Source organism: Daktulosphaira vitifoliae, unplaced genomic scaffold, assembly GCF_025091365.1.
Source record: "Daktulosphaira vitifoliae isolate Bord-2020 unplaced genomic scaffold, ASM2509136v1 Scaffold_3, whole genome shotgun sequence".
NCBI classification, from domain to species: domain Eukaryota; kingdom Metazoa; phylum Arthropoda; class Insecta; order Hemiptera; family Phylloxeridae; genus Daktulosphaira; species Daktulosphaira vitifoliae.
In genome coordinates, this window is record NW_026099574.1 from 18878731 (window position 1) to 18950819 (window position 72089).

A 72089-nucleotide genomic window follows, 5' to 3' on the forward strand; every position below is an offset into this window, starting at 1 on the left:
ATTAAGGTGCTGCAACTCTTAAGTCGGGTAAAAGAGATAATACTTGAGACTCAAAATCTTTTATTTCAGAAATAAATTCGGTAGCATTTAGATCGACTTAAGGGATAGGCCAATTAAACATTTTTGTATATAGTCAAATGAGTTATCCATTAAGCTATTACCATATAAAAATTCAAAATCTTCAGCAATTTCAAACATTTTTTCGAATCTATTTTTTAGTTCAGTAAGAATTCGGCCATAAACTTCACATATATAATTTTTGAATTCACTTTGTTGAGATAAAACTTGCATATCATCTTCAATTAATTCAAAGTCTAATTTTATTGCTTTCCCTTTTCGTTTATTAGAAAATTTTGCTTTAATACCGAGATCATTAGCTAACACTTTTCCGTATTCAATTGAGTTATAATACTCAGAAAAAAAATCTTACATTATATTTATAGATTTATAAATGAGCATTGAGATGGTAGGGCGATAACGATAATATTTTCTATTAATTATATGCATAGGTACTATATTTTACAGCCCAGTATTTCACCAAATTGTTCCTTCGACATCCGGGTCGATCGATAATAATATCCAGTTCTACAAATTTTTGTAAGTATAAAAATATTATTAGAAAAAGTCAACTAAATACAATTTTCGACCAATTAACCAAAGTACTAATAAACCTAAATGACATTGAAGATGTACGCAAAACATAACAGATATCACAATTTTTAACAAAAATTAATCATTTTACGATTTTGCGCCCGGGGCGTAGGCACCGCTGCCTCCCCTTGCTACGGCCCTGTTAATATCATAAAGTATAGTAAAACACAACTTTTTACAAAATTAATAATGCTTATACTCATAGTGAAGACATAAATAGGAATACTGAGATCTATTTTAGATAAAAAAAAAACTTAATCAGAAAAAAATTTCTTCATTTTTCAACTGGGGTTAGTTTCCGGATAATCACAACATTTATTGTAAGACCCAAAAGATTTCAGAGATGTCGTAATATGCACAATGCTCTGCATTACGCATCTTACATTTATCAATATTTAATATTTAATTAATAATATAATTATATTTAATATATCAATATTTAATACCAATTGTATACAAACAAGTAATTAATTTATCTGTCATAACATATATAAATTTGTACACTAGCTATTATATATGTATATACATGTTAAATTGATTATTGTATACTGCATAGTATACAATAATAGTGATAAGATATGCATCTTGTCTTAAAATAATTATCATGTTATGTTCAAATTTTATACAATAAACTGAAAATCACTAAAAGCGCTGACGGCAACAACCCATGATGGGGGTAATTAAAAATAATATAAAAAAGCACTGATTTTCTAAGAGCCTCTCAGATATATATTTTTGAAGATCTGAATTCAATAAGGAATTCAGAATTCTTCTAACTCATTTATTGATCAAACTAGCCGTGACCCCATGTTGTCGTCGGTATATTTTATAGCGATATTAAGTACAATTATTTTTGCGTCAATACGTTATTTATTTATTAAAAAGGAAAAGTATAAATCTGAACGTGAGTTATATAAAAGAAGTAAATTTATATTAACCCAATTATTTAGAATTAATAATCTGAGTAAAGAATGGTAAAGCAATAGATTTTTTAAACATCATTTAATTTAATTATTAATAACTAGTTAGTGCTTGGTCATATACTTCAACTAGGTGTCTGAGTGGAGACCTCCGCCACTCCATGAACGCCTCAGTATTTCTACTAAAGCACATACCAGTTAACATCACGCTTCGACTGGGTGTCAGATAGGAGGCCAAGACCCCGGCCACTACAAGAATACCTCAGCGTTTTAATATCTCTATGAGAGGAACTTAATACATATCTTTTTATATCTACTTGTCTTTACTGTTCTAAACCCTCGGACTCTACAACCCCGATAGAACCTCGTTGCTCCTGAATTGACCAAATCCCCAAATATCCAACTTTGGTCATAAAATACCCCAACAACACATTTTTGCTTATTTTTGTATTGCTACAGAGATGTCAGGAAATATGATAGCAAATAATAAAATATCGGTTATAGTTATTAAGTCAGATTACAATTTAATTATTATAATAATTAAATGCTATTATAATTATTTATTTTCTTTTGTCTATATTATGAAATGAATATAACAAATATAAAAAAATAAATAATGTTGGGTGTCCCCCACTTATACTAATATTATAACAGCTAACTAACAATTAAATAAAAGTATATACTACAATCTGACCTTGTGTTCCTTGATATTTACCGCGGTCCAAGCACTGAGTCATTTTAACACAAAGATCCCGCAAACTATTTAGTTCCGATCGTTGACATCTATATTGCATAAATTAACTCCTCGGGTGTAGATAATGACAACAACTTACAACTTAAATCAAGACTTTACTTAATCTTAAACTACACGTCTAGCAACAACAAAAGACATGACCACCTACGACTGGTCAGCCAAAATTTTCAAAAAATCACTTAACTCTCGATCACCAGATATCCGAAACGTATACTTCAGTCTTAAAACAGAACAAATCCACAACAACGAACACGCTAGTGACACTGCCAATGATTCCAATATTGATACTAATTTGGAACACGCATTCTGGTGCAACAGGTCGTCAGACCAACTGTATGAGGGTGAGAAAATATAAAATATTTTTATTAATATATTTTTTTTAAATATTTGGCGAAAAATAGTTTTTTCACTTGAGGGATGCTCTATTTTCAAAGATAATAAATATAATGATCCCTAACTTACAAGTTTATTCAAATATGTTATAAATTTAATACAATGGATATGGAGAAGATATAATTTTAAAAGAATCGACTAAGCTTTGTAAATGGTAATAATTGTAAATGGTGACGGTGTGCCCGAGTCAGTAACGCGGCAGTGCTTGACGCGCACTGTCTCAGGTTCGAAACTCGGTCACGGGCTGCTTCATTTGCCAAATGAGAGATAAGTTCGGTAAATGGCGACTCCATCCCACTCTCCGGCGATGGACTAACCACTGGTCCCGGAGTATAAATGGTTAAGAAACCTCCTCTTTTAGGGGAGGCCGCTATGACCCTAAATGGGTTAATAAAAGCGCATATAAAAAAAAATAAATAACCAATATCCAATGGCTTTCAGAAATTACAAACTACTATGTTTTCATATCCTGAAATTAATTGTACCTCAAAATTTCATCTATATGTCCTTCAAGTGATTAAAAGATTCGATAAAAGATTAATTATAGTCAATGAAATGTATGGCTTTCAAACCAGTTCTTTTAATGTACTTGTATGCAACTATAATTTTTAAGACATTTGTAGCCTTTAACCTTGAAGATTCCGTTAAGGTTAACTAGCTGTAATTTTTTGTTATTATAATATAATATAATGTATCTACTTACCTTAATTTACAGGGACATTATTGGTAGCAATTAATGTTTAACCGGATCTATTAAGTAGTGTTATAATAATTTTACTAATCAAATCGATAGTTTGACCGAAAAATGTAATGCTTAAATACAAAACTAGAATCTGACTTTATATCTATAGAAATTTATTACGACAAACGAGTATATTTACTATATATTATATACATTTATTACGAATCGAGCTAGTAACCCCCTTGATGTCACATAAACAATAATTTACAATTACTCATTAGCCTAAGTTACATTATGATACGTGGTATAATTAGGATAGCCACTTAGATGGTTTACTACCTAACTCAATCGGTAAAACGTCGTGCCTCAGTGCGTTTAGAGAGAACGTTAAACTAAGTTCAAAAAAAATATAATTAAATATTTTTTATCTCTTTTCTTACGAAAAACTTTGATAGGTCAATAACAATTAAAGAGCAAATACCTAATGATTTACAAGCGTTTTACTACATAGATAAAGTGGATATGGAACGTGTGCGGAATATACGTACATCAGTACGAGCTGCACCCTCACCCTTTCTAAATAATTTCTCTATATATTAAAATTCTTGTAACTTTTGATACAATTATCATTTTGTTGAAATTTTTTTTTTTTAAATAATTATTGCATTCCTAATCTACATTAAAAGCATATTTTTTTATTATTTATTACTAACAAAAACAAATAAAAAAAAAACAACATATATTTTATTATTTATTTTTATTGATAATAAAGAAAAAATTTTCAAAAAATGATAATTGTATCAAAAGTTATTATTTAGCAAGAATTTTTGCAATTAATATTGTAAAAAATACAGAAAAATGTATTGTGTTATAAAAAATAAATTATTCATCTTGAAACAATTGTATAACGCAAAAATAAATAACTCGTACTAACATTTTGTGTTGCGAGTTTACATATAATTTTTTGTTATGGTTCATTTCAAATTTTAATGGGTTTTCCATGATGAATAACGTAAAAATCCTATTAAATTAGTTTTACTTATTGGTTTTTTTTAATTAAAAGTGGTATTTTCAGCAATTATAATGATTTGTATAATATGTAGTCATGAGTTACAATGTAGTTTGATAACTCAATGTGTATGATGTATTCTTATCAATTAGGCAATAGATAAGATTATAACAACAACGTGGTTGATTATCGAACTTCTTTAAATTTAATTTTCTGATAAATATAACTTTTTCCTATTTAATTAATAGTATTTTTACATCATATATCACTTTAATCATAAAATTATTTTTTGAAAATGAATACTGAAAACGGATCTAATATTTTAGATGTGAAACCTGTAGAGGTAAAATCCGTTCAGCAAGTTGAACTTGATCCCTTTGCATATTTAGAAAGAAATGATTTTACATCAGAAAAATTTAAATTAGAAGTACGAAATCTTCCTAAATATTATGGAATTGTTGTAAGACAAATTAATTTCAATGGTTAGGTTATATCTTAACCTGTTTTATTTTGATATTTAAGGAATTTAAAAAATTAATCAACCAACAATTAAAATTAAATAGTGTTAAGGTAAAAACTCCAACTCGTAATGGGAAGTGGTTATATGTTTGTTTTCATTCAGACGAAGAAAAAATATCTGCGTTGAATGTTTTAAATGGATATAGTTGGAAAAATACTGTTCTTGAAGTTAGCGTATGTGAATAAAGTTTTTACATTTTATTTATTTTATAAGATTATGCTTTCAGTTGTATGTTAACAGGAAGCTAAGGCTGTTCCAGATCCTTTAGTTAAAAAACGCAATGAGCAATTTGAAAATAATGCTCCTGATACTAAAAAACCTAAACTATGTAATGTAGAAGCAGAAAAACAGATGATAGAAAATGTTACACCTTTACATCATCTTCCTTATGAAGAACAAGTAACAATAAATTAATCATTCAATTTTTTTTTTTAATAATATGACTAAAATAAATTAATGTCTATTATATTTAAATTTATTAATTGTAGCATTAATTGTCTTGAATTGTTACACAACATTAATTCCAAAGTACCTTATTTTAATACTTGAAGTCATTTATTGTTTTATTTAGAGCCTCTATGTGAACATTTTTTTATAAATAGTCCAATGAATCATACTTTAAATTTATGTAATGGTGTGTGTAATTTTTTTGATTTCTGATTTGATAACAGTTTCAAGTTAAAAAATTATGTTTTTAATTGTTAGAAATAATTATTGTACCATGTATAAAATATTTTGTGATTTTGTACTCTTGCTTGTGTGAAGGTAAACATCATATAAATAATTATATATATAAAGTTGTTAAATAAATTTTAAAAATATTTTTACACGGATATTAATATTAATTCTAATTTTTTAGCTAACACAAAAAGAAAAATGCATGAGAAACATTTTATTAGATTATAACAAAAGATTACCTCGAGCAAATAGAGGACTATTAGGTTGGCTAAGAAAGCAACAATCAAATACTAACGGTCTACCATGTGAATTACTTAAAATACAAAGTCTTAAAGAAGACGTAAAAAAATGTGTTGGTTATAGAAACAAATGTGAATTCACTATAGGTATTTTTCAAATTGGTCAATACATTATTATTTCAATTATGTTATAAATTTAAAAATTTAATGAATATTTTTATTACCAATTTTTGAAGTTTTCAAATTGTAATTATTAAAATTAATTAAACAACATTTCATGTTTAAACTAGATTCATATAATTTTTACATTTTTATTATTTGGTGTATAATTTATCCCTATATGAGTTAATATAAAATGGACTAATAAAAATTTATTAATACATATTATAGGTATGGACATTGAAAATAAAGAACCTGTTGTAGGTTTTCGTATTGGTACTTATGTTCAAGGAAAAACTTGTGTAGCACCCATTGATAATGTGTCCAATGTTCCTGAACAAATGAAAGTAGCTGTTAAAGTAATATTAGAATTAAAGTTTGACCATTATTTATTTTATATTACGAGTGAAAAGAATAAATAAGTTTACATCTAGCTATTTTTTTTCAGGTTTTTCAAAATTTTATAAGAAAATCTAATATTACTGTATTTAATCCAGAAACATATACTGGTCATTGTCGTCAATTAACTGTGCGACTAAGCTTAAAAACTGAACAGTTAATGTTAATATGTGTAGTTCATACAGAAAATATGGAGGAAAATATTGTTGAAACATTAAAAAAGCAAATTATAGATTATTACACTGAAGGAGAAGGAAAATTTTGTAAGGTAGATTCCTTATTTTTTCAAAAAGCAAAAAAAAGAGTGTAAGTAATATATAATTTTAAAAAATAATTATAAAATAATTCAGTCTATCAAGCTAAATTTGAAAATTTTCAGAGCTGGTGAAGGAAATTTATTTCCTTTAGAATTATTGAAAGGTCAAGAATATATTGTTGAAGAAATGAACGGTCTTAAATTCAGAATATCACCTGAATCATTTTTTCAAGTTAATACTGCTGCTTCTGAAATTTTGATTCAATCAGTAAAAGAATTAGCATTAATAAATTCAAAAACTACAGTTTTAGATATATGTTGTGGGACTGGTACTATAGGTTTATCTTTAGCAAAGGTAGTATTTTAAGTATTTATCTTCTTCTTTTTCCTCTCCTTAATCCCAACAACTTGGGGTCGCCCACTCTTATCCTAAACTTCCATTTAACACGATCACCCACATCATTTACGCTTACATTGGCTGTCCTCATATCACATTCAATAACTCCCTCCATCAATTATTTGGTCTTCCTCTACCTCTTCTTCCTTCAACATACATTTCTATAAATATTCTTACAGCTTCCGATTCCTCTCACGTCATAACATGACTAAACCATTTATTTTCTCTCATCTTATTTACTATTGATACTCTACTTATATGTTTGTTCCTTATTATATCTTCCTCGTCAATATCACAGCTCTTTTGCACAACTGATCCTAAATACTTAAAACTTTCCACCTCTCCTTTCATGTTCCCACTTATTGTCACTGATCTCCTCATTTCACTTACCTCTTGTTTTCCTTTGTCATACTGAAACTAGTTTGAGTATTAAAATTTTTAATTTAGATTTGAATTTTATTTTGTAATTCAAACTAAGAAATCATATTGTAGGATTGTGCTCGTGTTATTGGTGTTGAAATATTAGAAGAAGCCGTGAATATGGCAAAGTTAAATGCCATTGAAAATAACATAAAAAATGTTCAATTTTTCTGTGGAAAAGCTGAAGAAGTAATGAACAGACGTGAATTTCAGTATCCCGAAAATGTGGATGATTTGGTTGCAATTGTTGATCCACCTAGAGCTGGTTTACGTATGTATCATTTATAAGAATATTTGATTATGATACTTATTAATATTTCTTACATTTATTATAGATAATAAAGCTATAGAATTATTAAGGAGAATGAAAAATTTAAAAAGACTTGTATATATTTCTTGTAATCCAAAAGCTGCTCTACAAAATTTTATAACTTTAGCTATGCCAGAATCAAAAACAAAATATGGCGCTCCATTCATACCTATTAAAGCTATTCCAGTTGATATGTTTCCTCAAACACCCCATTGTGAACTTATAGTATATTTTGAAAGGTACACTGAGAATAATGAAAACAATGGCTAATCAGTTGTAATTATTAATATATATTTTTAAATCTAATAAAACATTTAAATTTATAATTGGTCTCTTTTTTTGTAAAACAATTTATTTTGTCTTAATTTCTAAAAAATTATATCATTATATTATGTAATTAAGAATATAAAATTTAAATAAATATATTTATTACTACTTAAGGGATAATAATATTCATTGATTGTCAAAATTGTAATCATACAATACTGAAAAGTACAATCATCAGTTTAAATAGAACATAAACCATAAACAACGTAAAAAATTTATGTAACCAGTATAATCTGAAAAATAAATCTCATTATAATAAAAATTAAATGCACTACTATGTTATATGTATTTACAAAAATTAAAATGCTGTTAAATACATTTAATAATCATAGAATATGATAACCTTTTAAATAATTTCAACACGAAAATATTGTCTAATGTAATAATTATAGTACAAATACTACAGTTTAAATTAATATACCTTTTGTGCTTTTTTATTGCATCTGGGATATTGTCTTTATTTTCATGTAATATATTACTTCTTATTCCTAAATAAAATGTTGATATATAGGAATCCCAATTGAAATTTTGCATATTGAAGGAGAATAACTCTTGATCCTTTTTACTTAAAGAAGACCAAAGTTTTTGTATATTATTATTTTTGAAATTCCATTCTGCTGTACTAAATGGTCGTAATACATTCATCATTTTTCGTGCTTTTTTATATTGTTTGCAGAATCTTAAAAAAATAAAATGTTATTTCAAAAGCTAATTTAATGAAAAATAAAATGTATTGCATGATTAAAAAATAAGCATAGAAAATACAGATTTGATAAAAACAATTTGAATATTTACAAAAATGTATTCTTTCATAAAATTAAAACGAGTTTATCGATAACACGAACAAAAAAGTTAGTTAATAGAAATGATGTTTGCTATTTAAAAATATGTTTAATTGAACCTACAATTTTTAAATTGAAAATCCAAAAAAAATTTTGATTGAAAAAAGATGTTATGATGTTAAATTCATTACACAATTAATAATATGGTAATTAATTAAAAAGTACACCTAGCATGTGCTACTAGACAAGTACTGATCGTATACGTTTATACCTCGCATTTTTTCCAGTCAATAAAATCATAAAATCAAATATAATTCCAGGTATCCAATGTAAGATTAACCATAAAAACTCGCCTAACCAAACGTTGGTGTAAGTAAAAGTTGATCCGTACCATACAGCACACAATGGGGGGGTTAACTTGTAGATTGGTCTTATTGAACACATAAAACTAGCCCATGTTAATGGGCTTTCACAAGAAGAAACATAATTATATATTTTTGGTTCTTCATTGGCAGTGTTTTGATACCTATGTATAAATATAAAATTAATTAATACTTAAACTCGCTGTATGAGTCAAGCACCTATAGCCTAATTTTCAAATGATATTTAGAATGTACAATTAGTATATAATATTTATCGACTCTCATTAAAATATGTATTCGCCCAGCAGTAAAATATTAAGTACACATATACGAGTTAATTGATTTATCTTTGATCTCTGAATATCTAAAATTATTAACAATTAAACATTTTTTTTTTGTTCATTAGTTTATATTTCTTTTTTTTTTAATGGTTAAATATTGTTATGTATATTCTTTATCCATTATAAGGGTACCAATTTTATTTTTTTTAATTGCAACATACATATTAAACTAGTTCATATAATAGAAAATATAATTATTTTTGAATTAATATTTCGTATGTTATAAAAAAAATGGTCTTCAAAAAAATAAAGTTGATAAATTAGGTGTTCGAAGTCCAATTTGACCACGCGGATAAATGTCTTCGGGAAGAGTTAAAATAATAATCAGTAGTTGATGCTTTTTTATTAGGAATAATGTCGTTAAAAATTATAAATATAATTAACATAGAATTTACAGTATTAATGATTACTTTCTAAATATTAGTATACATTTTCTAATAGTTACATAATAAAAATAATAAATTTAAAATGGGTTTACGAGACCCCAATAAGGGATTGACTTAAAAATTATTTAATTACTCAAAAATCAAGAAATAAATACTACCTAAATAAGTAAAAAAATTCTCTAAATTATTGCACCGACAATATTTTTTTTTTAAATAATGTTATGAAAATGTTTTTATAATATTATTTTTTTAAATTGCTTCCTGGATATTATTTTAGAAAAAAATTAGTGGTTTATAATAAGTAAATCACTCTAAATAGCATAACATTTTAGTATTTCACAATCGATATAATAAGACTTAAGAGTTTATTTAATTTATTAATTTCTATTATAGAAGTTTAAAAAATGAAAGAATTTTTTCATCAAAATTAACATTTTAATTTTAAGTAGGTTATAAAGAATAAGACATTTTTATTAAAAAAAAATATACGACACGATGACACCAATTAGTTTGTCAATATTTAATTTATTAAGTAATGATAAATAAAAATAAAAATTGTAAATTTAATATATTTTTTAGTTTTGACTTTTATATCTAACATATTATTTGATTTTTTGTTATTCTCTTTTACTTGTGCTACTCTATTAATACTTTAATTGACTTTCAACCTGGTTGCTGTATCCCACATGGATGTTATCAATGCGTTTATTGTGTAATCTGCCGGTACTATATCGACCATATTATTTAATTTGCACGGAATAGCCCTAAGAAAACCTGTTACAATTCCTGCTACAATACCCGATGGACCATTCATATTTTCTAAGTACCCAGGAAGAGGTTCTTTGTAGGAGCTCCCAACTGTAAAATTAAAAGTATTTTTAGCTCATAAGAATTACTAGTGTATACTAAAGTTTACACTTTACTAATATACTAGTTATTAATTCTCAAATTCATTTTTTATCCAAACAAAATGAATGGATAATATTTATATAATCATTAACCCACTGGCTTTTTAAAATATCACTTATTATTTTATTAAAAATATATATTCTGTTTTTTTTTTACCAATCGATGGTCGAAAAATTCCAATAGGTATAGTTTTACTGTAATTTAACACTAAATTTTCAGTTATAGCTTTTGTAAACGTGTAAGTGTTCGGCCAACAATTAAGTGCTCTGTTTAAAATTTTTTAAATTATGTAATAATCATCATAATTATTTTTAGATTTTGCAAAATCTCGTAGCCAAGGAGGTTTTAAGTTTCTAGTAATTTCCTCGAAGGATAGTTGTGCAACTTAGGTTCATATTCGGATATTACTTGGGGGTGGGGGTTGGAACTCTTAAACCTCCTTAGATATAAAATAATAAGAGAGTGAATCTTACGTTGGATCTTGATCGTTAATTTTTACGTGAGTCATTAATTCTTGTGCTGTCATTTCTGTAGGATAAAATTTTTCACCAATATTTTGTCTCGTGCAATGAGAATATGCTGTGGATACATGAATAAATCCCTAAAAATAAATTAACAAGTTTTAGTTTTAAATAAGAAGTAAAGTAAAACAAATAGCTTATTTAAAACAAATATACGTTAAAATTGCATTTATTACTTTTAAATTTTTCATTTGAGTAGCAATTTTTAACAGCTGTTCTGTTCCTCCAACGTTAATTTCAGTTGCTTTTTTAATATTTTCATCAAATTTTAATGTAGCAGCACAATGAAAAATAAAATTAGTATTATTAACTATCCAATCGAGATCATTTGACGATAAATTCAATGATTCCAATTGTAAATCACCATAAAAAATTTTTATATTTCTCGTAAAGTCAGGATTTTTTTTTCGAAGTCGATCAAACACCTTAAAAAATGTAATAGTATTATTATTTTTAGATACAATGTGCCTACATCATGAATTTTTATATTAATTCTAAAATTTTGCATAAGAACTTATTATATTAATTTACTGTTATTAAATAATAGTATTCATTATTAATTATAAAAAAATCTTAGAAACGAAAAAAAAATTGATTCGCTAAAATTGTTTGTAACAATGAGAACAATAGAAACCCGTTTCCTGACTTACTGAACACCCTGTATGTGTAATAAACTTGAATCACTTGAATCCTTAACAAGGATTTCTTTTTGGTAAATTACAATGGTCAAAAAAAATTGCAATGTCCAATATTATGAATCTTTTTTTTTTGCTCATCAATTCATTATGGAAATAAATAATGCGGTCAATAAGGGGGTCATGATGTTTGTGGCCCCTGGCTACCCAACGGACTGGTGCTCTTATAATATTTTATTATTATTATGTATGTTTCAGCTACGACGTTATTATCTCACATTAAAATTAAATTCAATATTTTTTGAGGAAGTTAATTTCACGTTTGAGGGTCGTAGCCCAAAAGCCCCAACCTAACATTTCTCAAATGATTTTTCAAAAAAATAATTTCAAATATTATAAAAGCTCAAAAACTAGTTTTTTGTCAACAAATTTATTATTCTATACTAGTATCATTAGTTTTTAAACAAATTTTGCAAATAAATTGCCTAAAAAAATGTTAAAAGTACCATGCAATTGCTGCTTTTAAAACTTATAACTTAATAAAGATGAAAATATCTATAAAATATTGAGAGTTAATATTTGAAATAGTATTTATTATTTTATATAATATATACTTAATATATATTTAGATTCATTTCAAAATTATAAAATATTAATAGTGAATTAAAAAGATTGCTGATTTTGTCGCGCAATGCCTAAATATATAATATTTGTTTCATATTTTTGATAGATAAAATATAATTATTATAAAACTAATACTAATTGTTAGTTTATATAAAAAGAAATAGGTTCAAAGACGCCATTTGAATTATTGCAAGAATGTTTTAATTAAAATTCAGGTTTACTGATTTTTAACATATGATGACCTTCGAAAAATTATAAAATACATTGGAATTCAAATAACCACATTTCGTGCATTTGATTGAATTGAATATAAAATGTGCGTCACGTGAAGTCAATTTATACACTTAAAGAGTTACTTTTTAAAATTTAATAGACACATGTTATTTAATAACATTATAATATTGTGATTTTTACTATAAAAAGTATTATGAAATAGAAATGTACATTTTTAAATTTTTTGTAGTTACATTCTTGACTGATTTGTTTGAATAATACAACAGAAACTATAGATCCTGATATTCAATGAATTCTATACATTCCCAATAGTTGGTTAAAATTAACATGTTTAATAATATCATAATTCATTTTAAAACATCTTAGTGTATTTATATATTAATATATCATACCAATTGACGGTCGGAAAATTCCTACTGGTAGTCTTTTTTTGACAAATAAATATATCATATTTCTTATTAAATAACTCATTAAATATGTTACCGTAATTGATGTATTATAAATTATAAAAGTCAAAGAATCTCAAAGAACTATAAGTTGAGATTTTTTATAAATATTTTTGACTTATTTTTTCTGAAATGACCTATTCAGATTGTGTATAATAATATAATTTTTATTTACTTTTTAAAAAAAGTATTATAATTATATTGTAATAGCTAGAAATAAACGAGTTAAAATTTTTAGCCTAACGGAGATATTTAGATTTTACGTTAAATTAATATTAACTTAATTCTCTTTTATTTAATAAAATATCAAATATACTTTTAATTTAATTTATTTAAAAATAATAATAATCCTTAACTATTACTGGTAAATTTTTTAAATTAATTTAATTTTAACTAATTAAAATAGATAATTTACTTGCCCAGCCCTGTTTACTATACCTCTGAAAAATAAAATAGGTATGATATTATTAGATATATGCTAACATTGTAATATTACCTTTCAAAAAAAAATTATTACAAAGTTAATCTATATAACTTACTTAATACATTAAATTTTAATTATATTAGCGATTTAAATCCATTAATAAAAAATATGTTAATATATTACCATAATATTTTGATTTTGATAACTATATTAATTAAATATATGAATTCTGTACTTCTTAGCATTGTAAATTAATGAATTGATTTGTATATTTATTAATTGTTTAAGAATTATCCAGCAATAAGTTTTAAAACTTAATTTTATATGTAAATTTGTAAAATTTTAAATAAATTAATAGGATTAATTAATGAATTTCTTCCGTGGAATCAAATGGAAAATTAATAAATATTTTTAATTTAAGTTTTGAATAAGGAAATTTTACCTATGTTTTCAAGGATATTATTATTATTATACACTTATATTTAAATTAATTTTTTAAATTTGTATCAAATTAGTTAGTTTTTATACAAACATTGGAATTTTCTCTAGTTCAGTACTCTTTTGATCTTTTAATAAAAATATCTCTTAAATTTTCAGTTCAACTTTATAACGATAACTCATACTAGTATAAACTCAAAATATCAATTTCACTCATATTTTTATTAATAAAATTTTCAAATTCATTAGTTAATAATACGATGTTTACAACCACTCTCTAAGTACTTACATAGGTTTATTGACTAATTAAAAAATTATAAAATTCTATTTTCAAATTTTCTTTGTAATTTCTAATTTATTATGAAGATAATTCTAATAAAATAGAGCCGATGAAAGTTTTATTTAAAATACAAGTCTGCACTATCATGCTTACTTTTTATGTCTTCATAGGATTTTAATACTTATCCTTATTGTATTTTCATAATGAAGAACATTTAAGCATCTTTTCTCATTATCTCTTAATCTATCTTTTACTCTTTAAGAAATAACTGTTTTAATCAATTCTTTTTGATAAAAATATTATTTTTTAAATAAATTTGATCAGTATTCAGTATTTATAATAGCCCAATTGTAATATTTCTAAAATTAAAAATCTCGTAAAATTAAAAAAATGTATTGTTTTTCAAAATAAATTTAACTATTGAATACATGGGACGTTACGAAATAATGAAATATGTTATCATTTATTTTTTTTCTCCAAGTCATTTTTAGTACAAAGACGTCTACATTTTAACTATATTTATAGAAAACAATTTTTACTATTCGATTATGTTTTGTTTACACTAGAAAACAATGTATGATATATAATTTAATCATCTAATAACAATTATTTTTAATTTGTGAAAAATTTGTCGGCTGTTTGTTAATTATATATTGGTTGATTTTAGCTTAGATTTTCTAGTTCAAAATAGATTATTATTGAGTATATTATGATCTATAATAATAAATACTAAATAATATCAAAGCTTTATTAAAAATTAAAAATATAAATGTCAACATGAATTTTAAAAATTTTGAATAGTTGAGATGCGGCATTGTAGACTTAAAAATAAATTAAAATTTAAAAGTAATTTACAGTATAAAACGGTTTGATATGATTGTTTATTAAGTAAAACTAAAATATATTAGGAAATATTTTATAAATTTAAATTTTGGTCAAGGAAAGAAATCATTATGAATAATGTTATAATTAAAATGTTAAAAACAAAAAAAATTACCAAAACACAATTAAAAAATAAACAAAACTATTAATGAATAAAATTGAATACTATTTTAAAATCTAAAATGTTAAAAATAAAAATTCTAAAACATTAAAATGTTGAATAATGTTATAAATTAGTAACACAATTATAATTATACGTTATAATATATTTAATTGTTAAATAACAATTTTTTTAATCCTACCGTTTACTTTGACTGATTTTTACTTAAAAAGAAACAATTAATAATAATTCATATTAATAGAGTAATTGTATACACTATTACTGACAAAAATTTTATTGAAATGTTATAGCCGAATGAAAAAATTGACATATTTAAAAGAAATATCACAATTTTTCACTTTAACGACCAATTACTATTAATTTATTCTATTACTATTTATATTCTAAAAGACATTTCTCAAAGTACATTGTATTAACTTAACTGCCATAGATTTAAAGGACATAGATTTTTGACACATTATTAAAAAATGAAAAAAAAAGCTTCATAATATGTTTAAGTCTTCTCCCAGTACAAAAAAAAAATATGTTATTAGCAAAATTAATGTCTAAAATATTGTCAATAAAATTTTTTTTTTGTATTTAAAGAGATATTTTTAGTTTTCAATATAAATTGAAAACTTAATGTCATCTTTTATAACAATTATAATTTTTCTTTATTATGGTAATGAAGGAAGTTTTTCTAAATAATGGTAATAATAGTTTTAACTAAATACAATTTCTGATTTTTCGACATGTCTTTGTAAAAAATTGGTTAGTAGGAACGAAGTATTTTTATGATAGTAAAAGCGCAAATTGGGGAGTCTTGAAACAAAATTTTGTTAAAATTGTACCCACGATGAACTGATACAAAAAAAAACGACATTGTAATGCTGATACCTTTTCAGCTACCCATCGAAGCTAAAAAAAATTAGTGCATAAATATATATATATGTGTAGTAAGGAAACTGGTATCTATTATTTTCATGTTTTTAAAAACTGACTTGTTTCCTTACTGAACACCTTGTATATATACATATGTATTAATTTTTTTCATTTGTTATTAGAAATAATGTTATTCCGCGATAGTAAAATTAGTATTTAAAGATTTTAACGGAAAACTTTAAAAATAAAAAACTGTTTCACAATACTGACATTAAATTTCATAGTATCAATTAATTATTTTTCGTATTATTTATCAAAAAACTTACTGTTCCATTGAAGATTTTAACTGCTCTTTCTTCTGCACTTAAGTTCTTATTATTTCTTATAATCACAACAATATTTTTTATTTTAGGACATGATGTCAATAATTTTTCTGTTAACAATTTACCTAAAAATCCTGTACACCCAGTGATTAAAATTGTGCTATCATTGAATGTATCAATAATGTTTGATGTCATCGTATAATCTTACACTTGTTACACTTCAGCTTCACAGTAGATATGAACTGAACGAATTATGTATTTTTAATGGCAAGCAAATCTTTCAAGGGGAGTCAGTTTAAGGAACCATCACCCACTCCTTATTTCTATTCGTTACTTACAATTTTTAATCATTTCTGTAAAATTGTAATAAAACTATTGAAAATTTATAATTTTCATTGTATTACATGATATAAATAATAATATAATATATAATAATACATAATACATAATCGTGTGATTGTGCCAAGTGGAAGTGTAGGATAAAGGTGACCGACCCCAAGTAGTTGGGATTAAAGCGAGGAAAAAGACGAAGAAGAATACAAAATATTTACTAAACATAAATGTTTCTTAATAATAAATGGACGAAAATTTGATAGTAAATAAATATAATTGAAACGAAAAAAGAAAACATATTTTAAAGTGTATAAATTTAAAATAATAACATAAAAATTCTCTGATGGTATTGATGTATAGAAAAAAATATTTTTTCTACTTGAATTTATTTACACATACATCTTATGTTCATTCTTAAATTCAACTTATAACATAATAAGAGGAAATCCGATAATATTATAATTATTTGTCTAATCAATAATAACAAGTAGTGCATTTATATAATGTATAAATGCATATTATGTGAATTGTAATGTATCGTTTTGTTTATTGAAAAATAAACTTTGTATGGAATTTATTGTTAAATGACTCAAATTGAACAACATTGGCGTAAGTTCAATTTAAATTTATAAATAGAAAACTAATTTGCCGTCACTGTGATTCGCAAGAACCTGAAAAATTGTAACCATTAAGCCCTTTAAAAGTTATTTTTTAACTTAAAATTATATTTTTGTCAACGTAGTTACTTTTCTGTCTTACTCATCAATCTTTTTTATGAGGTCCAAAGTTATTGTGTGTTGGATACACATCGGTCAAATGTGCTGTCGAGAAATTGTGTTTTGATTATTTAAGCTATCGTTTTGCTACACCAAATTATTGACGGTCTTCTCTCTACGTCTACATTGCCGCCGCCATCTTAGCTCTTTTTAGGCTCTATGGTGCTTGTGAGTCACTATTAGTTTTGTATTCGTTTTGTTATAAAAGTAAATTATCACCTTTGCGATTGTAGCACACGATTGTGTGCTCAGTATATCGTCATTGGGTCTTAATATTTTTTGAGATACACCACAGTACCGTTCAAAGCATATTGTACATGTTGGTCAGCTACTTACATTCGACTTCAATTGACCCTTTCAATATTCAACATTATCAAAAGCCCTTTCAATTAGCCGATAAGTATAGTGCTTGTTCATCTTCTTTCTAAGACTTGCTCACATTTATAATTTATTATTTGTTTATATCAACACCACTGTGGCATTAGTATTAAGTATTCCCCCATCACCACCATTGGTGTATATAAGATTTTATGATTCATGTATAATACATTTAATTGTTATAATTATATACTGTTAATTTCATTCTACATACATTCATACAGACCACTGTCCTTATTCCTTATCCACTTAAAAAATAAAACCACGAACGTTAACGAAACCGCGTGAATACCATCGGGCGCTACGTTCTTTCATTGTGAATCCTTAAAAAAATAACAAGTTGTCTGGTTCAAATTGGTTATTTGGTTTTTCTATATAATTATTTGTGTGAAATGCAATTGGCTATGAGCTATTATTGAACGATTTAATCATTAATTTCAAAATAGTGCTTTGTTCATTAGACCTATTTAAAAACACTAATCGTATTAAAAGTCATATAATAGTAATTTAGTTTTTTTTACTTTAATTGAAAAAAACTATCACTAAAATATTAAGATTCACATTTATAAAAAGAAATTCATTAAATATTTTCGAAATTAATTGAAAGTTAGTTATATATTGACAGTTTAAATAACATCTATTTCTTTCATTTTTTGACAAGTATATTTTTTAAATGATTACTAATAAACAATTACTTGAAATGTTCTCTGCAATACATTTAATTGATATAATTTAAATTTATAATACATCACTTTTATCAATTATTTTAAGTACTTAAATATCCTACAATTTATATAATTTTATAATTATTTTTTTACTTGATACACTGTAAATTGTCACAAAAATTAAATATATATATTAACTTAAATAGTACAATCTGCTTGCTATTATGATGCGTTGTGTGTAAGAATAGTAAAAAGAGCCTAGAAAGTTGCTAACTTAAATATTTATAAAAGTTATATTTTAACTAAAAATTACCATTTTTAGGCATTGATTATATCTGTTAGGTCAACGCAACCGCAAAGTCCAAGAAAATTGCCGAGTTCATGTTGGTTAAGATTTGGTTGTTTTATATAATTGATCATGTATAATAAAATTGGATGTTAGTTATGATTAAACCATTTTATAACTAATTTCAAAGTTAGTGTTTTGTTTTATTAAGCATATTAAAAAAGAAATCGTACTGAAATTCTTACCATACGTTTAAACTTAATAAATAATATTAAACACTATTAACAATAATAATAATGAAAATTCAAGTAATTATTTTTATTGGCAAGTTCTGAATAAAATGTTAACAAAAATATCTTCCAATGAGATCAATTTATATAATTTAAATTTGTTAAAGTTATTTTTTTACATTATTACAAAAACTATCGCCAAAACATTATGATACATATTTTATATATAGGAATAAATGAAATATATATAATGTAAATTATAGTACAGTAACATTATCAATTTTTATGAAGTTAGATTTGTATAAAGGGATAGTAAAAGTTATAAGAGTCAATCTCTAATTGCATACAGTTCCTTTTAAAATGTTTTTTCTTTAAACAATAATAGCATCTGTGGATTAAAAAAAATGCAATATTAATTTAATTATTTTTACTGTTATACCATTTTATTATTACAGTTGTACATAAGGATTTCCCATTATCTCTATCTCATGCGCCCAATTTGGGTATGAATCATAAACGACAAATTTCACATTTTGAGGAGATTTATAATATCGGTNTGAATCATAAACGACAAATTTCACATTTTGAGGAGTTTTATAATATCGGTTGAAACCAATTATATCTACCTAAAATAAAGTATTTTTAAACTTAGAAATTTTTAATTTTAGCGTTTTTTTTATAATTATTTGAACTAATCGATTTCATACCAAAACCACGTATGTTGTTGTTTTTTAATTATTCTAAAGGTAGCGAAATACCCTACTTTTTATTCTAAAAATACATAAAATACGTTTATATTCCAAGTATATATTTTTTGAAAAAAAAAAATTCAAAATGTCGATTACGTGATTTTACCATGAGATAGTCATATTATAATGTGCTTACTCTTTTGAACGTATAGCATTTTCCATCATATGAAATTATCCTGCCAAAGTTTTCCTTGTTTCCAAAATATCGTACAACACCTTCTTTAACCGTACGCGTTTCAATGAAAGTTCCTTCAACAGCCGATTCTTCACCCGTTTCCGTGCGATCATTTGTGTAAATTTCCTCTGGTCTAATGTCAGGAGTGCAAATACTTCGCACGTCTTCATGTAACTCCTCACAATCCTCAGTAATTACACTGTGTTCGCTGATTTCATGTCTCTCTTCTTTATTTTCCAACACACTTTCTATAGATGCTACTCCGAACTCTGTCGAACGTTCGCTAGTGCAATTTTCCTCGGGTATAATGTCAGGAGTGCAATTACTAAGCAAGTCATCTTGCAACTCCTCACACTCCTCAGGAATTACACTAAGTACACTACCTTCATAACTCTTTTGTTTATTTTCCAACACATTTACTACAGATGTTACTCTGAACTCTGTCGAACGTTCAATAATCCAATTTTCTTCTGGTGCAATTTCAGGAATGCATAAATTATGCACATTTTCTTGCAACTCATCAGGTGTCACGTGGAACTCGCTTCTTTCATCAATAACTTCTAATTAATAATATTTTAAATTTTATTATTAATATTGTTTAAACATTAAGTTCAATATGACATTTGTTTGACTCTCTTTTACAGTACACTTAATTTAAAAATGATTGTTATTCACTCATTTATTATAATAAAATTTATTATATTAAAGTTGAAATATTATCTGTATAATATAGATAAAGTATAATTTCTAATTTAATACTTTATAGATAAAAATTTAAGAATACTGTATGTTAATTTATTCAATTATTTCAATTTATAACAATAACAAATTTTCCAATTCATTAAATATGATAATGAATATACTTATATATATTAATTTAACACTTTAACCATTAATTTTGTTGATTACATTCACTAGTACAGAATCACAACCTTCAAGTATAATGTTTGTATAGTTTTATAAGACTAGATATAAAATAAGGACAAATAATTAATTGAAACTTGATTATATTGATCTGACCAGTGTTATTAATTATAATTAGCATAAATTATTTGTATTAAAAATTATTAATTTATAAATATTCATTTTAAAATTTAAATATGAGTTTCATGAATGTTGGAATCGCTAAATCTCGTATAACTTACAACATGTGAAACATTTAAGAGTAAATTATTAACTTTAGAATGAGTTTTAGTTTATATATTATTAACTAATTTAACACACAGATTTTTCAAATTTTTACTGATGAAATAAGTTGAAACAAAAAAATTAAATCAAAAGAAATTTTAACACCCTAAATTTACATAATATTGAAAAATATAAAATTTCTACTGATGAAAATTAAAGGGATTAATTTCTTTGAAAATTGGGATATGTTACTTTGAATTATCGAATCATAATCAGGATTGGATCACCAAATAAGCATTGCTCCCAGCAAACTAACAAAGTAGTGTACTTAGAGGAATTTTTTTCATTGAGGTATAGTACATTAAATATAAATTTATCACCTCTTCAAAATGCTTAAGCTTTCTTAAAAGTATGTAATAATTTAAGCCCTAAAAAATTTTAGTTTCGATGTGAAGCTGAGAAGGTATTAATTTAACTATGATGTGTTTTTTTTTGTCTGTGAACGCTCAATCTCAGCTCTCGCTAGACCGATTTTGATGAACAATACGTCAAAAGATCACAAATCGTATCTAGTCGAAGACATTGAAAAAAAATTCACTCGTTCCCCGTAAGTGGAGAAAATCCCCCAAAAAATTATAAATTTAAAAATTATTAATTTTCGACATTTTTTTCAATTTTTTTTACTAAAAACTTCTATAACTTTTTTAATAGTAACAAAATCAATATAATTATTTTTTTATATAGTTACCTTAGGTGTTTACCTATCATTTGATATATGTTTGTGAACATGTGACCCTTTACCAGCCCACAGGCAAGGTTTCAAAATTGAACCTATTCAACTTAACTTTTGAAAATATTCCGGAAATACTGACACTTTAAAAAAATTTAACCTCTGGTATGTCTTCATGGTGAAAATGACTACCGTATTCAAAAATATGCTATTTTTGTGTTAAAATTCTGGGTTTTGTATTTTATTTTATTTTAAAATGCCTGACAATGGAACTACACTGATTTTCATAAATATTATGTAAATCAAATTAATATATCATAGAAAATTAAACTTATTTAAATTTTTATTTTTTTTAATCTAAGAAAAATAATTTTGAAATTCAAACTGGCTTAAATTGCCATGTTTTTTAGTCAATGGCGACGTGCGGTTAACAGGTCGGTAAAACTTCTGTCTTACGCGCCTTCATTATGTCTTACGTCTTAATTCTTTTTAAATTAGAATAAAATTTAAACTCCTTTGATTTTTATCTCATTTAGATTCAAGAACTTCAATAAAGATCAACGGTCCTATCACTAGAGTCGCCCTCAAGAGAAGGAATTTCTTATTCATGTTAAAATTATTTTACTATATTTTAAGTTTTAACTTCGATGCAAAGCTAAGAAGGTATTTTTTTGTGACTATCATTTATTTTCTCTGCTCTAACTTGACCTACTTTTCAACGATACCTCAAATAATTACAATTAATTAAAGTATTACCATCAAAAATTGAAAAAAAATTCTAATTTATCAATTAAACAGTTACTTATCCCATGTTCTCCATACAGACAATTTAAATCATTGATTTCTAATGTTTTCAAAGTATTTATTAACGAATCAAGTTTGACATGATAATTTGATATGATAGGTTTCAAATACCAAATTAAATCATTTTACTTTGTAATTTAATATTTTTTTTACTCTATTTGTGTGTGCTACTATTAGACTATAATATTCCAAATTTTTTGATAGCTTATTGCTACATTAATCATTTCTAAAAAAATTATAGTTAATTTTTCCTGAATTAACAATGGATTTTTTCAATTATAATCAAATTTTATAATACGCTCAATTGAGTAAATCTTTTTAACAATTTTGTTTTGATTAGTTCATTTAGTTAAAGCAAATCATTAAAATTAATTAAGTTCTGAATATTTCAATTATAGAATCTTTTTAAATACCAAAAGTTATTTAGAAATGATTACTATGATTTCTATTTAAGTCTTCTATTAAGATAAAAATGCAAAAAAATAATGAGCTTTTCTGATAAATATACTGTAAATAGAAATTAAAAAATTTCCTGACTGCATATTAATCTTAAATATACCATTCTTTTAATTCTCATAAAATTTTCTATTTAATGATGCCAATTTCCAACTTGCAATTAAGCTAAAGGTTAGGGCAACATATTCAATTTTTTTGTTACTATAAACTTTCACAAAACTTTATCAAAAATTTTTCATAAACTTTAAACGACCAAAAAAATAGGTAAAAATTAAATTTTGGACTGATTATTTTTAACATNAAAATTTTTTTTTTTTTTTTGGTTTCCCAAAAACAAAAATAGTAGAAATAATTAAAAAAAAAGTAAATTTAAAAAAAATTTTAACCTTGGGCATGAATGGGTTAATTATTATTTTATATGTAATTAGTAATAATATCAAACATTAGAAGTGATAGTAAAAATCTAATTTCAGATTTGAAAACGGTGCGAGAAGTTGATTTAGAAAAATATATTTTTGATTCTGATGAATGTTCCTTGTATAGGGGCATCATTTTTATTTTTTTTTTTGGGGGTGTGCGAGATTTTAAGTAGGCCATTTTGAAATAGATATACCTACTTAAGTAAATTATAAAGAAGAATATAATTCTTCTTCTTTTAATTTTTCCATACATTATGAATGACTATTAACATAAGTAGTAAATATAAATTATAATAATACTTACTATTTTAATAGCGTCCGGTAAGAATATCATCAATAGTTCAGTATGATTTATTCATTGTTTACTTAATTAATTATAACCAGAATATTTGTTTATTGATCCATGTAACCAGGATAATTCAATGTTTTTGAAATTTGAATTGATGTATAAAAAATTGGTGTATTATTTTTGCAGGCCAATGAGGACTGTTTATAAAGTAAGGGGTGCGGTTGCCCATCCTGACCCCCCTCCCAAATGACGCCCCTGTATTTATAATCCAGTGTATTTATTCATAAGTAAAAAAATATTTTTTTTATTAGTTAGTAATATCGTCAAAAATTAAAAATGATAGAAAAAGTCTAATTTCAGATTTGAAAACAGCGCAATAAGTTAAAAAAGAAAAGTATATTTTTGCTTCTGATGAAAATTCCTTGTATTCCAGTGCATTTATTTATAGTAACAAACAGTTTTTATTGAAAAATATTGCATCAATTATTTAAATTTTTATACTACTTTATTATTTTTATAATATCTCCATAAAAATTACAATATTACATTATTGAATATCAATTATTATTTTAAATCAAATAACTAATCTGATAAAATTAAGGGAATAAGAGTTATTGTTGCTTTTGAATAATCTACCAATTACTTAAAAGGAAACACTATCTACAGATTTGCATCGAAGCGTTTCTTATGATAGTGATTTTAATCACTGTCAGATATCATCTATACTTGTCCCAACTATACCACGTTCATACTATGCCGCGATCCCACTGTGCTATCGTTTTTCTTGTTAAATACTTATAATTTCTAAGCATCAGTCGCAGCAATGTGTCGTTTTACAAGGTCACTTTAGGTTGATGGTAACTGCCACTGATCAGTTGTCGGGTATAATACTTAAAATCAGCGGCTAGCTTCATGGTAACATTTTCATTGGCTATTCGCCAGCTTAAATGCCTTCAGTTATCAGGTTTATTAGACTACCGGCTGTCGTCAGCCAATCTTATTTACAAATAATTAACTAATGTCTGTTACCAAAAGTTGAGCACGGCCAATTTCAACCAACGCTGACAAATAAACACCGAGTTAGCGGAGTCAGCGACTAATTCAGTTCGCACTCTATTCTTAAGTGACATTTATAAGAGCATATACGTCATGGTACCATTATCACGGCATAAACAATACATGTTGCCATTTTGTTAAACGTTTTCAAGAAAAAAAATTTTGTACCACGATTTCATGAGGTACCGCCCAACTAGTTGAGACCAACTAGTTAACTATATTATTAACATGTTACATCGTATCGATAATATCTAACAAATATCAAAATTCAGTACCAGGGAGTCATAAGAGTAATGTATGCCTTTATGCGTTTAGGCGTCTCGAAATAGTGTCCAGTCTCTCACCGACGAAATTTAAACTGGCCATTAAGATAATTCCATGACAGGCCCAATTATGATGAACTTGTTACTCATCTCATGAGTTCCTGGTACTGAAATCATACTTTTATCCGAAATATATGAACACCAAATCTTGTTTATACAATCTTAATATGGTGTCCAAAATGCCGTAGATCAAACATTGTAAGAGAGACACAATTAGTTCTTTAGATGAAATTTAAAAAATACATAGCCGTCTATTTAAACCTAGCTAAAGCATTTGACACTGTTGATCACAATATTTAATTACATTAATTTAAAAAAATAAGATAAGGGGAGTACTCCAACATATTTTTTGACATACTTAAATAACAGAAAACAATATGTTAATAAAAATTAGTGCATTGTTTTTCTGTACTTGGTGAAATTCTAGATATCGAAAGAATTTTTATTGTTTTTATTGTCTTAAACTAAAATACTATACCACTTTTATTATGATTGTTTTTATTGGAGACGCAACATGTCAAAAATCTTGTCAACCGCCGAAAAAACCGCTTTATCTTCATCCTTTTTGATATTGTAAGAAAATCAAAGTATCGGAAAAATTTTTCAAGTATAATGTAATTGTCAATTATTGTAAACAAGTGTGAAAAAATAATTTATTTTCATTAAAACTTAACAACAAACTGATTTATATTTATCAATAAACACCCTGTTTATTAATACTACGTAATGCATAGCAACTTATATTTTACTATTTTTATAATTGAAGACATTTAAGTAATTAAATTAAATTAAAAGATCTACAAGAATAGAATTTTGAAAAACATTATTTGTAACGTAAAATTACATAAAATTAGATTTCTTTAATCTTGACAACTATTTAAATAATTTAAATAGTCATATTATTAACTCATTAATAGAAAATAACACACAAAAATGTAAGTGAAGTTATCCAATATTACTCGATTTAAATAAAAATTAGTATTACATAATTTTGAATTATGTCTCATATGAATTACTCAAATTCGATAATATTTAATGTTAAACTTATACTCCATCAAGCGGATATAATAAAAAACAACATTCTTAATGTAGAGTTATTTTAATAGATTGCGCTATTTTCGATTTTAATTTTCATATAACTTAAAATAATTTAACTAACAACGATATTGTGTTGAATTTCGGCTAACTTTTAACTTATTTATATTGATAGTGAATTTTTAAAAAATGTATATGTAACCTGAGTAAAAATTATATTAATTATATTAATTACATTCAACTTCATAATATGAAGTATATGTTACATTATAACATATCTATTTATTTTAATCTCTTAAATAATATAAATTGAATTTAAGACTTACTACTATAGAATATTGTTGTTAGTTTTTATATAAAACAACTTATCGGAAAATATGAGTACTAAATATAGACAAATAATTAAAGATCTTAATCTTATGCTCATTAGTTTCATTTAAATTAAAAATTCTTTAGTCATTTTAATATATTATTATATATAACATAAACGGATTGACATTTTATAAGATAATACTATATGTCACTTTAATAGTCCGCTGGAGTACACATTTTTTTTTTTATAGTAAAATTAAAATATACCATACCAACTAATAACGGGTTTTTTTTATTAAAATTCGTATATAATAGTAAATATAACCTTATTACCTTCAATGCTTTTTCAGATTCGCATCGCAAAATTAAAAACAAATTATATTAATTTTAAAAAAATGTTAACAGAATAATATTTTTTCAGTTTTTAAATAATAAACTAAAACTTTATAAAGTTATATTGAGGCTTTTATAAAAGTATTAAATACATATAATTTATATTTTCAAAAAAAAAACATTGTGTTGTACTCGCTTATAAAACTGAAGGATTTAATAGGTAAATTATATGTTTGATATTAAAAGTTTTTTTATCATGACCTTTTATTTTATAATAAAAAAATCTAGGATTTATAATTACTTTTGTCAATTATTATGATTTTTATAAGATTTAAATAAATACGAGAGTAAATCTGTATAACTTACAATTGATTTAAATAATACATAAATATCCAGTTGCTAATTTTTTTGAACATTATTGATTATAAACAATATGTTAGTGTAGAGCATTGAGAAATATATTTTAACTTAAATAAACAAACAATGTATCAATGATGCAGTATATTTTTTATTCCATCCATTTGCAAGCGTTATTATCAATGCGTAAGTTGTAAAGTATAAATAATAAAGTTATGTTTTTTGAATGATACCTACACTTAATACTTGGTAAATAATTAATATATAGCTCTGAAAATTGACAAATATTTAATTGAATAAATATAACAAATTAGAGATCAGTTTTTCTTTTTAATACGTGGTTTACTTTATATAAAATAATATTAATTGAATTTTATGTCATAACATTTCATTCGTGTTAAGATATTTGGTCTGAGAATGTTCCATTTAAAAATATTTTTTTAACAATAGTTCAATGCTTCGACTTCCACCTCATAAATAATATATTTTGTATATTGAAATTGAAATTTTATTGCTATGAAGGGTCTCAGCAAAGGAGGGAAAGTTAGGTGGACATTCAGGATAGTTCTTAGTCACGTTTTTACGACATTTTTTCATCAATCATATAATTTTATAAGTAAAAATTACTTTCTTTGAGAATTGTTCAAAATTTCAGTGAAAAAAAAATTAAACTTTGTTTTAAAATGACCAATGGTTATTATTTTAAGTATGGTTATTAACCATGCTTAAGTTTAAATTAAAAAATAAAATGTCCTATAATTTTTAGCTTTGACAATAGTTACTTTGAACGGAGTAGAAAGAAATTTATGTTTGAATTTGGTTTAGTTCTAAAAAAATAAATGACAGCACGTATTGATATTCTTTGGTCTGCACATGCATACTATTCATAGTTACATTTATTTTTTAACACAAATAAGACTATGAAATATTAAGTATCTGCGTCGTTTGTGCTGATCAAGCACTAGTACAGTTGTTAATTGTTAATATTGGTGAAGGACGAATAATCTGTCCGTAGTATATCAATACCATTATACGATACGAATACTTGAACACTGCAATTATTAGTTTGATCTGAGTAATATTATAAAATTTCACCCTTTCGAGTCGTTCTCCGCAGGGTACATTGGCATCGTGTACAATTTATCGTATGTTTTGAATAATTAGTGTGCTCGACAAGAAAGCACTTTCTCAATGTTAAGAATGTTAAATTTTCATCGCTGCAACACAAGACATATAGATACTATTTTAATTTTATTAGGTCATCGGAACCAGTTTGAAGGAATATGTGCAGAGATAAAAGAAATTACGTTTTAGGCAACTTAGTAACTGTTGTCCCGATGGTAAATCTTGTTTGTATATTTGCATAGGGTTGTTCCTCAGCCGTTTTAAATAACAATATTAGCTGATGAACTGGTATTTATATCTCTGGTAATTAAATATTATTATCGACGTTATATTCAAACAACATTGAAAGTTTAGAGATTATTTATATTTTATTACTACCACCGTCGCTTTACTATTTGTTACGTTTTTTTTTTAACAGATACAATTAGATGTTTATGTTGCATTCCGTATAAGTTACTCGAAAAGTTGTTTCATTTTATTTTATTAGATACTACGCAGCGCTGAACTACTATGGAAGTTTTACGACAGTCTAATCACATACCTAAAATTATAAAAACATTTTGGTGTAACACAAGTGATTATTATTATTATTGCAGTGAATGCATAGAAAGTATGTACTCAGAGGAACTGTATCATTAGCGCAATAAAAAATTATGATTAATGGATAATTTTAGCCAGAAGATATTTTACATCAAATGTTTATTTTCAGATTCTTGAAAATCAACAAAAATAAATCCTAAGACTTTTAAGTTTTATTGGACATTTCCGTAGTTAACGTGTTCTTTTCCAGGGGCTTGTTCGCTGTGCTACGGTCGACTTGTCGGGGAAACAATATGTCTTTGTGTTGTTGTCAGTGACTAGACTATATTCAATTTATGAGCCCACAAACAAAATTTATTGTTTTCGGTTGATACACATCCAATAACTAGTGAAGTGGCGTTTAGTGCAAATGAAGCCTTCTTATTCCACAAACAAGATTTTTTATTTCTTAATCTATCACATTTCAAAGTTGACGCCCACATAAATTTATGAGGTTAAAATTACACATTGTCTAATAATTCATAATGTTTCAAACACTAATGTTAATTATAGGTAGTGTAATTATTATTAATGTATAATTTATAGCACTAGTGTCAGACAGGCCAATAATTAATAATAACGATGTGTTTTGGACCCAGAGGTGTCCATAATCATAAAACTGAAGGCGAGCTTGTCGCGTACCTGCTTATAATTGACTGTTAATTTAACTGACTCTATTACTAAGACAGAATATCCATCACATCCACAAGCACAAACACAAAAATATTAAGTCTAACGCGAGTTTACATAAGCACGAATTATTCGTGACGAATAATAGTTTGTACTGTAATACGAAGTTCATGAATGCTTTTTAATGGTCGACACGCGTTATTTAAAAGAAACAAACTAGAAAATGAGAATGAAATTTAATTATTTGGATTTTACATAATCCGATACAAAGCCGGTAAAGTTCAGCGAAATGGAAATATTTTAAGGAAATGTCACTAGTTACACTTTTAGTAACCGAAACTACTAGACAATGATTGAAAAAAAATTAAATATATTTACCTTATTCAATATTGATACCTCTCATGTTAATTGCACATTCATATAAAGTTCAGAAATCAAAAGTACCTACATCATTAATGTTATAAATTCAGTGAAAATTTACTTTCATTTTATAGAAAATGTTATTAATATTATTTTAATATGTCAATATCAATAAAATTTGATTGAAACCGGCTTGAAAAAAGTTTTGTTTTGCGTAAAAATTTTATTTTGAATTAGCCTCGATGTCGTGTTTTTAAAAATAAATTAATTTATAAAAATAATTTATTAGTTTAAAATATCTACAACATTTTTATAAAAAAATTCAATCCAAGTCAATGTTAAAATAATCGTATTCTAACATAGTTTTCTACACATTTGGGGGGCCTGGCAAGAAATTAATCAAAAAGTGTATAATATTTTTGACANAACATTTTTATAAAAAAATTCAATCCAAGTCAATGTTAAAATAATCGTATTCTAACATAGTTTTCTACACATTTGGGGGGCCCGGCAAGAAATTAATCAAAAAGTGTATTTGAAAAGTGTAATATTTTTGATATTTGAGGATTTTATTTTATTTTGCTCGTCATTTGGCTAAAAGCGTAAAATTATTCAGCTTTGAGACGCAAATCCAATCTTAGGTGATAAAGACATTCAGAAGACTATTCTCTATTATAGTTTTTATCAAAGTTTACAGTTTTACATACACATATTTTATTCACTCTCTTCATAAATTCTTTTTTGATTCACACATATTTTTGCCTCCTCAAAGGCCTTCGGATTATATAAGAAGAACACAAATCCTTCTTCCCTCGAGTCTGTTCCTGATATACATTATTATAATAATAGTAATATTACGTATGTTATTTTGATTGTCGTAAAAATTTTAAGCTATCCCCATTATAATGATTCATTAAAGACAGTTAATATTTAATCACACGCTGTAAGATGCCGTACGTTATTTTATGGACTGTAATAGTCGAGTACGATGAGCCGATCGCCGAAATTTAAACTTAAACTATTAGGTAAACTTTCTACTGTTTTAGAACACCCAACTAAAATTAATGCATTACAATTGTAATAAATTTCACTTATTCAAATTTTGCTACTCGAAAAAAATATTTAACTAACTTTTTGTTTACATAGTTTTTTGGATCACATTACCAACCAGCTAAACTGGTAATATATACTACGGACGTATTAATGCAAAATTTAATTAAATTCTTTAAAGAGAACAACTACTTAAAGTAGCTCCAAGTATATATTCAATTCGATATTGAGTGTAGTTAATTTTACAATACTCGAGCTTATTTTAAAACAATACTTTAAATTTATCAATTGCATTTCCTTTTTTATTTTAGTTCCATTACATTATTTTTATTTGCATAAAAATAATAAAGAATATATTTAGTCATGATTTATTATAAAAATTATTAGGCGATTATTAATAATAAGTTAAAGTAATTATAATATTATTTTATTTTTATAAAACCCACATAAAATAAATTCAAACAATTTCTAAAGTGTTCATTATTACGAAAATGGTTTCATATTCTGTTTCGTGGTTAAAATAGTTGTTTAATTAATAAATACTGTGGGGGTAACTTAAGACTATTTTCCATAAAGCGTCGATTAAGTGCAGCACACAATATCGAAAATTCAATAAAAACTTAGCATAACAATACTTTTTATCAAAGAATATTTTTAATTTAAAATAATTTATTAGTTACCGTTTTTAGTTGTTTATTACCTGCTGAATTAGGTATGGCTTACATTCAATATAAAATAAAAAACAAAAAAATTGAAAGAATTATTAGTTCATATCTTTAAAAAAAATATGCAATACAGATAATTTTTTACGTGGTAGATCAAAATACCACATAATCTTGACATACTAAAAATCGTATCAAATAAAATTATTGAAAACATGATGATACGCGTGATTGATATTGAGATTTAAATTGTTTCGTTTTCATTAAAACGTAAGATTTATGATTGCAGTTGACTTTTATGTCGAAGTTTTGGAGCGTATCCGTAAAATCTGTAAAAAATGAAAATTCGTACGTGGCTGTCACTTACAATAATTATATTTTTTTCTACGAGTATGTATATCAAATCATTTTTCAAGTATTTCAGAGAAGTATATTTTTGAATATGTAACATTTTTATCTTAGATGCTTAATTCACAAATGAATGTATAGTAAACTAATTAAAAGAAGCTACAAAAAGTCATGCGATTGTCCAGTAGAAAATAGCAATCACTAATAAAAGTTTATAAGGCAATATGGTTAGTAACAACTAACCATGTTGCCTAACTAAAAAGTTTATGTTTTTCATCTTTTAATGATAAATTTAACTGATTATAATTATAATATATCTGTTTTGGTCGTTATCGTCATATTTTTAATGTGCTAATCCTTCTTAAAAAATATATTTAATTAGATTTCTCATAAATTTAGAGTTAATAATTTAAACACAGTAAGGTTTGTCAAAATCTTGACTAATCAAACCATAATTATATTTGAACTAACCTGTTCGGCTATTTCAGTTATTTTTTATGATTGACATAACATTTTTCTGTAAATAAATGACCATAAATATAATTACCCTATCGATACATTCAAAATCGCTTCCCTGTCAAACGTCTAGACAAAAGCTCTTATGTAAATAACGAAGAAATAATATCACATTGGACTCCAGTTCCGATTTCCGTAACAGTATTTATTTATTCTATTGATATTGTTGGTTTTAGAGGCATTGTATAAATGGGCTTTTGTCCCAACGATAAAACGTGTAAATCATAAAAACAATTACAATTTAATGTCGATTTAACTACAGAGAAATGAAAATTTAAACGAAATATATTTAACGTCTAAAAACAGCAACGTTACTACCTAAAGTATATAAACAGTAGTAAACACTCTCTCATCATGAACATTTTTTTCGCAATCATCGCACTCAATATCTCGACACATCCCGTTATTTGAGAAATGTTTAAGTGCGGAAACCGATATTGTGTAACGGTTAGAAAAACGATAACGATAATGTCACATAATGTAATTGGTTATTGGCCTCAGAAAACAATATCGTAAACGCGCGTATTTGAGAAAAATACTATCATCGGGTACCGGAATATTTCCTCGTTATTCAGTGTATTCCTAGTAAACACTATTACAGCACACAATGATATAGTGCACGTACTCAACAACGGGTAGCTTGACACAAATATAATGCATTACTTTTTACGGCATAGTGGCGTACCATGTAATTCGACAAAAAAATTATGCAAAGGGTTTCCTCGACTGGTGCGCTCTGCGGTGTCGTCTATACCGTCTGCATGTTACACCCTTCGAAATATTCCAGTAAGGTATCAAAGCTGACTATTCGGATACAAAAGTCGTCATACAGAAATAACAGAATAATAACAACCGACCGCTGTACAGACTGAAAGTATAATGATCTACTGTTATGACATACGCCGCAAGATTTATGTGAACATTTTAAATTTACATATACATATGCCTATAAACTCGGTACATTACACACAAGTATAACAATACAGTAATGTAGAAACTCGGTATGGCACTAATAATACAGAGTTATTTGAATACTACGACAATAGTAGTAAACATAATTATAAGTAATAAACGCGTGTTTCCCTGTATGATGGCGTGTACAGAACCCGTTCTTGAACTTAATATTCTATGGACGACTGAACAAAATATTAATTATCAGATGAATAGTGCTACGTGCTCAGGAATTTTATTAACAATCGTTTGTCATACAAGACTGATGTTGAGATTTTTTTAACACGCGAAATTAGTGTGCAAAGTGCTATATTTTAATAGCTATTTGCAGATTTTTAATTGATAACCTTAATAGCAGTACAATACTTATAAATATACTGCAGGTGGATATTAAAAATGCAATGATTACCTTTTGAATTAAGAGGCTGTATTTTGGTTAGTCGTTAGTTTCAAGTAGAATCTTTTGTTCAAATAAGTATAATATAAATTTCATATTACATTAATGTAACATATTACTTTTATTTGAAAAGTTTTTGTTCTTAAGCATAACATTACTGTGAAAATACAGGCACAACATCCATTATACATAGAAAAATTAAGATTATAGAATATAAAGAAGTATTTCTCAAGGGATACAGTTTTAATTTATTGGAACATATCTGAAAAATAAAACATGAAAAAGTTATTAACACGTTTTTCGATTATTTTTTACAGATTATGTGTAAGCAATGAAATTTTTAAAACGTTATTGATTTTTTTGTTTTGTAAATTTTATAGATTATGGTTGAATGTACTTAATAACTAAGAAATCATATTAAAATTTATGGAAAATATATACAGGGTGATTTTTTTAACCCAATCAATTACTTACAAAATAAATATAATTTAACACATTTTTCTTTTTGGTTAACTTTAGTTACACATTTCTCTTGAGCTATTAACTATGTAATACTTTTTAAGTTCATACCTTATGCCTTTTAAGGGTGTAAACTTTGTTTTTTTCAATAGGAACTCATATTTTGAACTTAATAATAATAATTTGAGATTTTAATGTAACTTTATTAGTTTATAAGATATAAACACTTAAAGTTTCAAATTTTTTAGTTAACATACATATATAATACACGAGGAATTACAAATACAAGTAGCTAATTGGTTTTTTATGATATTGATATTCGCAGGTACACAACATTTCTTATCAATGATAATAAGGCATACTGTTGTGAGTTTATAAATACACTAACTGGCAATACAGAAGGTATATCTATTGATAGTCAAAATTGACAATAAACACTCTGTGTCTGAGACAGCAATCTCATAAAAAACCAATTAGCTACCTGTATTCGTAATCCCTTGTGTATTATACATGTAATGTACAGTTTTAATAAATTCAGTATAACTAATAATTTTGTAAAAATGATACGTAAAAAATAAAAATGTATTTCAATAGAACTTAATTCAGTTTATTTGTTGTTAGTAGTTTTAATGTGATTCACAGTTTTATTTGGTTCTGTATAACATAAAATGCTTAACAAATGAAATTATAAAAAAATGTGTGCGTATTTTGCTATTACACACTACAGTTTATCTATGAAGTTAAATTTCAGTCAGTGTGGCTGATGACCTATCGTAGTTAATCAGTCAAGTTTACGGTATGTTTTAGAATAAATTAATGAACGATTTCTTTTTTGCGCACATTGTAACATTATGACATGATATTTTGATACATTACCTTTTTTTATTATCTATTCAGTGATTTACTGGTAGATTAGCTTTATAATAAAACCTAAGTTAGCTATATAACTAGCAGTGAAAATAGTGTAATAGACACGATTATTTTTTTGGAAAAATACTAAAATATTTTAGACAAGAGATACTTCAAGTAATCTTTAAATTTCGGAATTTATGTGGAGTCTTTAAAATTATTTAAGTACAGAAAACTATTAGTACTATTGAATACTTCAATGGCTGTATTTAACAAATAAATGTGTAGTTACAATTTTATTTAAAATAAATTTCGAAATAAATATTAGTGCCATATGAAATTGGTAGATATTTCTCCATTTATATTTTATACATGACGTGTTCTAGAAAAGTTTTTTAAGGTGCTAAAAAATAATATAGTTCACATAATATTATAATTGAGAAATTATAAGATCGATATAAAGCTGGTGGTGTGCTCAGAATTATTTCATGGCTTGAGTTGTGCTTGAAAACAATGTTTACCACCCCTACAATTAAAATAAACATTATTTTTGAAGGTCGACTCTTATAAAGAATTTGATGTTTCCTTAAAAATCTATTATGTTCATACATTTTCAAATAGTTTTGATAGATTTTCTTCGTTAGTTTACTGTCACTTTGAGGTTTGTTGCACACTAATATTGCTTCCTACTATACGAATTAGATAAAAGATATTTTTTGTATCATGTACTGTCTCATTTTAGAGCTTTTACCTTTTATATTATTTTAGAGAAACCTTAAACCACACATTTTGTTTTCTTTGTATGTATAGTATTAATGTATACGCGGATATATGTGTTGCGAAGAACGGATGTTGTAACGAATATGATGCGATTTTATGATGAATCACTAAATTTAGACCACTCTAAGATGTACTTGTAATTTTATGATGATACGGTATTTTTACAATATTTCAAATTCGTATAATTTCATCTTTAATCGACAATTTTAAATTCCTGAAAATAGTTGTTTTCAATCAAATTTTAAACAGCATATGAAATCCGTGTAATTGTTATAGATACATATAATTTATAAAGTAGTGATTGTCAAATTGAACCGTAATGTTATAATGTGTATTTAGCGACACATACGCTGTGGGATCATATTATACTATTATTATTATTACTTTCTTCGCAGCATCCAATATCACAATTACAGTGGTCGTATATATCATTCACATGCCGAAACAGAATAGAAAATCGAAATCCGAAACCTGTTTTTCATGTGTATGTACATACTATAGATACATCCTCGGCAGCTGTGTGTGGATACACGTATCGCATTCCGACCTACTGGCCTACATGAAGGCAGGTAGAACCGCAACAGTGAGGCGGAAAAAGGTCCCTGACTTCTCCTCGGGCGATACCACCAGAAATAATGGCCAAAGTTGGATTGTGCGTTTCGATTTATCGCGTGCGCTCAGACGATTTGCTTTTCAACATTGCACACATGACTCATGCCCTTCAAATATCCCATGTATGTGTTGGACGGCCAAAGGTAAAAAGTGAAATTCTTCCCCAGAGCTGTTTCGACCAATACCATAAAAATTCCTCCTTTTCATTAATGATCCTTTTTCTTAACACTAACCGGAAAACACCGTATCAGTTCATAGTTGACTGAGGACCTCATTTAAAATTCTTTTTAAATGTCCGTCGAAATTCATAAAGGTAATAGCTGGTACGATAAAATTCTATGAAACCGATTTTCTCACGTTTTTTTCCTTTAACCCCCTCGTTTCTTATACACAAATCGTGTATCCTTTAAAATGATGAATGGTGATTTCCTGTCTATTATGTAGAAATATTTAATATTATATATTGAAAAATTGAAAATACCTGTATGAACGTTAAAATACTATCTTTAAAAAATCTGCCACCCTGTTATTGATAAATTGTAGTTTTAATAAAACTGAAAAATCACAAAAATATCCCGCTTAACAATTTTGGTAAAGCTCTAAGCACGAACATTTTTTTTTTTTTTGAATTTATAGCATTCTTTTTTTTATATTTACACTATAATTAGTATACTAATATAATTAATAAATTCAATTTCTTTTACTCGTGATTTATTCTTTCGTTATTTTATTCTTGAGTCCATTAACTAGTACATTTTTTTTCTCAATTATATTTTATTAATTTTTAAGTTAATTTGGTATACCAGTAATATTATCAAAGCACCGAGAATACAAAACTGAGGGGCTGTGAATTTAAAATTGCAATAGATTCTTTTAACTGTAAATAATTTATTGATATTTAATCAATATAATTATTATTTTTAAGAATTCAGAATCATAAAAAAAAAACAATAAATAATATATTGTAATAAATATTCTAAACATAATTCAGCTTGTAAATAATTACAAAAATAGAATGATTTAGATACTAATGTAAAATGAACGTTAACAATATTCGATAGTACACATACATAATAATGATGAAGTATCATAATATGTGCGTAATGTATGTAATATTATATAGTGTATTGAACTTGCGCTGAGAAATTTTTTTCAAACCATTTTTTATCTAAGACGAATATTTTTAACTCGATACACGCCATACTATAGGTTATATGGCTACTTAAACTATTGTGAGATTATATTTCCTATTCTTTTGTGTATGTTCATTAGTGAACTAGTAATCATTCCCATATTTTTGCCTGACACCGGAAATAAAATGCTATTTAGTTTTTTACAGAATAATGATTATAGATATAACATGATGTATACAACAAATGGGTTGTGTTGTGGTACCCACGTAACGATCTCATATAATACATATTAGTGAAAATTTCGTTAAATCATCTTTAAATTAACACATCTCATTTGTTTGACTATTCGTTATGTTATTACACGTAAACATAATAATCCAATTCTGTATTACTAAACTGATGCTTTTATTTCGGGCCATGTTATTAGAGTTTACTACCGTAGATTGTAATCATAAGGAAAGTTACATTGTTACACAACTGACACTAGTGATTATTTAAGCTGCGCTTGTTATAATCAGCAACTTTTAACTTAAATATAAGTATAAAATAACTGGTTACTTAAAATTCAAATTGTAGTTATCTATCTTAGCTATTTATTCTTTAAATTTTAATTTTTTTCAAGATTAGTACACTTTTTGTAAAACGTGACAAAAAATAATCATAACAAGCAAGACTAGAAAAAAATCCTAAAAAATCGTTTTCCGGATCGAAATCCTTTGAGCATTACAAAATCGATACCCGTATTAAACTCTAAAAAAAAAACTGTAAAAACTGTAACCTTGATCGAAACAGAAATGTCAGTATAATTTTAAATTTGGTTAATTTCCATATTTGGAACGATTTTCAAGAGCTATTAAAAGATGTATCTTTATTAATCAATTGTATATTTACTTATTGTTATTATTTTAAAATGTACTAATATTCTTAAATTAATGTTTAGTTATCATTCAAGTAATAAAAAATTATTAAAACTTGAAAACGTAATGAGAAGTTTTTCTTCGAAAATATTATTTGTTAGCTTCATTACGAAGCTGAGTAGGTATTGGTTTTGTGATGATGTGCGTTTTTTTTACGCGTGTAAAAAAACATGTTTTCAACTCAATTTTTTTTAAATATTTCATAATGTCTATTCTATTTTAACGTATATCGAACAAAAACTCTTCATTTTGGTTCCTTACCCTTATAGTAAATATAAAAAAGAACAATTTATAAAATATTCCTTTATATTAAAAAATTAATATTTTTAAAGTCTTCTTAAGGAAAAGAAGCCTCTACTTAAAAACTGTCTAACAATGATCCTGATCCTGATCATCCTGATTTTTGTTACTTTGGTCAAAATAAACAATTGTTCGTAAATGTATTTAAAATTAACTTTTACAAATGTATTTAATAGAAATCAATTTAATTAGTTTCGCAAAATTTATTGTAAGAAAATTAAAAAGTGACACTAACATAGTAATCTCTAGTAGTTTATATTTTTAATTTTATTGTATTCAATAAATAGTGCAAATTATTAATATTAAATGTAGGACACAAAAATTGAACAAATATATGTGTTCACGTTTGTAATTTAATAGAGTTACAGCGATCGGAAGCGATACCTTTTGTGAAACTATAGATGCTACTTTAACACAGCGTATCCAAATAACGTAGGTGGAAAATTGCTGGCGGCGCTAACGATCAGCACATTAGACCTATTTAACAGACAAAAAGAATCACATAGCTGACTCTGATACTAGGTAAGTATAATAACAAAAAATAATAATCATCACATTATTATGAACCTACTTTTCGTCACATAATCACCGTCCAAATGATCATGGATATACAACGTACTTAAGTAAAAAAAAAACTCGTCAATACCTCATTCAATTTCCATAAATATTTTTTTAATGTATGGCATTGCTGTTGACGGCTTGTTCAATGGTTAAGATATTAGCTTCTTAAATTTATTGTTATTTCTAGTAGGTTTGCTACTTTAGGTTTATAGACTAAAGAAAAAAATTAAGATATTTTCACTACAATAAAAACCTTACGACACAATCGTTATACGAAACACCTGGAGATGTCCATTACTTCAAATAATTGATATTGAGAATTTTTAAGTTTTTTAAATTTGAAAATATCATTAAAATGCCATTTTATATTCTAAATTTAAACTGTAGTATTTGAACATTAGATATTAAAGTAATAATAAATATTCCTTTAAATATAGTACTGATATTACTCCAATAAGAATACACTCAATAAAAATTAAAAATTCAATTGAGAACATTTTTTCCCTAAGGATTATAATTTTTTAAAAAGGACGAATTCCTATTGGAAATTTGCAATTAAAATGTGCATGTACATGGAAATAATTAATGAAGTATAATTGCTAGTAAATAAAACGTAATTGTATTCTTATGAGATTTCTAAACTTTTCTCATGATTTTTTTTTTATATATTATATAGTTTATCATTTTTTTACCTAACTAATAAAAACTGAAATTATAGTTAATATGGTTTAATTTAAAAATGTTAATAATTATAACTTAATAATAACTAAAAGAACTAATTTTCTACTGGTTACATAAGTCTGGACATATTTAATTGATTGGAATTAAAATGTTTAGAAATATTTTTTAAATAAAATAATAAATATTCAAAAAATGTGTTGAATCTAATTTTTAAAAGTACTTCTGTTCTAATTTGCATAATATAATTGAATGCAATAAAATGGGGAACAAACAAATTTTTCTCGAATTCCATGAAACGTAAACTGACATTGCAACAGTTAACATGTTTTCTCCCACGAGGAGTCGTTAACCGGCTTAACGAACTCTAGCCGACTCTTCAAACACCCAGTCTCCGAAGAGTCTCTCACCGAACTAGTTTTGCTTGCGTATTCACTCGTGCATGTCGTGGTCAGTGTTTGAATAGGAAGACACAAATGTAAACAGAACCCACTCGTACTGATAGCGTTTATACATATTTTTGTTTATCTTTTTTTACCGATCGTGTGTTGATTACATCATTGTTATGAGTGAACAATGAACAGATACTACGAGGCATACCCGAGAAGTGGAACCATGCTTACCCTGCCTCCACCACCCTTAGCTGACCCATCGGCTACATGGAACTCTTACAACTCGGAGCCCGTAAAAGCTCTTGGAAACCGTATTAAACCAGACAGAAACAGACATGCTACAAATGTGCAAAAAATGCAATGGCGTAACTCCAACTGGGTTGATGGATTTCCCGAACTGGTGAGTTCAATGACCATTGCCGATGTAAGTCCTAGATTTGCGGTGAAACGTATTTTACTTTTGTACGAAAATGCTCAATACAGAGAAGCAGCAAATTTTGTTAACCGCCTTAGTCACAACACGTTCAAAGCTATTTTAGATCAATTGCCTATTGACTTGTTCATTGAAGCTATGCCTCATAGTCTTTCCATTCTGGAAGCTCTATACGCAAAAGTATTTTTGTCATCCGACTGTGGCGTTAAAGTATTACGGCCTGACAACGTACTCCTGCAGATTGTTAAGCTATTCACGTGTACCACAGGTGGTACAGAAAGATGGTTGGGTAGTACTAGAAAGCTTTTAAAAGTAATAGTTTTATCGGAACCTAAACTGCGCAAAGCACTTCAGGTGCGTCGAAGATCATTAGATAAAGCAGTCGAAGGCCTAGGTCAACATGGTATGGTGGGTACTAGCGATGAAACATTGACAAACTTACACGATGCACTTAAAGCTGAATTCCAAAAGTTAGTAGACACATATAAAGCAGCTCTGCTTAAATTAGAAGAACTCAGCCTTTTGGGTAAACGTGATGGAGTAAGCAAAGGCCCTGCACCTGTGCAGGCTTCTCATCAACGACAACTATCCCTCAGACAAACCGATATTCAGGAACGGTTAATAAAAAATAAAACACTACTAAACGTTGTAGAGCCTGTTTTAGAGAATAAATCGATGGCCATACTATTAACAATACTAAAACGCCGTGTTGAATACGACAAAGATGCCTTGTTCCAGTTTACCCAGCTCAAGAAAGAACTTAAAGTTGATTCGGAACCCGTTATTGCGCCTTTATTAATGAGATACTCACATGCGTGCGAGCAAGTAAGTTGGGAATAAGTTTAAGCAAATAAGTTTACACATAATTATTGTTCGATTAAAAGTATATATAAATAATGATGGGTTGAAGTTAGATAATTTTGGCTAGTTCAAATTTTTTAACAGTAACATTGTGATGCGGGAGGACGTGAGGTTGTCATAGTGTATTAGATTCGTAGAACTGTCGTACACGAGATCAATGACCGTGGGGACAATTCTGCTGTTTAGCTATCGAAGTGTTATTATCAAGAGAACTAGTTATACTTACTAACACGCGCATACACACATCCGTTTTTCTCACATATTCATCTTTTCCATTATGTTCATTCTAAAACGATAACGTGGTGTGTGAATGTTCTGACATCCGTGGTATAATTTTTGTGTATAGTAACTGTAAAATTTAAGGCATTACAGACACGTAATAAGGTAATTTTCCGAGGGTACCATGTAATTTTTCTTATTTTAGAATCGGTTTAGTAGTATTGAAAATATTATATCGTGTTGTATGAGATATAAGAAATTGTACAAGTGACTCTATAGTAAACTATTTTTAAATTTATCTTAGTATTAAACTATTTGCATCATAATACGCTCGAGTGTTTTTGATGATAATGTACTCTTTATTTGCATTTTTTTAAAGATTGATTGTGTAATTTTATACTATTATTTAATTTTTTTATAAGTTATAATGGAATATCAACTCTTTCAATAATGTTTGTTAAAATCTCCATGAATAATATTAAACCATTTTCAAAAAGTTAAACATTTGAATAGATCCATTCATAGCTAAGATAAAAATGAAAAACGTTTCACAAAATATCATGAATAGAATTTCATAACATATTTGTAAATAATGTATGTTTACCATTTATATAATATAAAAAATTTAAACTAAACATAAGTTATGATAGTAGTAAAATAATATTGTAAAAATGTCATTATAATCACTTTTGGGTTAAAGAGTTATGCTGAACATTGCCTTTGAAAATAAATATTTGCCTATTTAAAATTTCTTGGTCGGACCATAAAAATATTTAGGCAAAATAATGTTCATATAAAATTATTGCAAATATAATAGCCAAAGTATAAATATATAATTTCTATATTTAATTATAATTTTTTTAATATTTTAAAAGTTTCCTGACAAGTACATAATAGAAAATTTAAATTTTAAGTCTACATTTTTTATAAATGATGTTTAAACAATTAAAAATTATTTCAAAAACAATTTCACACGAAGAAATTATTTACTATAGCAACTTTACAATCAATTCAAAGGTAAAAATAATTTATAAATAATTTTTCCATGTCAAAAATGTATAATCTAATCATTATTAACATTTCATATTTTCATATTATTAAAAAAACATTTGTATATTTTTTGAATAAGAGACTCAATGCAATTATTATTATTAAATATATAATTGCGTTTGTTGATTCAAAATATTTGTATTATATCAAACATTATAAGACCATTAATATTAATGATACACTTAAAAAAATCTTACTATCTCTTACTGTTTTAATAGGAGTGTGTAATATATAAATATATAGGATATTAATAAGAAGTTTAACACTAATCGTGATTGATGATTTTATTTATACAGGCTTACTGACAAAAAATTAATTCTCATTCTATAAGAGATGTTATTTGATATCACTATATAAATAACCATTAACAATTCATACACTTATTATACTAACTTTACAAAATAATTATTTTTTCAAACACAATATTATTACTCAATATGTTTTACATAAAATTACATAGTCCATTAATATATTAGTCCATATAGTTACAAAACATCTTTCATAAAAAAAAGTTTAGGTGAAATTTTTCAAAAAGTTATATATTTATCATTTTGTAGTCAGCTACCCAAGTAGGAATTGCCCACTTGCCCCTAAGTCTAGTCCGTCTATTATTATTTGAGGTTTCCAGAGTTCTATTTTAATAAATTAAAAATAACAATACAAATATCTAAAGAAAATCATAATTAGGTATTCGAAAAAAGATAAAGGAAAATGAAATTTCACTAGTGTCATAAACTTTGAATTAGAAGATTAGCTTCTAAGCTCAAAATTTACGAACATTTTGCGTTTACTGAAGTTATTATGTACATAATTTAAATAAAACTCTTATAATTTTCTATTATTTATTTATTTCGCCCACGTTTTAATTAAAAAATAAGAATACTGAGTATACACTTAAATTCAAACAGTAAATGGTTTCTGAAAAAGAAAATCAATATTAAATAGTTTTGAATATTTATTGCTATAGTAACAGTAAATAGTTAATTTTAATGCTATAACTTATCTGTGTTATGTTACCTTACAAAATAATAATTTTTAATTTTATTAAAATTTGTAATGAATATTTGACTAATTAAAGATTTATGAAAAATAATTACCTAAATTGTTTTCTTAAAATGGTAAAATATAAACACTATTATAAGTTCTAGAGAATATAATTGCTTTAAATAAAATAGTTTCATTTTTATAGTTGTACCATAATAAGATTTTATTGCCATGATTTCACACATTAATTTTTACAACGTACTCATACCTTTCATTATGCATTACAACCCATTCACATTTGAGTATTTTTATACAAATAAAATCGTATCAAAACTTTTAAAAAAGTCTGTAAAATTGGTTTTTAATTAATGAGCCTTGTGGTTCGCACTTTTTTATAATCAAATAGTTTAAAAATATCCATTAAAAACGAATGGGGCACGTTGTTTTGGTCTGAAACAGATTAATAATGCGTTTTTTTGCATTGAGAGTTTTATTTTTTTTCTAACCAACATTCATTATTTAGTTTTTCCTACTGAACTTTTTTCTTAAATAAATGAATTTGAAAATCTATGTACTTAAAATTATATCTATTTTTATAACAATACGATTGTTTATAACTTCACTATTTTTATTAGCAATACAACTGAAAAAATGAATATTATGTTGAAAAAAATAGTAAAATACTTAAGATTCTCACCCAAAAAATAATTTTTAAAGGTTAAACATTTTTTCTGGAAAGATAAATTTTATTAATTTTTTGCTTAGTAAATTCAGTTGAAATAAAGTGTTTTGAGAGTAATTTTGAAAAATCGTTATGAAAGAAGAACCCATTATAAGATATCACATGTTTAATTTTTATTTTTCAAGTTTAATAATACTATACCATTTTTATAGTTCAATATAACTTGGCCTACGTCATAGATCAATACTGCCTTTAAAATTTGCTATAAAATAACACAATTTTTGTCCATCAGCGTAATTTTATTTTAATATTAAAATATATCTCAAACTCAAGTTTTCAAACTAATTTATACCCAACATGGATCTAGAATTTTTGTATGGGAATCCGAACATCTTTTAGATGTTAAAAATAATTTTTAATAAATTTTACACCCGAGCAGTTTTTTTTTAATAGACATCGACAGTTTAAATGTGATGCTCCTTAAAAATTCTACAATTTACTTATAATTATTGAACTTTTGCTTAACGATGTCTTATTAAAAATTTTTAATAACCTTTTTTTGTTAAATAATTAGTAACCTCTGTAATTTCTAAATGAAAATTGTTCGGGTAACGAATAATTACAATAAAAGTGATTTGTTGACCCACTTTTAATTTATAAAACATAACGTTACAGTGATATTTTCAAATTGAATTCCACTTATGCCTGTAGTTACTTTTATACATATAATTATTATAAAGGTGATACAAATGTCGATGAGAAAGTATCAACTGGTCTTGTAAAACAAACACGAGGCAGTTGTGAGAATTTTCGTTATATGGGCTGTATCATGTTCTGTGATGTCTAGTACCGAGATAAATTCAAAGTAGAAATTACCACTGAAACTTATCATTAAATATTTTTAATTTCCTTTTTTATCACGATTTTCACCACGAAAAATTATTCTAATATCATATTTACCAAATGATGATACACTTATGTAATTTTGATATTTCAATAGGTTTTAGAGTTAATGAAAGAAGTAGCCGAGGATGAAGATTCTAGTGATATATCTGGATACCATTCGGATTCTGACAGTGCCATAATGATGTCGGGAAATTCTCCCTACGTAACAAAAAGAGCAAGACACAATTTTATATCGAGATCGGGTAAATATGTCACGTTTATGACGATAATGGTAAACTTACACGGTTTATATATTTCACAACAACAATAAAATTTATTGTGCACGAGGACAAAATGATTGATATCGAGTCTTAACTAAATACGACTGTTCAGGGGTAATAAAAATAATTAATCAATAGACATTTAATATCTCAATTTAGTTTGAGAAAAAAAAACCGTTTTAATTTTCTAGTTTTTGGTTGCTAATAAGTATGTTTATTAATACCACTCTTCAATTCATTAAGGAATTTATGCGTTATTTCGATTAAAAAGAAAAATTGGGTATACATTAACAAGAATAGAGCGTTTTTTAATTTAATCGGTTATTCATTCAGATCGGGTATCTTTTACAATTAATTAGTTTTATAAAATCGTACAACTCGTGATTCAAATATCTGTTACTGTTAATTAACTATTCTACATTCTTACTTGCTTGAATCGTGACAACAGACTGATTCAAATTTTATTCAGTGAATTTTCACCGATTTGGGTTATCATAATTCGATAATTGAACAATAAAAACGTTTCAAGTATATAATTGGACAGACGAATAATTTTTTAAACCGACATTGATGATTTGAGAAAGTAATAACGACAATTTGATTCGGTTTATTAATATTTTAAGTTTACATAGGCCATAGGAATTCATATAAATGCATGAAACCAACAAATTTAACGCGTTATTATAAATTGATACTTGAGTCAATTTTTATGGAATTATATCCTTTGTGATGACCATACGACACAGTACAAAGCAAAGATTTGTGATGGTAAACTGTACCCAGTCAATCACATATAATGCAATATTTATTTTATATTATATTCATTAACCTACTCTATTTGAACTATAAACGCATATTAATCAGAATTCTGCATGGGAAATGATACGATACAAAATATTTCTTCTCAAATTGAAAAAAAGATTCTTGCGTTGGCGAGCATTAGATTCCTAGAAAAAAAAATCGTTAACTATGTTCGGGCCGGCCGTAGGGAGTAGTTGATATCGTTGTCCAGCATTTTTCGCTTCCGTAACGCATTGAATTAAAAAACAAATACAAGAAATAACGTTAGAATGTCATTACACCTGTTCGGCTGTAAACACTTAGTAAAAATAAAAAAAACAATATTATAACTATAGACATTATAAAAAAAATACCGCTACGGGCCAATTCTATGTATGCACTTTGTACAGCCCCCACGTGACACAAGTTCATTGTGACCCATTTTGACCGTGACCCTCATATGATCGTATCGCATCACGATGCGGGTGCACGCCAAAATCGCGTAAACATCAAATAACAATAAAAAAAAAAAACTACCGACTTTCATTTTATGCGAATTAAAAACATATTAAGTTGTTATTGTTTTTTTTTTTTGTTAATTTGAGTAATTATTTGTAAATCGGGTAGCATCACACGTCCGCACGTAGAATGTTTTGCCGTGTACCAACACGAAAAAAAATTATTAGAGAAAGCGATGAGTGTCCATTGGCATTAAAATCGCCATTTTTCTCGAGCAATGAATGTTATATTCACATGTATGTGTGTCCGCATAATATGTGAAAACTTATTAAAAGTATACATTTTTAATGACTTTTTTTTCTCAAACGTGTGAACCGAATTCCGAACGCCAATAAGTTAGCTATTTAACGCGCCCAGCCGTTAAGAGCATTTTATCATTTCTACTACGATTACGTTATTAAAAAAATCTCATTCGCACACTATCACGCGAGGTAACATACACTTAAACGGCGATAATTTCATACCATAACATATAATACACGCCTATTAAGAAATCTTTAAACCGTATACTTAAACGGATTCGTTTGGCCAAGGCACGTACACAAACGGTTGAGGCGAATACATAAGAAACGTTTTTTATGTACGGCAGAATTGATGCGTCTGACGATTTCATTTTTATGTCGTTCAAAAAACAAAATGGTTTTGGAAAAACAAAACTTTGTGAGTTTGTTTATAGTATACAAAACGTTCATCTAAAAATCTAATTACACATATACAATCATGTAACAAACAGCCAATTAGACCTAAAGCCATAGCAATTGAAACTGTTGGGTACTCGTATAAAAGTAACAATTACTCCAAAAGTTATTCCATTACTTTAAAAAACGCCCTGATACAATTCTGTGGTTACCTAGTGTTTTATTGATACTGTATTAAAGTCCATGTTACACGAAATTTATGTTTTGTTCTGGGAATTTTATGAGTTCTTAGTATGAAATAAAATTCTTGTTTAAATAATACTTTTTAACATGTCACAGAGCACTATGCGTTTGCGACAACAAATTTTCTTGAAAAAGACAAAGTTACTCATAAATTATTTACGACATTATTAAATAAAACCACAAATTCTAGTATAACGTTTATATTAAATTTTACTATATTAAAAATATAAATGATGTCTTTTATTTTAAAATGTGAATTTATGACGATTTGAAATAATCTCATAAAAATTAATGAAAATAAATTATTCATAAACAACACACCATCTTTTTTTTTGGTTCATAACAGTTTGGATGACCCGAAATGCGTTTAATTTAAATAACGGAAATGTATTATAGCATAATTTTGACATTATATCATGTCAATTGACACATAAATAATAAAACGGCATTAAACTAATAATTTTACAGTTTTGCATTGAGTTTAAATTGTTACACATTTACGTCAAGTGCATTGACTATTTGATACAAAATACAATGACAAATATTCTATATAACAACAGTATGCATTAAATTTGTTTTTTAAATAAAAAAAAACTCGAGATGTTCGTGAAATAAAATCGTTCACCAAAGAAATATGTATGTTTCTGGAAGTTCCTTAAAACTCGAATATCTAAAATAAATAAATTTCACTTTTACTTACTCTTTATTTTTCTTGACAAAACGCTTATTTTGAGTTTTATTGTTAGACAAGATTTCGACATTTATTTTATCATTTAATTATGTTTTATAATAAAAGTATTTCAAATCGAGATTCCTTAAAAATGCAATTAGTCAAATAAAGCTTATCTAGTAAAAACAGCTAGTCACATTAATGTTTAAAAGAAGTTGTGGTTAAGTGCCTACGCGTTAACATCTCTTAAGTATTATTAATCAAATATATGCGAAATGACGTTCAGAATTAATTTCCAACTACGGAAATGGTATTTCGGATTATCAACTTAAAAATGCATAATGTTGACCGCCTTACACAAACTAGGTTTCAAGATTCTATTAGTATTTTTAAATGCTTAAAATTCATATTTATATTATATTTTAGTGAGATCGAGTAGTAATCATAGCACGAGGACCCGATTAGTGTTAAGTACCGGATCGAGTTCCGCAAGTCCTCCAGATGGCGCAGAATCATCCACAACAGGTATGTAAACTGATAGACAGCTTTCCTGTAATGTTAATTCGTTATTATGCTTGCACATCTGTCAAGCTGTATTATTTATTTAATTATTTTCGCTTCTATAAAGTTCATAGAAAGCGGGAAATCTCCAAATGAGGTTATACAAGATCCCGAGGGATGTTATTTCCTTTTTTATTTACATTAATCCTAGGTAGTACGTGAGATACGGTAAATTGAATAAATAATGACAAAGATCAGCTGTCTGAGAACTCGTGTCATTTCGACGCCCATGTTCGTAAAAAAAGTATCCGATGAGATGCCGATAAAATAATAATTTATACATTCGCCCAAATAAATATGGACCAATGAACTTAACTTTATAGATTATCATTATTTTGGAAAGTTAAGGTACACCCTAATGGCCCGTTCGGTCGTGCTTAAGAGAAAGTCGTTTGCTATTATAAATTGAAAAAGAGATCGATCGATCTGCACTTGGACTTATGATTGTGACTGATGGGCATCAATAAACACATCCGAATTCGTCTGGGAGTAAAATTATTGTAGGCGTTTTGCATATATTTAAAGCATAATAAATTTTGGACGTATTACTTTTAACTTGTAAACAGAATTTTAAAGTAATTCAATTGACAAACATCAACGAAATTAATAAATCGACCAAAATATTTTTTGCTCGCTTCTAACTATTTGGTGTATACTTTTTTCTGCTTCAGCGACACCTAATTGGGAATGGTCAACCGAGAAATCAGTAAATACGTTGACCTGTTGTCACAAGTGCGAACCACAAGCCACTCTACAGGTGCAAGCAATAAACAACACTGAATTGTTAGCCCTTCAAGCAGAGTTAGAAACGACAAAAACGGAACTAGAAAGAACCAAAACTAAGTTAGAATCAGCCACCAAAGCAGTTAAGCAGACACAAGCTTCAAAGTACGTCAACGATATAAAATTTATTATTAAACAATGTATTTATTTTAAAGCACATAAAAATTTAATTCATAGTTAATTATAGATGACAATAATATTTGACTTTAAAAAGTGCAAAACAATTCTGTTAAATAAATCTTTTTAAAGTAAATGTTGCATTTCCTTATCAAAGGAAACTAAATAAACGCTATTTAAACGTCAAATTTGAGTGATATTTCGCTCGACAATTTTCTACTGTTAATTAAATAAGAATTTTGCTTTATTAAGGCTTTTCTTTTGAAAATGTTCACTACAATTTAAATTGGAACCGATAAAGGTCAACATAAGAATTCGCAATCTTTTTTTCAAACATTTTTCTCCTAAATTAAATTAATAAGTTTCATTTCATTTAAACTTACTAGATTTAATAAACCAATGTTGATTTTATATTTTTGGCTAGAGATTTGGATAAAACATAAATTTAAGTTGGAGTATTCAATTAATTATTTTGGTTTGTATTCGAATAACCCAACATAACTGTATGAATCATTTTCTCAATTTCATTTATAATAATTTTGTGAATATTTTTCTTTTCTTTTTTTTTTATTGAAACTTTCAAAATAATATAGCATAACAATTAATGAGAAATATTTACAATCAATAATACACAGTTAGATTATTACAGAAATATATGATAAGAGAGACAAATAAAGTTTACTAAATGTATTATTAGTGTTACAATATATATAATTAAAACAGTTAAATTAGAAATCCAACTAAACAGCTGAGCGCAATAACTAGTGTAATAACATCAGGGTACGTTGAGTTGAGATTATGGGAACAATTAATTGAGGAGATGTTGAGGCAAGATAAACAATTAAGTAAAAGGAATAGTTAAATTCTAAAGCAGAAAATTGAAAAAGTAGATTGGAAAAGTCGCACAGAACTTCGTCGTCGTGTTTGGGACAGACAAATTGTAGGCATGAGAAGGGAGACGATTGTGGCCTAGTTTTAACAGTGAAAAAGATATTATTTGAAACCAGGAAAGTGGAAGTTTGTAAAACCAACATTGTTTAGGAATAATTGGCGAGATTGATTTGTGTCTGACAGCGATCAGAGGGAGGGGGGAATTTTGCTTGAGTTATAGTCCTAAATTTTTTTTTATGTAATAAAAGTTTAATGTTTACGTAATTATCTGACAAAATAAAATTACAATTATTAGTTATCAGTCGACTGTATAATTTAATTAATTTTAATTAACTTATAGAGAGTTGAGTGGATCAAGATTGGTTAGGTGCTACGGAAATTTATACTCACAGGCCAGAGTAGAAGCATTGGAAAAATTAGATTTATTGCCTCAGCTCCACGATGCCACAGAACTGAAATCGAAAATACTCTTTTCCGTTGTTGTTGTAAGTAAAGTTCACTGTAATGAGGTATTTGACCTTGTGATAATACATTATCGATCGGAGGAAATAAAAAACATAAAACCTATTTTTATTTTTCAGCTGGCTTTCAGATCTACACAATCTATGCTGAGCCAAAGAAAAGAACAAGTGAAAAGGCTGTTATTTTACCCCACTCCTTCAGGCCCAGCTCACATTGAACTAGAAGCTTCTATATGTGCATACTTAAGAAGGACAGTAGACACATTTGATTTGATTGAATGCATTGAAGTATGTTGAAAAATTGCATGCTTCTATTTTTTTAGTAGCCGTCGTGATTTTTATAAATCGTTTCATTGCTTTTACAGGAAGTTAGTTCCCAGTTATGGGCTACTTTATATGACTACCCTTGTTTGAAAACATGTTCGGGTCTACATCAGTACATACGAGATTCCGTTCGTTTGGCTTGGGCATTAGTGAATCAGGTAATTTTTCATTTCGACTGACCAACCAGGCGATTGTGACTAATAATAAACATACCAACCGAATAATAACTGAAACTTGTTTATGTTTTATTTTTGTTTATACAGACTCCTAGTTTTGTTTTGGAGTATGAGCAACGGGCGTTCAAGCGAGACTTACATGTAAGATATCATGCTTCGAATTTGGAAAGTGACGTTGTTCGGACGTATTTGTGGCCGGCATTACTCGAAGGACCTAACGGGCTATGTGTACATAAAGCAGTGGTACTTACGTAGATTTGTCACTACAATTATTAAGTTTATTAATCAATATTTCGTTAAGTGTAATAAACGAGTGAGTAGTAGGTAGTTATTGTGCGCATACACTACATAATGTAAATATAATAAAAAGTGTACATTATGCATAAATAAATTTTATTAATATTCTTTTATCTATTGTTTTATTATAGTTTGTATTTGATAATTTGTTTGTATAAAAACCTTTCAATAATACTTGTATAATTAAAAGTAATAATATAGTGTAGTTAACTACTTTACGCAATCTTAGATTATTTTAGATCATTTACTAGTACTTATGAAAATATTGTAAAAATGTTATCTCCAGATTATGCGTAAGTATGATGTAGTACGCAAAAATGTATATTTGCTTTTGCAGATATCGTAAGTAACATAAAAAAAGCTACCCTCATCATTTTTAAAAACCCTTTACGCGTGTATATAATGATAAATCGATAAGTTTTCTTATTTATTTCATACAAACATTATGTAATATTAAGTTATATTATAGAAATTAATGATGTTGTTTTACATAAATATAAGAGAGATTTTTTTTTTTTGACCGGAAATTAATTTTAATATTAATATTTTTCAACTTGACCTAAAGTTTTCTGTACTTTTTAAATAATGTTTAAAAGAAACCCTTTATTTTTAATTATAATTCAACTGCTAAAACTTTTACAAGTAATAATTGAATATGAAATTGAAAAAAATATTTTTTATTTAGTTTGTCAATAAAAAAAATTATAACAATTATATTGTTGTATTACTCCGAAAAATTATTGTAAAATATTTTTATTTTAAAAAAACCTAATGAATTTTGTTTTAATATTACCTTTAGTTTTCTGTAAAAGTGTTCTCTTTAGTAAAATGTTAAGTTATTAATTTATTTTTGTTTAAATCTTTTTCTGTATATATGTTTAATCAACATTTTTTTCGTATTTTAATATCTTTTTAAATGTTTTTATACATTTCATTGAATAGAATGACGACACTATTATGCAGCCTTATTTCATGCATCCAATAAGGCACTAAGTGTAGGCAACTATATTTGCAACATAAATGATATTTCTGCTAAAATAATATATCTATTCATAAATGCTACAAAAATTACTCAAAAAATATAAGATTATTATTACAATTTATGTGTAGTTTTCGAGAGTTTACACATCACTGTTTTTAAAAAGGATGTTTAAACAAAAGCTTAATAGTTAACGTATAAAATAATCTTTTTTATTTACAATTGCACGATTTAATGATTAATTACACAAACTTGAGAGAGAGAAAATGTAATTTTGCGTTTTAACACTTGAATTACAGTCAATTCAAATTAGTATTTAAACTAAAATTATTCAAATAAAACAGTAATGTTGGTTTTAAATTATAATACGCAACAATTTCTATTTGTTAAAATAGATAATATAAAAAGTATTTTGTACACCTAAGCTACTATCCAACTTTTTGAAATATTTTAACAACACGAATACTAAATAAATAAGATATTGACGTAATAATAAATATCTTATACTCTTTAAATATAAACAATTTTCAGTATTTTTGAGGACATATTCTTTTAGTTTATATCTTATGTACGCGTGCATTTAATTATGATTACAAATCTAATATGAAACACATTCATAATCAGTAAACAATTTGTATAATTATTTGCAATATTGTCAGTAGAAAAAACTATAAGGACTGTAAAATAAATTTTGGTTAGCCAGAAATAGTTTTTGACAGAAGTCGAATGAAATTTTTTTTTTCGTTCAACGTTTAAATACATAATAACATTATATTGTAGTTGAGTTTAACGTTATACACTTTTTATGTTTAACGTTAAAGGGGTTCGGAAGATAAATCACTGCCATAGGCAGCTTAAATAAGGAGCATGTGACTATTTTTTATTTAATACGAATTTTTTTACGTCCCAAGTAGTATTATGTTTAACGATATTTTATGTTTATTGATATTATATGGTTTTTTTATATATTATATATATTATTAGTTTTCTATTACGTTTTGAACGTTATATTTATAATGTTTTTCTGTCCGGCTTTTTGGTAATTTTTTAGTTATACAACTATGAAAAAATTATCTAATATATTCTTATTGCAGTACACTTTTTTCAAAGGGGACTATTACAATAATTAGGGAACAACACTACCGATCATTGAAATATATATCAAGTAAAATCTCAAAAAGGATTATTTTTCTTTGAATAAATTATAAGCTTTTATATTGTCATTGTATTTAACAAAAAAGTATACAAAATGTAATAGTTAAACAAATTCTGAAATTATTTTTTCTAATTATAAAGTAGTGTTTGAAAGTTATTTAAATTCAAGACCTGATATATTTTCAAATTGCAAGTATTTTTTTGGGATTGGAGAACAGGGCATATTTTATACTTATTATTTACAATTTGTTTTATATTTACTAACCAATCTATTTGCTTTGAACAAAATACGTGCTTAACAAACACTATTCACAGTTTTTAAATTTAACAAACCGCTAAAAGAGAATATCAAAAAAGTTTATTTGTCGTCTTAAGAACAATAAAAAAGTTATAGTAAATACAAAGTCAATAGAATATTTTTATTTCTTTAAACTGTACATTTTTACTTTATTCATTTGAATGATTCTAAAGATAAAGTAAAATAATTTCGCATAATTGGTAAAAGGTATAATTATTAAGTTGTTTGGTAATAACACATGAAATATAGTCTCATTTGAAATAGACATGGCAGTTCATGTGTTCGGGTCGATGGGTCGAGGCTGAGTTATGCAGTCAAGGCAAATAAAATGTTTAACTAACGCGAGAATTAGGTCCGGAGGCTTGTTGGTCCAAGTTCAATTTATAATTTTATATGCAAACTGAACGACACACTGACATATTGTAGTCATCATACAATATTCACGTTAGATACAATTTCTAAGTGTAATTATATTTTGATTTCGATATGATCATGATACGCTGTACTAACATTTAGATCCAACTTAACCGGTGCAATTATTTATTTTGATGTTTTATATGTATAATTATTCATATAAATTTTATCCCTCTACGTCATCCCTATAGATATTCATTAACAACTGCAATACTAATTAATTAAAATAATGTATGTCAGCTCAGTAGGGGTTTCAACATTTAGCTTCAATGGTTTACCAATTTGTATACTTAAAAATAAAATAATTAATAAATTAATGTTTAATTTGAATTGATCAATTAGTTACATAACTTTGAGATACACACTTTAAAATAAATTATACGGCAGTTTTATAAAATATAATATTTTAATTCGATCTTTATTTTTGCAGTAACTTTAAAATAATAAATGAATTGTAAAGCATGTACAGATATCATAATATATAAGCCTATTATATAACTATAAAAACAATGGCCATTTAGAATTAATAGTTGAATCCAAGTATTGTAATAGGCAAAATACGATGTCCATAATTAGCAATGCGTAGGCAGCGAGTTTTAAACTCTGTATTTATTTTAGATTTTTAATAACGCATTGAAACAATTTATATATCAGTGTAGTTTCGTGGGTACCATTATTTATGCACACCTATTAAAAATATAGTGAAAGTATTTTTTTTTTTTTTAATAGTATAGGTTCTTTTTTTTTATCAAAGTATTAATGGATTGTTCGAGTACAACATAAAATTGCCTTACTAAGCGGTTTATTTACGAAGAGGAAAAGAGAATAGTCAAATTTCTCAGCAAACGCTATAAACGTTGGAATCTCTGACTGGGTGTTCCTGTCGCGGTTTATCTATTATAATAATTGTATTCGTTTCGTGTTCCGTAATAGCCCACTAACGAAGGACGAACGCTGTTTGTAATTATTTTTAGCCATTGTTTTGATGTGTTTATATATATTCATTCGCACAACCGGCATCCAACGCAACGGACAAAGTGTTCCTACGGTTTTAATTAATTTCACCGGTGTTTAATTAGACACCCATTGCAAAAGCGAAATAAAACATATTTAAGTGACCTTACCGGTGTGCAACAGTCGTATTAGTGTACGTTACACGTGTTCTGTCTATAGAAAATAGAAAATGGATATTGCGCAGCGCAAAGTTTTTAACAATTTTACTGCACGTATGAATAGTAGTATTGTGTCATAGTTATTTAAGATAAATGTAATTATAGGGATGCCCAATATTATTACGTTCATCGCCAATGCCGAACGTGAATACAAAATATTTAATTACAGTTTTTGTATATGGTTTATCTGTCCGAAACCTGTGCAAAACATTTTCACTATTATTCCGGCAATCAATTTCAATAGTTAACATCGTGGCGTTTATGGAGGTGCGAGGGTGGCGGTGAGGAGCATAGTAAAAATACATGTTTCGTGTATAACTTTACTGTTTAATTGGCGGCGAAATGATCAATTGTCTTAAGCATACGTCGTACCGATGGCCCCGCCGCAAAACAAAATCCTTAATACGTCACCGTGTCGGGTCGTTATAATCACATAATGATACTCTGTAAATAATGGCGCTCTTATAGCAAAGTAATTTCAGTAAACGTCATGAATATTTACAGCTTATAACATCGGGACTGACCCCCACAATTCGCAAATCTACCAAGGTACTTGTGTTTTCCTTAATTTTCTAGGTAATATACACGTTTCCGCATGGCGCATGCTCAAATAATTTACTATCGAATATAATTAATGTAGTAAACGTAGTGGCAAGGTAAGTATGTGGGAAATGGACGTTTCTGACGAGTTACGGACCAAAGTATAGCTGTTAAACGTGTTAATACGCCATTATAAAAATACTACAAAATCAATTATTCAGTTTACAAGAAGAATATGCACATAAATAAATGTCCGTTTTTACATACGAGCCAAATAAATTACCGTGTTTTTATTTTACCGTCGAGGGAGGTGAAAAACGTTTGAAAATGGTTAAACACCGCACACTAATGTAATAGTACAATGTTTTAAACATTTACCGGCTCGTAGAAATTAATAACGTGTTGAGTAGTATACTGTTAATGAACGCGGTGCACTCATTTAGGATTGGATCTAGCGTGCTTCGTAACCAAGTGGGAATAAAACATACACGATAATTGTCGTGTAAATATTTTAAACGAAAACATAATCAATTGCAGTGCTGTTTCAATTAATAATCAATGTTATAACGCAGATCTTTAGCAATTTCTGAAAAGCACTTGGGAGGAAGTAATAGCAGAAAATCAGTTATAGAATTAGAAGCAATTTAACTTGTGTGTTTAGTTTACATCCTCTCGCCACGACAACATGGTATTCGAAAACAAAACTCGAGTTCAACTTTTAACTGATTAAACCTTTAGAAAACTACAAAACAGATTAAAGTTTTACCTTTTTTTATATGACTTAAGCTGGATAATGCATTGTCAAAATATTTTTCCGCGATAGTTGTTAAACCGAGTCTCGAAAATAAATTAATGATACGAGGTCGAAGCCTAACCTTATTTCGAAGAACACGAGTGTAGGACGCGGGGCGCGGGGTGTCTCGAATTTCGATGTCGTGTAATTACTTGAACACACACGGGCATTAGATAGATGCGCATTATTTTCTGGAGAATTTTTAATTATGCGACTAAATCCGTGACTGTTAATGGCGTTCGAATCTCAAAAATTGTTTTGACTGACAATATCAAAAGGACGGATGGTATTTTCGAATAATTATTTACCGTGAGAAAAAAATAAACACCGTATTATGGTCTGTTTGGATTTCGCAAGCTCATTGCCTTATCCCACCCATCGTGTGTCTCCATAGGTTACCAATAGGTTACAGTTACGCCGCGGAAAACGATTAAAGTCAACGTTATACGACGACAATGTGTACCAAAAGTTATTTTTAATGTTAATTTTCATGGTGAACGGTAAATATTTAAGTTGTAACCAAACAATCCTGGCAATGTAAAACGGTGAAAATAATCGCCGGTCTTAGGATATTTTGATGAATTTTTTACGTAGGAATATGATACTAGGAACGTACATAGATGATGTTTGAGACGTGGACATAAAATATAACTACGGCCAGGGGTTTGCTACCCTCTCCGTCCACCCGAATATGAACCTCTCATGGGAAATTTAGTGTGTACTAGTGAACAAAAATTAAAATATAAAAATGAAAGATTTTCATTTTTTTGTTTTCGGTACAACAGAATTTTCCTCGTTACAGTTTTATAGTGTAGTTAAAAAACGTATTACCCAATGTTTCCTCTGAAATAATAATAAATATTACATAATAACACAAAACGAACAATTAGAATGATAACCCTGAAATGAAAAATATTATTTAGGTACAGTCGATATCATTAGCAGTGAAACAACAGAAATGTTATCTTTTAAAGACATTCGTCTAAAAGACCAACACAATTTAATTTCTTTATATTTTTGTATAAATCATAATAAATTATGTAACAATAATGATTATTATTTTGTTGCCGAGTAACAGGTCTAATACACGTCAAGTACTCACTAATCTATTTTACAATTATCAGTTTACAAACAAAACTCATTAAAGAGGGATGTAAAATGTAATATATGGTAAATATAAACCAACAGTTTTTAACAAATAATAGCTATGGTTTTTACTTAAAAAAAATATCACTTTATATTTTTCCATTTTGTCGCGTAATTACAGTGTTAAGTCGGTAACGATAACACTAGTACTTTATTATTATAGTCATCGGTAATCGTTTTTTATCGTTACTATAACAACTTTCGATAATTTTACCGCCAAAGTCACGAAACTAAATCGTTTATATGACATATCCCCGCTGTATTTTTTGTTTAACCACCAGGATAAACACAATTGTTTATTGACCGATGAATAAAAAAAACCAACCAGTAACCTATAAAAAAATAAAATAAAGAACATCGCAGATGACATTTTTTTTTTTAACGGTAAACAAATGCAGTGTTTATATGGTCCGTGGTTTGACGTTTATGTTTTTGTATACACCAAAAAAGGTGGTTAACGTGTTGGAATTATTTTAATACCATAATGTATTTATAAATATGATGTCGGGAGAGAAAAGTTGTCGATTTTGCTGACCTAAACGGACGACACGTGGCGATAAGAAAAATCTAGTGAAAAAATAATGAGAATCAATAACGCCTTCTTGCTGCTATGCCGTTTTACAAGACTACATTTATATCGCGTGAATAATAAATATACTGTCCGATAAAAGCCCAAAGGTTCACCAGAAAATATTGCTGTGATTTTAAGTAGGACGGGTCTAATGTTTCTACTGTTGTTTTAAAATTCCGTTACATTCAAATTAAATAGGGTATTTAATTTTCATACATCGCTGTGGGTTATTATAATCATGTTATACATTTCTAAGGTTTTTATAATTCTTATTTTATCGGTCCAATAAAGCATAATGTTGTTACTGGGCTGGTAGATTCAATTTGATTAGGTATCCCAAGAAACGCAAGACTTACACATGCTCGCAATACTGCAAGTGTAAGTCGAAATTCGATTACCTTACACCGAGTTTACCCAATTTGCTTCAACTAGAAGTCTAATAAACCGCTTTTGTAATGTTATTATAAGAATCCGTCGGAAGTCCCGTCGCGAATTTTGGGCCGTAAGGTTAATGATTTTTAAATTTGTCTCCGTTAACACACACAATTTAAATGTGGACACGTTTCATGAATTATAATTGAAGGGAGGTGAGATGTAGTTGGATACCAATTACTCAGATTCCTCTTTTCCTCCGATTCATTCGTGTAGTGAACTAACACGGAAATATGTCACTGTGCTAATATCTGTTTTTAAACATATATTGCTTATTAAATAACGATAATATTAAATAATCATTAATAAGCGAACCCTACCATTTTTAATGGTTTTCAGTATTATCGTGTAGATTGAACGATAGCTTACCTAACGATCGTACCCGGCGTATATTTAGACTTTTAATGGGTTTCCAATATTTGGTCAAACGGAAACTAATTAAACATTCATTTGGAGGGTCCAAACGATTTTTATTGAGCTCCACGGTCATTGTTAACTGTGTTAGATTAACAAGGCTACAATGTCGATCAAATATCCACATTTCTTCAGATAATTGAGAAAATAGCATGAACAGAAATATGACACTGTTTAACTTGTTAATTTATGTACGTTCTAATAAATTCAATTAGATCTGTGTTCAGTATGAATAACATTTTTATTACAATATATTCCTAATACTGTGAAGAATCAATTTCTGTTTGAATAATTGAAAATGGCTTTACAATTCTTCCAAGTACAATAATATCACGAGGGCCATCAAAACTAAAACGAAAATCTGCATTAAAAAATAATAAAAAATATGACTAATATACAGTGGCAGATTTTAAACATTTTCTCTAAGGGATCTGAAGAATAAATTTTTCTTGGAATTCTTAACACTCTTACCCTATATATTATATAATATAATATAAACATATCATTGTGTAACCCTCTTGACCACCCTCTGTAAATCCGCCACTGCTAATATATAATCTTGACGTTCTCAATTATTTAGCAGTTCCCGTATGTATTAGACATATACACACTATGCAATGTAAAGTTGATAAGAGTATGTTATAATTATTACCGCGTTATGACCGAGTATGTTTGGGGAGGGGAAGGAATAGATAAAAAAAGGAAAGGTCGGAGAGTGAACTGAGAAGATGCAGCCGAAATCCGATTTCAAGAGCAGGTTTGACTCTATAAGCGAATGTAGCTACAACACCACCGTCGCCTACGTTTAGCGATGGTACGGAGAATCGCGCACGCGCATCGCAGGGCGCCGCGACGGCCGGTGATCTGAAGCGCGCGCGCGCCTTGCCATCGTGTAGGCCGGCGGACGACGGGACGCTTAGTCGGTCCGGGCCGAGAAACGTGGCGGCACAGCTGTGGGGAAGGGGCTACGCGCGCCGCCGTCGAGTGGGGCGCATGGAACATTGACACCGCACTAGCAGCAGTTCAATGTTGTATGCCTACGGCCATAATGGGACTGTCTGACGGCACAACCGAAGCGAACGGCGGCTGTAGCGGCAGCGTCGACGACATCAACGCGTGCTGCTGATCGACGAGTGCGTGTTTGTGTGTGTATGTGTTTTGTTTTGCTATTTCGTTGTTTGCTGGCGGTCGTTGTGTGGCTCAGAAAATATTAATTTATACAGCGGCAAGCAATAAAATCAGATATCATCCGGTGTAGTTGTCGTTAATATCTGGGGAGCGCGCGCGCACACGCAACGCAAATCAAAAACTGTTAACGGTGTCATTGATGGGAAGTGGTCATTGTCAACCCGGGCATCCGGAAATCAGCCAAACTGGAACTGATGGAATTGGAAAACATTGTGGCGAATACCGTCTACCTCAAAGCGAGAGAAGGTAAGCACAGACACCTTTTGCAGTGAACTGTTTCGAATCGACCGGAAACGTTATCTTTTCCTAATCCCTCCTCCTTTCACCCCTTTTATCTATTTTTGCTAATGTTGCATGATAAGTTTCAATTGCACTTCTTGGTTAACTTTTCAAACATTCGCATTTATCGTTATAACTGAATGATAACACCCTTTCTAGATTCTATTTTGTTTTTTAATGATAAGAGTAAAAAATTAATAGTTAACAAATTTTCTTTTTTATTAATTTCAAATCTATAAAGCATTAGTTAATAATTTAGGTCTTTTCCTAAATCATGGTAAATGCATTCTTTCAAATAAGACACGAGTAAAATAATTTATACTTTATTATTGGTCAATTAACAATAGGTCATATGTCATTTTTATTTTAAGCATTTTACAACTACAGGCAATATTTAGGTAGGTATTCAATCAGATAAATTGTTCCAATTTGTTAATTTATTATAAATTGACTCTGGGTACATTTGCTATGCAGTGTCTGATACTTAATAATAAATAATTGATTTTGAAAGAATATTGTTGATTTGTTACTTTTTCTAGTATTCGATGATATATATATATATATTTTAATTTAATCAAACTTCAATATTATCATTCATAAAATGATAAGAAATATTAATCATATTAAACAAAATCTTTATAAGATTTAAGATATTTATTGATGTATAGTTTACTTAGTAGAATGTGAATACATTAAAGTAAACATTCTTATAGTCAAAACTGGAAATGCAACTAATTTGCCCTTGTAAAATACTAAAAATATTAAATGGCACATGATATTGTGTTTACAACTTAAGGACTAATAACTTATAAATTTATTTGAAAAATATTTGATGATCTAATAATATTTTAGTAATTTAGTTAATTATTACTTTCTACTTTCTTATTATTACTTCATTACTATTTTTAATTAATACTTTCGATACCGCTTAAACTTAAATGTTGGATTCTTTACAAAAATGACTTATATCAATTATATTTAATTTTGATTATTTGACATTTTATAATAAAACTGTTAGCTTAAAAATAAAAAAACCCATAACAATACGCATTAAATTATTCATTTTTTAAAAAATAATTTTATTTTAGAAATGAAAAAAATATATATCAACTAAGTTAATTTATAGCTATGCTGTTTTGAACTTATATTTAATTTTATAACTATATATGCTAATTATTCACAATTAATTCATGATTGAATTAATATTAAAACTAATTTTTTAATTATTAAAGCAATAAGATATTTTCATCAGAAATTGTTGGTATTATACACTCTAAAAATATTATTGTTATCATTTAAATATATTGTATTTTCTTAGTACAACTTTTAAATATTTATTTTAAACAAGAAATTTATAGTAAACAATTATTTCAATTTTTGAAAAATTAACTTTCTGAGCCTGTGTTATTTAAAAAAAAAAAAAGTAGAATTATTATTAAAATAAAATATTTGGGCTATAATAAACTAAATATTTTCATGACTTTGAGTTTCTATAAGGTCCCATAAATGTAAAATAATATATTTATTATTTAGTTATAGATAAAAAGAAAAGTTTATTAGGTTAGTTATACATGGAAATTAGTATAATTTGGTAGTACTCAAATATACAATAGTTAAGAACTTCTTAATACTATTTTAGTATTAAAATGATACAATTATAAACTAAATTTTGTTAATTTATGTAAATAAATAATTTTCTAATTATTTTTTTTAGCAAATAAAGTTAAATTTTATGTTATAATTAAAAAGTTTTTATATTTGTTTTAATTTTAGGTGGAACAGATAGCAATAAAGGAAAAAGCAAAAAATGGAAAAAGATCCTACAATTTCCTCATATTTCTCAGTGTGTTGATTTAAAACCACTGATTGGTATGTATATTAAAATTAGAACAAATTTTATTTATTAATATTATACAAATTGTATATTTATTTAGGTGTAATTGTATTTTTTGTTTGTTATTAGATATGAGGTATAGTTATATAATAGATCAACAACCAATTGGTCGATTATTATTTTTACAATTCTGTGAAGAAGAACGTCAAGAATTTCATCGTTACAATGTTTTTCTGGATTCCATAGTAAGCTATATTGTATCTGATTTTTTATTGAAAAACTTTACTGATTTTTATATTTTTCAACAGGAAAAATATGAAGTAGAATCTGATGAAAATAGATCAGGACTAGCTAAAGTTCTTTATGACAAATATATTAGAAGAGATGTAAGTTTTTATTGAATTTAGTCTTCTTAATTCAAAGATTTATCTAAGATTATTAAAATATAATATAAGAACTTTTATTCAAGTTCAATAAGGATTTATATATAGTACTTGTTGATTAAACAAGCTTATGACAGTGTTAATAGTTTGGAATTATGAAAAGCAATGATACATTTATGATTCTCATAAAAATTTATAAATTTGATAAAAATGTATAAGATCAAGACATTTCTAAAAGTATATTTCCTACAGAGATTATCATTGGTTTTTGAGGTTCTTCAAGGCTTGGGCAGGGTAATACTCTATTCTTGACTTTGTTAAACTTGGAACTGAAAAGAGTAATAAGAGTGTCTTATATAAATAATTGGTGAATAAATTGTTCTAGCATATGCTGATGACATAGTTTTTTAGGTAATACATGAGAAGAATTTATCCAAACACTCTAAATAGCCAGCAAAGACATAGATTATTTATCAATAAAGAAAAGAATATATTTAAGGTACTATCTAGAAGTATCACAGAGCAGTTGAATTTACGTGTGGAAATTACCAATTTTGAAAAAGTGAATGATTTCAAATACTTGGGTGTAAATAAACATGCATAGGGAAATAAAATAATGAATATGAAATAGAAATAAATGTTACTTTAGCATAAACAAGTTAATGAGATCAAAACTATTAAGAAAATAAAAAATTACTTTATACATAAGCTATCTTAGACTGATAATAACCTATTTATGTGAGACTAATAGAAAATTTATAGAAATATTGCTACATAGGAAAATAAAATCTTTAGAAATATGTATTTTAAATATATTGATCAGTGTAAAATGATGACCTAGGAATATATGATAAAAGACAATGCTCACATATATAATATATATATGTAAGCATCGAGAGTAGCTGGCACATACGTGGAGAGCTATTAGAGATGTATTAAAAAATGTACTGTCAGGAAAAATAAATGAAAAATGTTAACTTGGAAAACTTAGAACAAATGATGACTGATAGATGGGAATGCAATGTAGGACTAAACTATGGACGAGAAAAATAGAGAAGTTTATTAGTGGCAGTACAGGTCCTGAATGGATTGTGTAAGCTGAGAATTATGATGAATATAATTAATTTAATAATAATTTTGTTATTAATATTTAGTGTTTTGGTTTCTTATAATAAGTATTATAAACCTTAATTATTCTGCAATAAGTTTTTATAGTAAACCCTATTGTATTATTGTATATTATCATTTTATTGTTTCAAATTTAAAAATATTTATTCATGATATATTATAGGCAATAGAAGCAGTTGATGTTTTAAATGAAGACATGATTGTAAGATGTCTAGAACAGTTAGAGTCTGCTCATAGAGAGTTATTTACTGATTGCTCAACAGCTGTGAAATCATTTCTAGCTGGCCGTCCATTTAGCTTGTTTGAGTCTTCTATGTATTTTCACAGGTTCCTTCAATGGAAATGGCTAGAAAGGTATAAGTAATCATTATGCAATAATTAAATTTTTTGTTTACATTTTCACTTTTTTATTTTAGACAACCAGTGACTTACAAAACATTCCGTATGTATAGAGTGTTAGGTAAAGGTGGTTTTGGAGAAGTTTGTGCTTGCCAAGTAAGAGCAACTGGAAAAATGTATGCTTGTAAAAAATTGGAAAAAAAACGTATTAAAAAACGAAAAGGTGAAGCAATGGTGTTAATTGAGAAGCAAATTTTACAAAAAATAAACTCTAAATTTGTGGTAATTATAAAAAAAAATTTCATTATTGCTATAAAATAAATTTTAACAAATAATAATTTAATTTTAGGTTAGTCTAGCCTATGCATATGAAACCAAAGATTCATTGTGTTTAGTATTAACAATAATGAATGGTGGAGACTTGAAGTTTCATATATACAATATGGGTTCTGAACCAGGATTTGATATAGCTAGAGCTCGTTTTTATGCTGCTGAAGTAATTAATTATTTATTCATAAATCAAAATATTCATTCCTAAATAAATTGTGTAAAACACTAACAGTATCTAATAAATTGATAACCAGTGATGCCATAAAGCAGCACAACCAAGTGAAAAAATAAAAAATGATAGACAATGCGCTTCAATACAGAGTGTAGTTGAATTGAATGGATTAAACATAATAATTTTACTAATTTTATAAGATAAAATAAAGGATTAAAAACTATAAAGAGATGGTTAATGATTGTAAAATCGACTGAGTTTATGCTGAGCGGATTTTAAGTTTTTAATTATTGACAACATTTAAATAAAAAGAATAACTCACTGGAGCGTAGTGTATGTATATATACGAGTGTTACTATTTAGATCATTATAACAAACAAATGTTTGCTTGTAATAACTAACTTAAAGTTTTAAAGAAAAATAGGAAAACAAATTATTGATGGTATTAATCCCTAATAATAATTATTTATAATTTTTAATAAATTATTATTTAATATATATATATATATATATATATATATGGTATTAACTGCCGGAGCGTGGTATACTGTAATTATTTGTAAAATAATTTTAATGTGTTCAAAGTTAATAGTATTAATTTTGTAATATACAAAACAATAAAATTGTTTTGATTTCTACAGTACAGATTTCTGGTTGTAGTACTCTTTCCTTTTTTATTTTCACAATTAATTTTAAGGAAAATTGAAATAATATTTTTATCTAAGTTATGTAAACTGTTGTTTAATGACTCGATGATAATTTTTTATAGATCCTATATTTTGTAACATAATTTTCTTAAAGTTTTCACAACTTTATTTGTTTCATATTAATATTTTATTAAGATTACTATTATTTGTGTAGGTGTTATGTGGGTTAGAACATTTACATGTTCAAGGGATTGTATATAGAGATTGCAAACCAGAAAATATTCTATTGGATGATGCTGGTCATGTACGTATATCTGATCTTGGCTTAGCAATGGAAATACCTGAAGGAGAATCAGTCAGAGGAAGAGTAGGAACTGTTGGATATATGGGTAAGCATTAATTTCTTATTTTTATATTAGTGAGTATAAAACTCTTTTGTTCTATTATTTTTCAAGTTTTAGTAGTCTGAATTAGTAAATGTTAAGTTAAATTATTAATTTATAAATAAATTAATTTTATTGTTATTGAACTGAAATTTAGATAATGTATTTTATTTTTAAAATAAATCTTTTTTTTTGGTTGTTTCAATTTTTAAAATAATTAATTTAAATATTAAATTATTTTAGCACCTGAAGTTATAGATAATGAAAAATATACTTATAGTACGGATTGGTTCAGTTTTGGGTGTTTGGTATATGAAATGATTGAAGGTCAAGCACCATTTAGAGCCAGAAAAGAAAAGGTAAGTAAAAAAAAATTATTTTGAGATAAATTTTATTACATTTGTGTTAATATATGAGCTTTAATTCATTGTTCATAGGTTAAACGAGAGGTTGTTGATAGAAGAGTAAAAGAAGAACAAGAAAAGTACTCCTCAAAATTTACAGAAGAAGCCAAATTGCTGTGTAAACAAGTGTGTATAAATAAATAAATATAATATATTTTAAAAATATTATATTTATAACTTTACAAATTATAAGAAAATTGTTATTAATATAAAATACATTTTATTTTGATGTTTAGCTGTTGAAGAAATCTCCAAAATCACGACTTGGTTGTCATTGTGGTCGTTATGGTGCTAGAGAAGTAAAACAACATGAGTTCTTTAAGACTACAAATTGGAAGAGACTTGAGGCTGGTTTAGAAGATCCTCCATTTATTCCAGATGTAAGTTTTTTACATTGAAATAATTGAGTAGAAATTCATTATCAACTTTTTGTTTAGCCCCATGCTGTGTATGCCAAAGATGTATTGGATATTGAACAATTTTCAACTGTAAAAGGTGTCAATCTAGATGCTACAGATGATACATTTTATACCAAATTTAATACTGGTTCAGTGTCTATTCCATGGCAAAATGAAGTATAGCTTTAATTTAATTATAAATTTCTCACTGTTTCATTCTATGAATTTATTTTAATTTTATAGATGATAGAAACTGGATGTTATAAGGAACTTAATATATTTGGGCCTGATAAAACACGATCATCAGATTTAATTTTAGATTTACTGCCTGAACCTGAAAAGACTGGATGCTTTCCATTTAGAAGAAGAGTATGTTTTTTATTATTTAGAATGATCCCTTGTAGTATAATTTAGCTTAAATATTTTAATTAAAATTACTGTGATAATTAAGTGAGATTAACTACTATAGCAATGAAATTTTTATTAATTTTAGCACTTGTATTATCAAGTTTTAATAATATTGCTTGTCTTATTAAAGTAACACATTTAGAGGACTTGTAGAGTTGAAGGGATTAGGATAATAATTTAGAAGTGGTTATGCTTCAATATAGAGAATCCTGTAGGGCTTAGGAAATCTTTGATAAAATTATGGTTAAAAAAATTAATTAGATTTAATTTAATTCAACCAAAATATGTATGTATATGTAGTATGGCTCTTTTTATTTTTATATCATATTTTTAATGATGTTACTGTACTCCTTCAACTCTGTGTGCTCATTTATATTTTAATAAAAATGGGGTATTTGTTGTTCTTAAATTATTTTACTGGTGAAAATGTGTACATTAAATAAACTATACTGCTGATAGGTTGGATGAACCAAATTGGTATTACTATTCTTGCACTTCAGAGTGTGCAAGTTTTGTCTTTCCTGAGTTTAAGAACTGCAGCACTTTTATTAAAATAATTATATAGGATATTCCAACAATAAATGTCATAAGTAACACAGTAGCAATGTATAAACATCAAATATTCACACTTAGTTCAAAACTTTAATATTATCCTTATGTTTGTTTGAATTTCACTAATTAAATAATAAATGAATGTTTAATTTTAACTATTTAAATGTACTATGTGATTTTAGGCAATTTGATTTAACGTCTGTTAAAAGATGACATAATAATTTTATAAAAATAATATTTTTTTGTTACTTCATAGTCAAGATTAAAATTAACTACATCTCATGATTTCTAGTAATATTTCGATACAAATTTATGGGTCTTACTATTATGATTATTTTTTATTTATTTTAGGTCAAAATAGTGGGAAATTTGTGAAATTAGTCAGTTTTATACGAGAAGTTTGTGGGAAATATTGTGGTGCCATTTTTTTGTTATTTTAAGTAATATTGAAGAGACAATCCTGAAAAAACCCTCCCTTTGGGATAGATTTTTTTTTTATTTTGTTATTTTTACGGTTTATACATTACCTCTATGCTAATAATAATGTTTATTTTTGTAACAACCTGTATAAAATGTGTGTTAAGTCAGTAAATTTTTTTAAAAATAAAACTGATAGAAAAAGCATACTATATATAATACATTGAATATGTAATGTGTAATTGAATAACAATTTAACTTATCTTAAAACACGATAATTTAATAAATCTAGAAGCTTAGAATAAATTGTAATCTAGTATATAAATTAATATTTTTTTTACAGAAAACACAGTCAGCAAGGTCTAAACCAGTTCCTATTAAGGATCAATGTTTTTTAAATAAACAAAATAAAATTGCTGACGAAGTCCAAAGTTGATGGAACATTACTTAGGTAGATTTCAGTTTATTTAATACATTCTTACTGCTCTTTGGAATAATCTCCAATTTTCCTCGCATCCATTAATTGACAAAAATTTGTTTATTTCTATATGATTAATTATTTTTTATTTTATGTATAAAAAATTATCAATTTTTTATTTTATACTTTTTTAAAATAAAATAGGTCTAACAAATTTAAATGAAAAATATCTCCATAATGTACCATTAATATTACTTATAAAATTAATTTAATAAGCATAAAAAGAATTTATAATGATTTTACCTTTATTATTATTCCATTAATACATTTATATACCAAACTTGAAAGCCTTTATAAAAGTGAACTTATTAAAGTAGACAAAACAGTGTTAAGGATATTAGATCCTATGCATTCTTTAATTTAACAATATTTTATATAACTTTTATGTTATGAACTTAAATTAAATTGAGAGATTGTCCTATTTGAGATTGATGTTTATGACAAATATTTTTTTCGTGACCTCAGTATGAATTGTATGTCACATGAAGTCTTTGACATAACTACTTTGGCTGTTGATAAAGTGATATTGTTAAGTAATTTTATTTTTAAGTTTTGGTTAACTATAATTATAAATATTGTTTGTTTTATCCTAAGTATAATTGCACAATATTATTGCCATCCTCCCTCTAAAATGTTAACCTTCTTAGAGTGCAAAAAATTGTTATTTTTATTTGTCTTCCTGGAGTTTTATATATTTTAATTGTAAGCTTATTATTACTAAAATAATGAATTTACTATTAACAATTGTTTCTTATAGTACAAATTCAAATATTTATTTATGTACCAGATGAAATGTTTTTTGTATGTATGTATGTATGTATGTATGTATGTATGTAAGTGTGAATGATTTTAAATAATACCATTATTTAAAAAAAAATATGATTTACACAAAGGGATTACTCTATATAGTTTTAAACTCCTTTAGTCTTCCAAATTGAACAAAAATAAATAATTTTGTAAATGTCTTGAAAGTTCATATTTTATTTTACATGTGTATAAAAAAATTTGCAATAATATTTTATTTTAGCTGTTCATAATTATTTATAAAAAGATAGCTAATTTAAGTAAAACTCATGCTAGGTCTTGCCAAAATATTGCTCTCATGAAAATTAAACTTGCCCACTCATTGATATATGATAATAAACCTAACCTCAAATTCAAACCTAAATTTTTTATAGTAGAAATTTAAGTTAATAAAACATTTAATGTGTATAGTAAAAAGGCAGCCAAAACTGAGGTTTGCATCATAGTGTTTTTCAAATGTACTATAAATAATATCTATGCTATAGATTCATTATTTATGTTATAAAATCAATTTGAATGACTGAAAATAGTTACTGCTTGTATAGTGTTTATATAACATTTTATAAAATTTATTTTCTACATAAAAAAAAATAGTTCTTAAATCAATATTCCTAGTCCTTTCAAAAAGTTTACTATTACCATTCATTTTAATATTTGAAGCCTTTATACTGTGATTAAATTAAGTACTTTACAAAAAACTGTGTTTGTTTTCTTTTAATATTTATTTGTTTATAAATAAATAAATATTTTTTATTTTGTTGTAAATTCAAATATAACGTAAATGTAATTGTACAATAAATAATATAATGTTGATTGTTAATTTTTTCATTTTAAATTATAGAACATTAAAACCTACCATATAGTTGCTTAAACAAAACTTGTAATAACTTTTTTTAAATATAGATGTGTATAAAATTACTACTCAGGGTGTTTTTATTCCTAAAAAAATTGTATGTAAAAAAGATATTTACCTAAATACTACAATCAATGATAGACAATATCATTGTGTGTTAATTACATTCACAAGTTATGCTGTTTCAATTATATACAACTAACTGAAAACTATTGTACACCAGTTGTACAATTCTTTAATTAATATTTAAAATATTATTATAAAGATTTTGCAGTGATTAAGAAAAATTAATTAATTTGGTAAGATTATAATATAATTAATAATATTAAGAATTGTGAACTTTGTGCATTTATAATTTGTTATTATAAAAAATGTAGCTTTAATTATATTCTCCCCTTAAATAATCATCGCCTATTCAAAAAAATATTTGTATTTTAAAGTTTACAAATAAACACATATTGACTAGGAAAATTCTCCCTTCTCGAAAAAATTATCGATGTATCACTG

The 72089-nt window shown here is 26.6% G+C and overlaps 4 protein-coding genes across 7 annotated transcripts; 3 read left to right on the forward strand and 1 right to left on the reverse strand.

Annotated features, from left to right (window-relative positions):
- Positions 1-4583: 4583 nt before the first annotated feature.
- LOC126902937 (tRNA (uracil-5-)-methyltransferase homolog A-like) lies at positions 4584-8113 on the forward strand. Of its 3 annotated transcripts, none has more exons than XM_050680724.1 (9): positions 4584-4836; positions 4932-5102; positions 5170-5328; positions 5789-5993; positions 6237-6364; positions 6454-6710; positions 6784-7015; positions 7550-7748; positions 7813-8113. In XM_050680724.1, exons 1-9 carry the CDS (start codon positions 4705-4707, stop codon positions 8055-8057), a joined length of 1728 nt encoding a protein of 575 aa, XP_050536681.1. In that variant the 5' UTR covers positions 4584-4704; the 3' UTR covers positions 8058-8113. The 3 variants fall into 3 exon arrangements, with proteins under 3 accessions (XP_050536681.1, XP_050536680.1, XP_050536682.1); XM_050680723.1 differs by having other exon boundaries at positions 4585-4869; XM_050680725.1 differs by having other exon boundaries at positions 4735-4869; positions 4973-5102.
- A 41-nt stretch (positions 8114-8154) lies between these two features.
- LOC126902941 (fatty acyl-CoA reductase wat-like) lies at positions 8155-16935 on the reverse strand. The gene is made up of 8 exons (XM_050680730.1): positions 16687-16935; positions 11592-11840; positions 11368-11495; positions 11051-11160; positions 10654-10843; positions 9168-9422; positions 8536-8793; positions 8155-8347 (listed from the first exon to the last, which is right to left on the reverse strand). Exons 1-8 carry the CDS (start codon positions 16876-16878, stop codon positions 8263-8265), a joined length of 1467 nt encoding a protein of 488 aa, XP_050536687.1. The 5' UTR covers positions 16879-16935; the 3' UTR covers positions 8155-8262.
- A 23871-nt stretch (positions 16936-40806) lies between these two features.
- Positions 40807-52784, forward strand: LOC126901426 (uncharacterized). The gene is made up of 8 exons (XM_050677855.1): positions 40807-42074; positions 46046-46193; positions 49488-49586; positions 50294-50510; positions 51754-51898; positions 51995-52162; positions 52240-52356; positions 52462-52784. Exons 1-8 carry the CDS (start codon positions 41001-41003, stop codon positions 52627-52629), a joined length of 2136 nt encoding a protein of 711 aa, XP_050533812.1. The 5' UTR covers positions 40807-41000; the 3' UTR covers positions 52630-52784.
- Positions 52785-61550: 8766 nt separating this feature from the next.
- Positions 61551-70573, forward strand: LOC126901427 (G protein-coupled receptor kinase 2). 2 transcript variants are annotated; one of them, XM_050677857.1, is made up of 14 exons: positions 61551-62019; positions 63826-63921; positions 64016-64131; positions 64195-64272; positions 65561-65751; positions 65814-66018; positions 66086-66232; positions 67100-67274; positions 67512-67627; positions 67706-67798; positions 67909-68052; positions 68110-68247; positions 68314-68439; positions 69382-69878. In XM_050677857.1, exons 1-14 carry the CDS (start codon positions 61968-61970, stop codon positions 69403-69405), a joined length of 1701 nt encoding a protein of 566 aa, XP_050533814.1. In that variant the 5' UTR covers positions 61551-61967; the 3' UTR covers positions 69406-69878. The 2 variants fall into 2 exon arrangements, with proteins under 2 accessions (XP_050533814.1, XP_050533813.1); XM_050677856.1 differs by having other exon boundaries at positions 61552-62019; positions 69791-70573.
- Positions 70574-72089: the final 1516 nt, after the last annotated feature.

Excerpts from the sequence above, each read along its gene's own strand:
- LOC126902937 (XM_050680723.1), top strand. The coding sequence starts at position 4,705 with ATGAATACTGAAAACGGATCTAATATTTTAGATGTGAAACCTGTAGAG. Across the intron at positions 7,016-7,549 it reads TAGGTTTATCTTTAGCAAAG|GATTGTGCTCGTGTTATTGG; the intron begins GTAGTATTTTAA and ends ATCATATTGTAG. Across the intron at positions 7,749-7,812 it reads TCCACCTAGAGCTGGTTTAC|ATAATAAAGCTATAGAATTA; the intron begins GTATGTATCATT and ends CATTTATTATAG.
- LOC126902941 (XM_050680730.1), bottom strand. The coding sequence starts at position 16,878 with ATGACATCAAACATTATTGATACATTCAATGATAGCACAATTTTAATC. Across the intron at positions 11,841-16,686 it reads TTAAAATCTTCAATGGAACA|GTGTTTGATCGACTTCGAAA; the intron begins GTAAGTTTTTTG and ends ACATTTTTTAAG. Across the intron at positions 8,348-8,535 it reads GCAATAAAAAAGCACAAAAG|ATTATACTGGTTACATAAAT; the intron begins GTATATTAATTT and ends TTTATTTTTCAG.
- LOC126901426 (XM_050677855.1), top strand. The coding sequence starts at position 41,001 with ATGAACAGATACTACGAGGCATACCCGAGAAGTGGAACCATGCTTACC. Across the intron at positions 49,587-50,293 it reads CGCAGAATCATCCACAACAG|CGACACCTAATTGGGAATGG; the intron begins GTATGTAAACTG and ends TTTCTGCTTCAG. Across the intron at positions 52,357-52,461 it reads CTTGGGCATTAGTGAATCAG|ACTCCTAGTTTTGTTTTGGA; the intron begins GTAATTTTTCAT and ends TTGTTTATACAG.
- LOC126901427 (XM_050677856.1), top strand. The coding sequence starts at position 61,968 with ATGGAATTGGAAAACATTGTGGCGAATACCGTCTACCTCAAAGCGAGA. Across the intron at positions 63,922-64,015 it reads TGATTTAAAACCACTGATTG|ATATGAGGTATAGTTATATA; the intron begins GTATGTATATTA and ends GTTTGTTATTAG. Across the intron at positions 68,053-68,109 it reads ATCCTCCATTTATTCCAGAT|CCCCATGCTGTGTATGCCAA; the intron begins GTAAGTTTTTTA and ends CTTTTTGTTTAG.